Raw genomic sequence first — 72,089 nt, forward strand, 5'->3', positions numbered from 1 at the left:
ACAGTTCCCTTTCATGAATATGTAGAACATCTTGTGAAGAGTCTTGTAAAACTTCTTCCTCATTCTTTTATAACATAGTCTCAATCAAAATATCTCAAAGAGTCCCTAAAAGCACAGCTTCAGATAAATGAAGCTGTTGTGTTATTAGACTTCAGTGAAAACTTCTCCTATGTTATCCAGAATGAAGTCCAGGGTTACCACTGGACGCAAGACAGTTGTTCACTCCACCCAGTGGTAATTTACACTTGTGAAGAGCCTGGCAAAGATCTCACAGTGTCAAGCTTGTGTGTAATTTCAGATGACTTGGAACATGATGTAAGTTTCGTTTACGAAACTCAAAAAATTGTTGCTCAATTTTTAAATCATAAATTTCCCCAAATTCAAAGTGTTCATTATTTTACTGATGGTTGCGCAGCACAATATAAAAACTGCAAAAACTTTTTAAATCTGTGTCACCATCAAAAAGACTTCAACTTGAAAGCATGTTGGTCGTTTTTTGCTACGAGTCATGGGAAATCTCCCTGTGATGGAATAGGTGGAACAGTAAAACGTGCTCGATGATTTGATGCATAAACACGAGGAGCACATTAAGCGCAAAATAGAAGAGAACGAAGAAAGAGCCAAAGATATAATTTAAATGCAGATACAGCCGTGGTTACCTGAAAACATATTTAGCCTACCAAAAGCTGTTTTTACTACTCAAGCAAATTAACAGTATATAATTTAACAGGACACTGCAATATAAATAAGTCGGCAACTAATGCATTGTGGGATGAAACAACAAATGGCAGAATTGGAGACCATCTGGCAAGCGCCGCGTTATAGAACATTTACCATCCACTATTAATAAATTAATATTATGGTCAGATTCGTGCGTGCCACCAAATCTCACATGAGTATGGCAATTATAAAATTTCTACTGAGTGAAGACTCAAAGAACATAATAGAAATTATCCAAAAGGAATCCGGTCACGGTAATGTCCAGGAGGTCGATGCTGTGCATAGCTTATTTGAAACCTTCCTAAACTCGCCTCCTTCAACTCAATGATACATCGAGCCATTAATGTCCCTTTAAATATTGAGAATTTCAATAATGAAATTAACATTATAAAACAAATAGCTCTAAACAACGGATATAAACCTGACATAATTAACCGTTTAGTTAATAAGAAACAAACCAAAATATTTACTAAAAAGTACATTTATAGTGGAGATAATAACAATCAATCTAGTAAAAATCTAATATATAAAAAACTTCTTTATACAGGCGACTTATCCCGCATGTTACCAGTTAATATTTCGACAGCTTTTTACACTAAAGGGTGGTACACACGCAAAGCTCACATCAACATATAATATAAAGCACAATAGCGCTCGCCATACAATCCCATACAGACCCGACACACGATAACGCGCTATAAGTGTGGTTCTGAACTTCGCTAACCCAATTTATTTTACGTAACCGCTCCCGGCGCGATATTTGAAAAGTTATGCGTCCCCCTCTCCGCCGTAAAAAGGAGAGGGGGTCATTTATTACGGAGCTACCAAAGTTCCGTGTTCCCTTTGACAGCCATGACATAAGCAGCCTAGGGCCGTCTGTTTCAACGATAGCTATAGTAAAAGTAAGAATAAAAGTAAATGCTAAAGTTAAATTTCACCAAAATGCGTTTTTCAATCAATTTAACTCTTGGTTTTACGTCACTTTTAACTTTTGTTTTAACTTCCCGAAATCCGAGAGTTACTCGCGAGTTATTCGCGATTCTCGAGTTACTCCGCCATTTTGACATATTTGACAGTTCTATACGTAAGGTTCTTCTGTTGAGTGTTGTTACGAAACGATTATTAATCATGATTAATATTATCGAAGATGACAGTAGTGAAGATGAATTCGTCATGCAATATGTTTTACAGCGAAAGCCAAAAACATTTCGACCCCGTGTTAATAATATGTTCATTTGGGATGATTCCGAATTTTTGGCACGGTATCGCATGTCGAAAAAGCTTGCAAAATTTGTGACGGATCAAATTGAGGGAGATACTACGACTACTGGAAACTAAATTATATTTTTTCCGTGTAATACCGTATATATTATAACAGGTCGTCATTTATTTTTAAATACCCACAGAAATATTTTTCTAGGAACAAAACAATGTTTTAAAAGTATATCTTTTTTCATAAACTTTGGTATAAAACTTATTATTATATTAAACCCTGTTTATAATGTTTCAATATACATATTATAATTGAAAAGAAACTTTGTAATAAATATATTACTTTTTTAACAAAGTTTGGTTGGAATTATTAATCAAAGGAAACTAGCCCCTCCAATACTCTCAAGAAATTATTCCTAAAACTATAAATCGATCTTCAACATGTAAGTAAAAATTAAATTCTGAAATAAAAAATTCGAACACAATAGGTAACACACAAGAAGTCAGAAGAGGTTATAATGACGCACAACAAACTTCTGTATTTTGACAGTCACTTAACCAGAGATCATAATATTTAATCTTCGGTGGGCCGTACCAAAAAATAATGCCCTGCGTTTTTCCACGTAATTTCGAGGAATATTCTGCTTTTTAGACTGGCCACACTAGTAACTGTTACTTTTGCATAAAGGCACTTGAAACAGCGCGCGGTCCGATTTAACATCCTTGTTACTTTAACTGACAGTTAAATTTTTAACTTAGCTCACGATTTAGCATTCTGTTGAAACAGACGGCCCTTAATAATGCATTTCTTATTTATTATGTTAGCTCATATCGTCATGTGTGCTAGTAAATTTAGAAACATAAAAAAAAACTTTATTTGGCAAACATACTTAACATATATTTAAAATATAAATATAATCAATATATGAATTTGAAGTAAACAAATTTTCGCCCTTTCAAAATTAATCATATTTTTAATCTCAGTATGTTTATATGGTAATATCATTTGGTTTTTTGATAAAGTTGGACGGCCTACATAGAGAAGCTTCTAGTTTGTTCGTTTGTTGATTGTTTTCGTGGGTAATCTAGTTTGCTCTCGTCAGCTCTCTTCACGTTCCCTGCCCTGTATAAATTTAATGCCAGATCTAGTGTGTATTACTAAAAGTTATATATTATTTTCAGGTCCACTTTACCTGAACCCCGCCCATTATCCAGCTGATCTCTTTCCAGCAACTACATGACCCAGAACATATAATACGTAGCAATATCAATATTATAATTCTGTTTTATCATTTCACTCTGGTACTTGCTTAGTATTTAGTATAATATAATCTGTTGAAGTTACCGGCTGCTGTGTTTTTGTTTTTGGCAAGAAATTACATTATTTTTAATCATCCATATTCAGCGTTCCAGCCAACACCATGGAGCACCTCATTGAGAAAATTCCCATGTTTATGGAGGATGGACTCTAATGAATACCGAAATAATGAATTGAAGGAAGAAGCATGGAGGGAGGTCGTCAAAGAGGTGTGATTTGCCAGACGGTATGTAGTTTATTTAAAGAGGTCTTCTCCCGACCGCCGCCACTAACAGACCCCGTGAAACAAACTTCACACCCACACCCGCGGAGGATACTGACACTGAAGAAAGCAGTCGGTTAGGACACTTATACAAAATGAGAGAAGAAGACGGGAGAAGAGGTCGGAGGAGAGGGATCTTTTTAGAATGCAAATTTTAAATAGGTCTTCCGAGGAGGAGTCCTCTCTTAAACAGCACGTTCAAAGCGACAAGCGAGCTTAGAGAAGACCTTCAGATGAGGGTCCAGCATGATCTTTTCAGTACTGTTATGGAGGCTCAGACCCAAGCACAGTAGTAACTACGGTGAGAGGCGATGTGCCGTTTCGGCTGCCAAAGCCAACTCCCATCAAAGTCCATCACGTGACCTGGATGAAATATTGCCGTTCACAGCACCTTCAAAAGTGATATAGGCCCTAAGGGAAATTATTTTCCTCAGGGCCCCCTATGTGGGAGCTATTGCAAAAAAATATATACCAAGAATCATTTTGGGAAATCATCTCCCAAAAAGTGTATGTTGATGTCCAAAGGTTAACCTTTGGACATCAACTGATTTTAGAGACAAATACCCTAACGCGAGGTTAATGATTGACCGCACGGAATGTCCAATTAAACGGCCTACACTACCGACTGCCCAGCAAGCAACCTTTTCTACCTATAAAAACAGAAATACGTACTTATCGGTGCTACTCCTAGTGGCCTCATAAATTATGTGTCTCCAAGCTATGCAGGCTCTGCCAGTGATCATCAGATCATTGAAAAAGCAACCTTTTATCCCTGTGTGATGTTGGTGATTCTATTGCTTGGTCCACACCGAAGCCAAACTTCCAACTTCAAACGTTTGGATGATCGTGTGGAGGGGTAGTTTGTGCGTTGGAAGTTCGGGTTGGAAGGTTGGTGTTTGAGTTGGCCTCGATCGCTACGGCCAACCCACACGAACCGGCTGTCCGAGCTGCCCACACATCTCTGCGAACGGCAGGCAATCATAACAAAAGTGACATTTGCGTATAAGTGACGTTTACGTATTATCTTTTTCGCGCCAATCCGTTAACACATAATGGCAGAGTGGAGTAACGATTTAATATTGTTGTTTTTGGAACTGTATGAAGCAGAACCAGTGCTATGGAACCCAAAGCATGGTCTGCATAAAAATAAAGTTTCATTAAACGATGCTTGGTTGAAAATCGCGGCTACTATGAATAAGCAAGTGGGTGATTTAAAAAAAAAAAAGAATCGTTAATGGCGGCATTCCGCAAACATGCCAAGAAGAAGAAAGACTCTTTGGCTTCAGGTGCTGGCATTAATGATGTGTATCAACCCTCGTGGTTTGCGTTCTCCTACATGGAACGATTTTTACATTCAGTTTACGAACCTGAAATCACAATTCACACAGAGGGAAATGAAGTAAGTAGAATCATTTGTTGTATGTTAATTTATTAATAATTTAATAGGCCTGCCATGGCTTCCGGTAGGTTCCAGGGCTTGGAGGGACGCCTGCAAAACCTACGAGAATGGCAGAGGTTAGCAGAGGACCTCAATGCTCTCGGCTTTGGAACCTGCAAAACTGGAGAAAAGTGGCAGCAAGTATGTGCATATTATAATAATTCCAAATAATCTATTTCACCAGCGTCTTAATAGTTGTTTGACTAATTATTTCATTGTTTCAGACCTGGAGGGACCTGAGGAGCAACGCGAAGAAGGCGCCGCGGCTTCGAGTGGAGCTGTGCCAAACTGGGGGGGGGGGGAGTGAGCAGAGTACCACCTCTCACCCCACTCGAGGAGAAAATTCTGGCCATTATTGGGCCAGAACTCATTGATGGAGTACCTGGAGAGGAGACTCCTTTCCAGTTTGTAGATCATATTCATGCACAGTTAAATTTTAATATGGATTGGAAAACTAAATAGGTAGTTTATTACTTTTTACAGATAGAAATTATTCCCAGTGTGGAAATGTTAATCCCCGCGACGCCTGAGCCTGGGCCATCTGGCATCAGAAGAAAGGCCTCGCACAACGTTTCTAAACGACTATGTAAGTACTTACACTGAAATATCTTGGGGTGTATAGGAATTATGCTATGAAAAAGAGTAAGAATCATATGTAACAAATATATTTATAAAAAAATAACATATAAATATTTTCACTTTCAGTTAAAAAGAGAACAATGGATGAATTCCTTCAGATCGAGCGGGAGAAGGTACTGATCGAGCGGGAGAAGGTACTGATCGAGCGGAAGAGGCTACTGGTCGAGCGGGAGAAGACAGAACATCTCAAACACATGAAAGAGATGATGGCTCTGATACTCTCAGAGGTGATCAAACAGAAGTGTAAGATATGATTTATTGTATATTAGACATTATAATGGCAATATACTCGTACATATATTAATATTGCCATTTAAAAACAGATGAGACAAAAATGACAACATTCTGAGTCAGATTTCTCAATAATACACCTTATAATCTATTGTAGCAAAAGCAGATACGGGAATTTTAAAGCAAGATAGCGCCATCTTCTATAACGTCTTGTGCTTCATTATACCCCAGTAATGGCAGTGAAGATAGTGAATGCATGCGCTGTTTTAGAGAGCTGCTCAGAGATACAAATGGAGCGGGAGAAGATTGAACTTCTCAAACAAATGAAAGAGATGATGGCTCTGATACTCTCAGAGGCGATCAAACGGAAGTGTAAGATATGATTTATTGTATATTAGACATTATAATGGCAATATACTCGTACATATATTAATATTGTCATTTAAAAACAGATGAGACAAACATTACAACATTCCGAGTCAGATTTTGAATATGTGCTAAAGATGGTACAAGTTATTATTTGCAGTCATATCGACATGTAAACTTGTATGTTTCTAGTTACTGTTAAATTGATTGTTCTTATTGCCCATGTAAGTGCAGATATATTTAATTTCCATATTCGTACCTATCTAAACAATTGCATTTAATTAAATTATCTGCAGTTTATATTGTATACAAAAACCTACTTATTTTTATGGCCTACTTTATAACATATTGCTATTAACTGTTTTATGGCCTACTTTATAACATATTGCTATTAACTGTTTTATGACCTACTTTTTACAGATAGAAATTATTCCCAGTATAGAAATGGCACTACCCGTGATGCCTGAGCCGGAGCCTGTGCCGGAGCACACACTACTTACTCGCAAAAAATTACTGGTCGTCACGACCAACTTTGTCGACTGTTTCATTTATGCGTATTCTGGAGTGTCGAATGATCAAAGAGATGATTATATTGGGAATATTGTCTATGTTTCGGTTTTTTTGGCGTTTCTATGGTGTGAATTTGAAATGTCAAAACAAAACAACCGTCGCATCATTGTTTGTGTTTACACTATTTACTTTCTTTGTCGCAATGTCTACCGGCTATATAACTAACGCCCGCTCCTAATTGAGCTAGTTAGTAGTGATCCCGAACTTCTTTTGGCGACATTTACTTTTAATGAATCGCGACGGAGGTGGGTGCAAATCGCGGAGAAACTGAATACCCTCGCAGGGGCGAATAAAGACTTTAAACACTGGAGAAAGGTTAGTATTTGTTAATTTGTGTACAAAATATAAACTGTTCTTGTTGCCCTAACACTACGTTCAGATGAAGGTCCGTCTTTGACGAATCGCGATTCGATAAAACGAATATGATGTTCACACGGAATTTCCTTAAACCTAATTTGTTTGTTAAAAATCACTATATTGAAAAGAATGTGTATTGGGTTACCTAACCTCAATGCCGATTGTTTCAAAATCCAAGAATATTGAACATTTTAAGATGTTAGAAAGTGTATTTCTACATTACTGTTAGGATATTTACTGTCAATAATGAATAAAATTGTTTTCAGACATGGCAAGATTTAAGATGGAAGGCCAAATGAAAGAGTGTCGCCTTGAGACGTCATGCGGCCGGGACTGGAGGTGGACCACCGGCGCCATCAATAAATTTAAACCACTCAGAAGAGATGATGATAACGGGCCACACAGTCCCAGTCCCAGAGTCTGTGGTAGACTTTGACTTTTCGTCTCTCCCAGGTGCTTGCTACAGCCAGCAACACGTTGAGTTCCTCAACTCAACCTGTTGCAGGCTGCTGTGGGATCAAGAACCGTCAGCCAGCCTAAAATAATATTCTAATACGGAAACACCGTTTTGCGGATAGCAACCCGAAAACGGAGCTCGCTGCTAGTTCCGTTACCGACCGACATTCCTGTTTCTCTGATCTACCTTGGCGGTCGACATTTCTTGATTCCTACTAAATCCTTCTGATATTCAAATCGTGTAATAGTGTAACGTGTTTGCAATAAACTTAAATTATCAATTACATCTGTTTCACTTTATCACAACCTACACTATACACATTTATTGGCCGTTATACAGGTGAGTATAACACCATCGCCAAACTGGTGACCCCGACTATAACATCGCCAAATTGGTGACCCTCCGACTCTGAATAATATACCGACTTTAGTATTTTAAAATCATTTTGCAACATTCCGTCACTGCCAAGGATCAGAAAAGAGAAACAGCAATCCCGGGCAAGATCAGTAAGTAAAATCCAATACATATATCTCTTACAAATCAATTTTTTAATATAAATGCTAGTAAATGTCCCGGTAATTTAAGGAAATATACACGTGGTATAGTTCCCATCAATACCCTATTTTGTCAATCAATCCCTAGCTTGAAATGTTTTACTATTTTTATGAAAATTAAGTGCGTGTTAAAATTAATTTCAGTGAGAACGATCCTGAAATCAGGCTGTCAACAACGTGGCTAACCATGGCATCATAATCTTGCGATGAATTACAACCTACCCACTACAACGGCAGCATCTACTCCCCGGACAAGGAAGATGACGCAACAATCCACGTGGACAACCTGCAGTTGAACAAGCCAACCTACCCACATATCTCAATCAAGTAACCTATATCACGATTTCTTATTGCCATTTCGCAAAACAATGAATTGTTCAGCATACCTACATAATCATGTTTTAGATGTACATTATTGTAGTGATATTAAGGTTATTGTCCAATAATTGCCAAATCTTACTTTGAGGTAATTTAACATCATACTATTTTGTAATAACAAATTTAAATTATTATTGCACTATATAATAATAGCGCCATATTGGCATATAGGTATTTCACAATAGCTTACGTGACGCGGTTTGCGTCTTCACTAAAATACAATACAAACGCGAACTCGCTAATAACTTGCTAATATATCCGGTAGATGGAATAGATTCTTTAACATATTATTCTCTAGTATATTATTCTCTAGTTTTTTTCTTTGATTTCGTATGTCTTGCATAACGTATTACGTATCATATTATTGGAAATGACCTCATCGGAAGAAACAAACATACCTTCATCGTTTCAAGAACCTGTAACAATTTCACAAGAAAAGTTGAACAATATGGAAGACCAACGCGCAGCACATTCGGAAGCAGATGTACATCATGTATTTTACCTACAAAAACAAATACTAAAGCTGCCCCTTCAAATGGAACAAATCAAACCAGTCATCAATCAGCCGTCATCAATTAGAGAGAAACACAAGCAATAACCCGCGCATCTTCATCGCGCGAAGGACAATATTCCCGGCTCTGCTCATGGACTCCATCGGGACATCATTGTAGCGCCCAGGTCCCGGGAATCATCCCTGGCCAGCCTACATCGGATCTGAACGCCCTGGTTCCAGCAATCTGACCAGCGCTTCATCCATACATCGCGACCACCACGAGGACACGCAACACCCTCACTGGTCCAAACAACTCCCGCTCAATCGCCTGCAAGGTCCACTGTACCTTCGGCCTTTACGTCAGCACTGGCGTACTTGAAGAACCACGTTCTTCCCCAGTGCCTGATCATCATCGAGTCCGGTCACCAGCGCCCGGCGTCGACACACTGACCCGCGCTTGACCAACAAACCGCAAAGCAAACCATCGCGCGCACCCGGAGAATTCTAAATCTGTCACATCATCTCTCAGCACGACTACCGCTTATCACCCACAAGCAATAACCAGTTTAAAAGCATCTTTCATGGCAAGTGGTGAGCAAAACTGGATGGAAACCCTCCCACTTATATTACCAGCCTGAGATCTACTGTTCGTGAGGAATTGAAATGTTCGCCAGCCGAACTAACTAATGGAAGAACTCTAAGACTCCCTCGCGATAATCATACATCTGTTCCAGACCCACCTGAATCAAAGACAACTACAAGATCGGGTCGTCAAGTCCACTTTCCAATAAGATACGGTACATACTAATGTATAAAAGACACAACTTTTTTTAACATATAAATTTTCTGTAACTCATGATAGAAACAATGATTAAGAATCTACTCTTGCTATCGATTTAAAGATTGAATTCCATATACCAACATTTATATTCTCTAAATTAATGTTACATACATAATATTTAAGTGTCAAAGTTCTTGATGAAAACCTGACCTTTCTTATTATAGTTACTTTGCAAATTACTACGTTTTTTATCATTTTATAAAAAACCTTATTACGATAAATACTTTCATCCTTTAAAACCATGAAGTAATTCCATGTAATCGCACAAAGTTACCTAGCTAACTTTTCACTTACCATATTATAGTGCAAACTCATATACATATATTTTCTAGGATAATTATCCATTTCGCTATATGCGACAACTTCTGTATAAATCTTGTTCAGAAATAACTTACCACTATATGTGATGACTCTGTCACAAATATAAATGCTTTTAACCATGTTAAATCAAATGTACTGATCACGCATCTGATGTAACATGTCGTTGAGACATATATGTATTATTATTAATTTTTTTTACAAAATTGAACCATTGTCATTTGTTCGTAAGAAAACATAGCCATTTGATAATATTATCAATACAAACACATTCTACGAACATATGACAGTTGTTTTTTGTTATATTTTTAGTTATCTTGTAACCTCCAAAATAAAGATTTAGATTTATGTACTCACAGCCATGCTATTGCTACATGTACTTTTACAAAAACATTTAAATATGTATTTTTTTCTTTTTTTACACCTTTTTTTCCATAACACGGATATAAATAATTTTATAATATAGAGACATTAATAGTCGTTTCACTTTGTTCAAAGATTGAAGAAACACTTCTGTTCATACTTTATACATTGATATCATGTTCCTATATTATAAGACAAATTTGTAGTTATTTAAATATGTAATAAATAATATTTAGAATAATCAACTTTAAAATAACTCAATAATTGACAACTCATGCTCCGAACACTGTTTGTAGACGCATTATTAAAAATATATACAAATGGAAATAGATTCCTACCTTTTATTTTATAATTAACTTTTGCTTAATTTCATAACATGCTCCGACAACACTGTTCGTAGATGCATTACCATATAAAAAGGTTTAGATAAGTTAAATAATAACCACTTGTGTCAAATGTTGTAATACCATTTATTGTTTTCAAACATTAAAGTATTAAATGCACTCTGTTTGCAACTTTTGGTTTTGAAAATAAACACAAAAATATAAAATTTGTCGACGCAGTTAATGCTCCAATAAAAACATACAGTTCGTAGATGCAGTACATGCTCCGAACATGTAATTATATCAACATATTTTAAAAAAGGATTTAACTTTCAAATAATGTATTATTAGTTATGTAGGAATTTGTTCATGACTATGCGTTCACAAACATATAAATGTATTGTTCATAAAGTAACTTCACCATTTAAGAGATATCTTTCTGAACGCATAGGCTTATGTTATTTTGCGATGACGTCACACACCGAATTTGTTTATATTATGTAACCGACGTCATGCAAATTTTGTGATATATATATATATTTTCTAGAACCCCTAATTTTTTCTTTTATGTATCGTTGACACTGGGGGGAAGGTATGTGGGATCAAGAACCGTCAGCCAGCCTAAAATAATATTCTAATACGGAAACACCGTTTTGCGGATAGCAACCCGAAAACGGAGCTCGCTGCTAGTTCCGTTACCGACCGACATTCCTGTTTCTCTGATCTACCTTGGCGGTCGACATTTCTTGATTCCTACTAAATCCTTCTGATATTCAAATCGTGTAATAGTGTAACGTGTTTGCAATAAACTTAAATTATCAATTACATCTGTTTCACTTTATCACAACCTACACTATACACATTTATTGGCCGTTATACAGGTGAGTATAACACCATCGCCAAACTGCAGCAGCTGGCAGTCTCCCAGGAGAGTTGAGGTACCACTACTCGTGGAGGCCCCGTCACTGACACCACCACTTTTGGAGGCAACTCCTTTCTTGAATGAACCCTCTAACCCACTGACCGACCGCCACTCGTGCAGACTCGGCCAAGTACAGCATCCCGTAGAGTAGATGAAACGTTGAAGACATCAAATGCGTTCATTGAACAGGGGGATCGAAACATCATTAATCAGTCGGTATTTTTTAATGAGCTGCTGGCTTCAGACTTGTTTGTTAGTGTACATATTCTTTAGCTTTTATTATAAAGCTAAAGAATAAGTAACAAACAAGTCTGATAGTTTCTAGTAAATAACATCTTTGGTGTTAATTTTGAAGTAAAACGTTATATTTATCAAAGATAAAAATAAAACATTAATTACGCTGAATAATATCACAATTTTTATCAAGATAACTCAATGTCAGAGAATGACACAGTTATCAGTTGTACAGTTTTAATATATTTTGTAATAAAAGCTAAAGAATAAGTACACTAACAAACAAGTCTGATAGTTTCTAGTAAATAACATCTTTGGTGTTAATTTTAAAATAAAACATTATATTTATCCAAGGAAAAAAGTAAACCATTCATTACGATGAATAATATCACTTTTTATGAAATAACTCAATGTCAGAGAGTGACACAGTTATCAGTTGTACAGTTTTAATATATTTTGTAATAAAAGCTAAAGAATAAGTACACTAATAATAAGTACATGTCTTATTTATCTAAACCTTCCGGAATAAATTCTCTAAATGATGCTGAAAACCTTATCGAAATCAGTCGCATAGTTAAGAAGAACTAAGCGCACAAACAGACAGACGCGAATGTCACTTTATTTTATACTATTTATAGATAATGGATTCCACTACGAATCGTCAGTATCCAAAATAGAAATATTAATTACATGTTCTTAACTTCTATTTCATAATATCTTTTGTTGTTTTACAAGCTATATTTCTTTACAAGCTTTTATTATGTACACGATTTTTATGTTTAAGTATTATGATTTAAATTATACCATGTAAAAGTCAAAAGGCGTTACTATTGTTGTTCGTCTAGTCAGGGTCGGCCCTGAGCCAAATGGCGCATGGCACAAGTAATTTTTTAGCGCTCCTTGTCAAAACCAGTAGATGCCTAGGCCCTAGGTAGTAGATAGGCGATCACTGTAATCAATTATATTTTGATGATTTGTATGTATGCGAAGCGTGGTTTTTATGAAAGATAATCTTACGTTGGTCAAGGTACATAGGTCTGTCTGTTTGTGCGCTTAGTTCTTCTTAACTATGCGACTGATTTCGATAAGGTTTTCAGCATCATTTAGAGAATTTATTCCGGAAGGTTTAGATAAATAAGACATGTACTTATTATTAGTGTACTTATTCTTTAGCTTTTATTACAAAATATATTAAAACTGTACAACTGATAACTGTGTCACTCTCTGACATTGAGTTATTTCATAAAAAGTGATATTATTCATCGTAATGAATGGTTTACTTTTTTCCTTGGATAAATATAATGTTTTATTTTAAAATTAACACCAAAGATGTTATTTACTAGAAAATATCAGACTTGTTTGTCAGTGCATTATTCTTCTTGTATTACAAAATATATTGAAAACTGTGTTGATATCTTTATTATTTAAAAAAAAAATCTGGTATTCTTAATGTTAAATACATTATTTTTTTATGATCAGGGGGGCAAGCACAGAAAATTCGATAACTTTCCAATATCGGATCGACAGACGTAACAGTTTATATCAATACCCCCTAGCGCATGTAAAAGCTATCGGTAACATATTGATAAGGCAATAAATAAGAAATCGATATACGCTGGCAATACTGAAGCAGTTGTCTATGGATCGCTTCTCAAACGTCAAACTTCAACGGTTACCAACGGCTTTACGTATTAAATCAACTTATTATGATGTCGAAGTCAAATGAATCAATGTAAGTTAGGGATTATCAATAAAGATGTGCTTGTAGACATTCTTATTACGATTTCAGAAAGAAACTGTACGGTCGACGGCCAGTCAGATTGATTTTCTCACCAACTATATGGCAAGTCATTCAGAATTCGGTTCAGTTAGTTGATCTATAAGATCTTTAGCCATTATACGAGATATCCGGAACAAGTGTCTGAATTCAGTCTCTCCAAGTTCAAACGGATTCAATTGATCGCGTAAACGGCGTCTTTCAATCTTACGAGCTTCTTTGGAATCGTTAGCCTGCCTTTTTTATATCGAAAGTTTAACTGACAGCCAAGAGTCCGCGATAGATTTGGCGGGTTTTTGTCAATCGTCGGTTGGAATATTTGACAACCGTGCTCGCAAATAACGCCAACTGACCATAGACAATGAATTTTGTCAATTGTCGGTCGGAATATACCCAATCTACCATTGACCATGCTCGCAACTATCGGTAACTGATCTTATATTGCGAATTTTATCGAATTTTGTCAATATCGGGCTTTATCGATCGTTCATGCTAGGGCCCCAGAGCTGCCATCGAATACATGGAGAGATTCCCACATAGGAGACGCCCAAATCGAAGGGTTATTGATGGTTTGGCACGAAGACTACACGTTACGGGAAATATGCGGGCGAATATGGCTGATACTGGACGTCCAGCTTTACGTAATCCACGCATGGAAGAAAACATATTAAGAAGTTTTAATCAACAACCAGGACGAAGCGTTCGATCCGTTGGGAGAGAATTAAATATTCGACACCAGGTAGTCTGGAATACCCTCCGTATCATTACCGTTGCGTCCAGGCGCTATTGCCAATAGATAATATCCATAGGAGAGAATTTTGTGAATGGATTATTGAGATGGAGAGACAAAATGTGGCATTTATCGAACATATTCTGTGGACAGACGAGTCAACCTTCAGTCGAGATGGCATGTTCAACTCTCGAAATGAACACCAGTGGGCACGTGTCAATCCTCATGCAAAGCGGCCAAGACATTTCCAACACCGGTGGTCTTTAAACGTGTGGGGTGGGTTGATTGGCGATAGGGTGCTGGGAACTTCTTGAAGATATTCCTTTAATAACCATAAGGAATTTGTGGTTCCAGCAAGATGGTGCTCCACCACATTTTGGGCTTCAAGTTCGAAGATATCTAAATGAAGAGTTCGGAGGTCGGTGGATAGGACGTGCTGGACCTGTCGCATGGCCAGCAAGGTCACCGGATCTGACACCAATGGACTTTTTTATGTGGAGTTATATTAAAAGCAAAGTCTACAGGACAGAATGTCCCGATATTGATACTTTAAGATTGCGTATCATTGACGCTTTTGACCAGCTAAAAATTAACCCAAATATTATTCGAAGAGTTCAACAATCAATAATTCGACGGGCCCAACTGTGCTTAGAATGTAATGGTGATAACTTTGAACAGTTTTGTGTTTGTGTTGTAATATGTGTGTGAAATACCTGTGTTAATAATACATGTGTTAACCCATTGGCATCAAACGACGCCGTCCTGGCGTGTGTACGGCGATGTGTCTTAAAATCAAACGACTGAGGGTCTGATGTCTGTCGGCTTAAAAACGAAAAAGGGATACATGAGTGACATCTATGTTTAAAATTTTAAATGTCAATCGCTCTGTAGGTAATTAAGCATTCGTTTCGTAGTAATTGGCAAGACTCCGTTGGTACAGTTTTTTCCCGATATTTACGATTGAAATTTTGTTATTTTTCAGCGTCATTGAATTTTTTCAAAATGGCGTGTGGTTCGGGAAATGAGAAGCTTGTTCGCAAAACGCGTGGTGGGCGGCTAACATCAGCCCAAATTGAAAATTTATTGGCTGAATCTGACGACGATAACCTCAGTGACCATATAGATTCCTCAGATCCGGAGTCCGAGGACGAAGAATCCACTGAGGAGACAGTGGAAGTTTTGGACATTTCGACGAGTGAAGTTGGCCCGTCGGCTTCCATACCTCCAGCAAAACGTCGTAAAACTACTAATCCTGATGAATGGACGTGGAATTCGTCTCCAAACATCAACCGGATTCCATTTACCGGCAACCCAGGATTACGAAGAAGTACTTTACAGGTTTTGGAAGGTGACAAGACGGAGTTGACGGCGTATTTACAATTCTTCATGGCGGCATTTTGGGCAGCCATTGTCGTCGAAACAAATCGGTGCGTAAATATTTTCCGTAAACTAATTTAGCATCATGTTTATATAGTTATATACTTTTTTCATAAGATTAGTTTTTTAATATGTGCTTCGTGTAATTGTACGAAATACTGTGAATGAATGTGTACATTTTTAGCAGAAAATTGATTTTACAATTGAGCTGTCAAAAACCAAAAAGGATACGTTTTTCATGTTATAATTTTTATTGTAGATATGCATCCCAAAGGATTGCGGTCAAGCCAGACCCAGGATGGACGGAGGTGACTTCCGCTGAGCTGCAGTCCTACTTCGCTCTGTGCCTGCTGATGGCTTCATGCCAAAAGTTCTCCCTACAATTATACTGGACTAAGAGAAAGGTGATAGAGACACCTTTCTTTCGAACTGTATCTATTTCTCGGTATGTTCACTTTGCAGAAGACAATATGGCAAACCCCAAAGATAATTACTCATCTGAGAGAGACAGTGTTTATAAACCAGACTTTGATCTTTCCATCGATGAAAGTTTGATGAAATTCCGGGGACGCTTATGTTATATCCAATATAATCCTAGTAAGCGTGCCCGGTCTCGATCAGGCTATTGTTTCGATTTCAGCATCTATACTGGGGAGAAAGAAGGAGATCCAAACCTTCCGTCTAGTTCAGCGATTGTGCACCATCTTCTCTCTGGATATGTCACACGCTGGATGGTCACACGCTGTACGTGGATAATTGGTATTCATCTCCTGATCTTTTCCTCAGTCTAAAAGAAAAAGGAACAAACGTTGTAGGTACAGTGCCAACCAACCGTAAGAATATGCCTACGGATATGAAGGGAAAAAAGAAATTGGCGAGAGGTGCAGCGACTTGCCTGTACAGTCATGGTATGATGGCTCTTCAGTGGATGGACAAGAAGCCTGTTACAGTCTTGTCCACCATTCATGAAGGCATCTCTATGGATGCTACAGGCAAAACGAGTCATCGATCCCAAGAGGAGATCATGAAACCCCGTGCTATTATTGATTACAATAAAGGCAAGGTCTGGCTTCATTTCCCATCATGCGTAGGTATCTCAAAGGGTACAAGAAAATATTTTGCATATCAAGTTTATAAGAAAGTAAGTTCTGGTTCCTTGCACTACAATGAGTTTAGGGTCAACAGATTTAGGAAAAGATCTCTCTTCCTAATGGAAGTTGGGTTGGGCGACATTCAGTGGGAGATGGTCCAATGAGACTTGAGGGATGTCAGGGAGGTCACTTTCCAGCACATATTCCTCCTGGCCCTGGTGGAAAGAAACTACCGCAACGGCAATGCCGTGCTTGTCGGGCCAGGAATGAAAGGTCTGGCGAGCGCTGGGAATGCAAAGTGGCCCTCCACGTCCCTGAATGTTTTGAGGACTATCATACTAAATTTAATTTTTAGTCATAAGTATATATTAATGAAAAAAATGTATATTATGGTAATAAGTATGATAAATGTACAACTTTTCTTACTCTAATTATAAAAAAATGAAAAAAAAAAAATGGTTTTTATAAAAAAAATATATTTATATCCTCGTTTAATCATATATATATATTTTTTAAACACTGCATATATTTTTTACATACCTTGATTCTATGCACAAGTAAATTAAAAAAAAATTGTTACGTTTGCATTTTTAGTTTAAAAGTTATATAAGATTTAGTACACCACTGCAGATTTAAAACTTTTGGTACAAAATTAATTCGGATGTTAAGGCCAAGTTTTTAGCTAAACAATTCGGATGCCAATGGGTTAATAATAGTGTGTGAAATACCTGTGTTAATAAGAAGTGTGTTAATAAGAAGTGTGTGAAATACCTGTTAATAATCTAATACGCTAATAATCAGGGACACTGGGGGTCTAGATTCGTTCAAAATCAAATGTAGATTCGTTCTTTTTCCAAAAAAATCAGAGTCCTTGCGTGAGCCTTGAAGGAGTAACCATCTGTTATTATACCATGGCGGGAATGTGGTGGGTAACCTCCAATGTCCTTGATTATTAATTGTGATAAAGTTGAAAAATTGGGGACAATGTTTGTGTTGTGTTTTTGCCTTGGAAAACAACGAGATGACGGGCTGCTATCAAACTAAACAGGTACGCTAATTAACCATAATTGTAATGCTTAGAAGAGGTGAAATTAGAGATGAAAATAAATAAACTATGTACACGAAAAGAGATTAGATTTAGCAACTTATAAATAATTTTAGAATAGTATCTGTCATCTGTCATCGTGACATTTCCGCGTTTCTGAAAAAATTTAACCCTAAAGAAGCCGAATTTTTTAAAAAATATATATATTTTTTTTAATTTTAAATTTAAAATCTTTATGTTTATTTGGGTTCTCTATGTGAGTGGTTCTCGAGTTTCCGGACACCGTGTATAAGTTCAGGTTTTGACACATGTTGATGGACCTTATTATCTAGTACCTTAGGTTTTCGACCCCTGATTCTTATTTAAGTTATTTTCTAAATAAGCCAAATCCACTAAACTTGCTCTCAAACTCGGACAAATCCACATTTCACTATCAAACTAAGTCAAATCCAAACTTGAAAACTCAAGTTTTTTTGTATAGAATATAAAGTATTTTATGGTTAATCATTTTTATAAAACCTATTTAAATACGCAGCCAAATTTGTTACTTTCTACGGTGTTGCCATATAGTAAAATCTGAGTTTCCTGAAAATTCACCTAAAGTGGATTTGACCAGTTTTGATACCAACTGACTCATATGAAGAAATCAAAATCACAGAACTGCATAATGTGCAAAGGACTTAAGTCTTGTACAAGGGATTTGAAATTTCCCACAACAATGGGAAATTCAAGGCTTCTCGAGATAATCTTGTCTCATACCTGATTTCTCAATCATTTAATGAACAGGAAGAAACCCATTATCTTGCTGAGGTATTTTCTGGGTACTTGAACAATAGTCAGATGAGAATAATATTGATTTGGAGGTGGTTTTAAGGAAGGGAGTATCGGCTATTGTTACATTCATTAATGATCAGCCTGACATGTTTGATGATGATTATATAGATCTGAATCGAATTAACCCTGCAACGAGACTTCCTAGTCAGCAACAAGCTGTTTTTATTGAGGGACTCATCAATGATAAGGAGACTCCCTATGACCTAGATGAGATTATCACGTATGTCTCAGCTCTGTTTATGCGAACATTTAAAGCAGATATAGAAATGAACCTACTGGCAATACTGGTATCATTCATAAAGGCAGGTAATAGCAATGATGATTACATACAGAGGAAGAGAACAAGCTTGAAGAAGTTTTCTCCATCTGAATCAACTTTAGGAGTTACTCTTAATCTTCCCCTAATTACAGGAATGTGGTCTTACATTGAGTATTATTTTAAACATTCAATGTTGACACCAGATATCCTTCTTACTAATATGGTTACATTAATTGAGTCATTAAACATTGAAAATGTTGCTATAGCACCATTAGTTCGTCAAGTCATGTATCGTAACCTAACAGGGGTCAAATCAATATGTGATTCTATAAGTGAGTTTATCCAGGAAACATGCAAAGATAGGAGCTGAGATCAAGTTATTCACTAAATACATTGAAAGATGATAAGCTTATCGGGTACAAGATTGCCGGAATGGCAACGGATTATCCCAATTTGGCATTTCTATGTGTTCAAATGCAAATCACCATTAACGGAAAGAAGTCATTGATCAATTATAAGGGAGTAGGAGGACAAGACACTCAAGTAGCTAATAAGCCCTATCTCTTATCATTGATAGATGAATATCAAAAAGACATGATATCTGGAATTGGATCTTATGCAGCACTAAAGGAAGGAAATGGTGAATTGAGTCAGGTCCTTAGAAATGCCTTAACAGTTTTTTTGACTGCTGTAGAGGACATAGAAGACGATAATGATAGTGATGACAACTCAACATCCACTCCTCCAAATGACAATAATCCGGATGATCCATTCAATCCGGAATCAAGTTTGTAAAGTTGAAATTAGTAATATCAGTTGCTCAATGCGTGCTAAGCAATTATAAATATATTACTGACCACAAACCTGGTTCATTTGCTATCTGTGGTTAAAAGACCCCACATAGAATCGCCTATTTATTACAACAAATAAACCATTATTGACCACATCAAATGATGTAAAAGATAAAGATTTGTTTTATATGTTTGAATTCATTTTCAGTATTTCTACCCACAATAAAAACCCAATGGTAACGGTGTCAGAAAAACTTCACCTAATTCAGGATCAGGGGCCTTAGCATGAGAATCGATCGAACTTAACGATATCGGATTGCTAAGCGTATCTACCGACGATTTTATAACGACTTCCCTAGCATGAGAACGCTATTGATATCTCTAACGACATCGATAAGGCAATAAATACAAATCCATATACGCTGGCAATACTGGGACGGAATTGTCTATGAATTGGATAGACGTCAAACGTCAGATTTCAAGCGTGACCATTTTAACCGCCGTGTTTTTTTAATATTTTACGATGTCGCAAGCAATGGTAGCTGGGTAAGTTATTTATTTATGCAGTATTTTAAGATATTCAAAATGCTGATATTATGATTTGACCAGTCAAATGGATCTGCTAACCAGCTATATGGCTGACCATTCGGAGTTCGCCGCTGGAAGGTTTGTGGGACCTCAGGGTTCCCAAACAAATAAGGAAATGTGGCGGAATTTGGCGGAACAACTGGCAGAATTGGGTCCTGCTAAGTCAGCCGAGCAGTGGAAAACAGTGAGTATTTGTACCTACCTATACAAACTGGTTGCAGCAAACTTTTCTGACCTTCTAATATAATCTATCATCGAGACACTTGATATAAGACCGTAAATCACTTTTAACCTGACATTATTTTTACATTTTACAGACATGGCGTGACTTAAAATGTAAGTCGCGCGCCCAAAACGCCGATGCCAAGCGAGCTGCCCTCACGACTGGAAACACTGCCGAGATACCGGTGTTAACTGACCTGACACAGAAGGTCATCAACATCATCGGCAGAGCCAGTTCTGAGGGCAGCGGACTTCCAGAAAGCTGTATAGGAGAGGGACCTGAACTAATAATGCAGGATGTTGAATTATTTGTGTGTTTTACAGTATTCCGATGAAGTTGGAGAAGGGCCCACAGATTTACAGACGGCGCAGTTAGCTTCCCCTTCTCGCCCGAGCAAGAAGAGGAAGCTAACTGACAAGCCAGATGTGGGGGTTCGGATGATGATGGCGCAGGAGGCTAATAACCAATCATCCAAGGAGCTTGTGGGAGCTATTCATAAATTCCTATTTCTGTTCGAATCACTCCCAAATACAGCGCTACACGTGTAAGTTGCCAGATTAAAATATAGAGAAATAGCGTCAATTCATGTTTAGGCCACCGCCAACTTATAAGTGTGGCACTGTACTTTTAAATTAGAATTAAATCTTAGTAGAACAAAATAAAATGCCCAGCTTTGACTTATTTCATTTATTTATTGTACTATTCCCAATGTACTATTTTTCCATTTTGCGCGGTGGAGTTTTTATTTTTCTGTTTGTTTAGATATTCTTTGTGTTAAAAAAAATTAATAAACATGTAAAATCCAGCTTGGCGAGAAATTCAAAATGAATAAATTAATTTATAATCTTCCTTTTAGTATGTCGACTACCTATTGTTATTTAAATTAAATTAATGAGTTGTTATTTATCATTTCAGAGTTCAATGGATCGATTTGCTGACATTTTTGAGGTATTTCCTGTTCATTTTTGTAATTATTTGTCAGGGCACCCCGAGACCGGGCAAGATACAGTGTCTACATAGACATGGTGCTTTTCTGGTCTCGTCTCACTGGCACTAATAACTCATTTACTATAGAAGGTAAATTAAGTAAGTAAATTAATGAATTATCATCTCTTGTTTCAGAGATACACGGCAGTGGAACGTGAAAGGGTTTGTTTACTCCAACGACAGTTGGCGAGGTATTTATTTGCTATACATCTATACAGGCTTTTAAAAACATTTAATGTACAAAACTGAACAAATTAAATTAAATATTGCATTATTTAATAAGTCACTTGAGAGATTGCGAAGTATGTTCACAAGGGATGGAACACGATTATTAACAATTGTCCTTGGAGAGGCAAGCAGTCCAGCTAGGAGGTACGATGAAAGTAGAATGAATGAGATCTCTAATAAAACATTTCTAATTCTAGACAAACTCAACCATCGAAACAAACGTCAACATCATTTGCTAACTCGCCCAACTATACGTTGCAGTTGGAGTCGGAGGATGAATACGATTAGTTTTTAAGTTTTTTTATAATTTTCAAGATAATAAGTTTTTTATATACTTTGTGTGTTAAATGTTTATTTTTATTAACGTTTTGTATGTTCATAACAGATGTTCTAAAACTACTTTCATAAACAGTTTTATGCACCTGCTGACGGTAGTTTGCCCTATCACCACTTTTGGAGAATCTCCATTTAAACTACATGCAATACCATCCCACAGTAAGTCTAGTTACGCTAAACGGAAGTTAGATTCTGCTTGTTCAACCTTAAAGAAAAAAGTAAGTAAAGTTTTAGAAAAAGAATTTTCCCCAGTAAAATGTGATGCAAAAATACCAAGATGTATTCAAGAAAAAGCTAATGACATGGACAGGCTTGTTGAGTTGGTTAAAAAAAAATTGGAAACACAAGTTACACGCCGTGAGAGAATTCAGCTTCTAACTCTCGCTCCAACTTCGTGGAGTAGAAAAAAGGTTGCTGAAGAATTCAGTGTTGGTGAATACTCAGTTCGTAAAGCACGAGAGCTACTAAATGAAAATGGTATCATTGCTTTACCTGATCCAAAAAAAGGAAAACCATTAGACCAAGGAACAGTTACTTTGGTTAAAAATTTCTACCAAAACGATGAATTTTCTCGTGTTATGCCAGGGAAAAAAGATAAAGTTAGCATAACCAAAAATGTTTATGAACAACAAAAGACTATTGCTTTGTAACCTGAATGAACTTTATGCTACCTTCAAGTTTGAATACCCTGCTTCAAAAATTGGGATTTCGAAATTTTGTTGGTTGCGTCCCAAATGGTGTGTGCCAGTAGGTTCTCCAGGCTCTCATTCTGTCTGCGTTTGTGCAATTCATCAAAATGTAGTGTTGCTTCTTAATGCTTGTGACAGTGAAGAAACGTACAATGATTTAATGGACTACTTAGTGTGCTCAAAGAACAATAGAGACTGTATGCTTCGACATTGCGATAAGTGTTCAACATCTAGTGAAAATCTTAAGAAACATTTGTTAGAAAAATTTGAAGAATGCGACCAAGAAGATGAAATTACATACAGTGCATGGGTAACTACTGATAGAACACAGCAGGTTTCAGTTACAGTTCCCTTTCATGAATATGTAGAACATCTTGTGAAGAGTCTTGTAAAACTTCTTCCTCATTCTTTTATAACAAAGTCTCAATCAAAATATCTCAAAGAGTCCCTAAAAGCACAGCTTCAGATAAATGAAGCTGTTGTGTTATTAGACTTCAGTGAAAACTTCTCCTATGTTATCCAGAATGAAGTCCAGGGTTACCACTGGACGCAAGACAGTTGTTCACTCCACCCAGTGGTAATTTACACTTGTGAAGAGCCTGGCAAAGATCTCACAGTACTTGTCAAGCTTGTGTGTAATTTCAGATGACTTGTCACAGACATGATGTAAGTTTCGTTTACGAAACTCAAAAAATTGTTGCTCAATTTTTAAATCAAAAATTTCCCCAAATTCAAAGTGTTCATTATTTTACTGATGGTTGCGCAGCGCAATATAAAAACTGCAAAAACTTTTTAAATCTGTGTCACCATCAAAAAGACTTCAACTTGAAAGCATGTTGGTCGTTTTTTGCTACGAGTCATGGGAAATCTCCCTGTGATGGAATAGGTGGAACAATAAAACGTCTTCTAACTGGAGAAAGTTTGCAACTTGGCCCTGGCAACACTATCACAATTGTAGACAAAACTTTTAAGTTTTGTCAGTCGAGAGTAGAAAATATATATTTTTACTTGCTGAGAAAAGAAAGCTTATTCACTTGCAGGCAACAATTCGGCCCCTTAGAGTCAAAAAAACGTAACTCAATTTTTTATCGATTCTGAGTTACGGATGGTAAAATGAATTACTATTTTATATTTAAAAGATGTTCACAAGCACAAAATACCATCCTTTAACTAAATGAGCAGACATTATTAATATGCTTCGTTTGTTTAAAACTATACAACACTGATTAATTGAGAACTATGTTTTCTTGCTCTCCTGTAAAGTAGAGAAAAATAAGATACGTTTTTTTGACCCTAAGGGGCCGAATTACAGCAGCGTTTTTCACAAGCTAAAACAATACCAGGCACTCGAGGTTTCCACTGCTTTGTTCCTCTGTCTGAAAATGAAGTTGGCACAAAAAGGATAAGTTCAGATTCAGATTATGCTTTGATTTTTAACTTCAGTGGGGAACGAAATCGCTCTGAGCAACTAAGTATGGTACAAATTTGTACAAACTCTTATGTAGCTTGCGTATATGACAACCATTGGTTTTTTGGACTTGTGGTTTCCAAAGATGAAGACGAGTGTGATGTATCAATCAAGTTTATGCATCCTTTTGGCCCAGCTCCATCCTTTTACTGGCCACATCAAAAAGAAGATATTTGTTTTGTTCCACTACAAAATATTTTTAATATCGTTGACCCTCCCACAACAAAAGGTTCGGGAAGAGCTTACTACTTTCTTGAAAAAGACGTTCATCATGCTGATCAAAAGTTCAACCATCTTATGGGTCAGATCAAGAATAAAAGTAAAAAATGAACTTGAACATTTATTTGTAAACAATATTATTGTAATGTACTTTCATTTAACCTAATCCTACATTGCCTGTTTTATTTTTATTGTATTTGTTTTTTAAAGAGTTAACTTTGTATTGAAAAGAGTTAAAAAGTTGATCTTGTTATAAAATATTGCTATGGTGTATGCATTCAGGGTAAGGAACAAGGTACATTATTTTGTTGGTGCCTTAAGCTTACATTGCAAGCTTACCAGCATGTTGTAAAGGACCGAATAAGTTTGACTTTTTTTATTTGCAAATACAGTATCTAGATTTTAAAAAACTTGGAACAATTCTGTATGATTAAGATTTCTCATTTTAAAAACGTTTCTACACTGTGAAGCACACAAAATACCAGGAGTTTTATTTTTTAGGTTGTACTATGTTTATTGTAGATAAGAATAAAAAAAAAATTACATAAAGTTTGAAAAAAGTTTAAAATGGATTTTATTTATTGAAGCAAGTAAAATGCCATGAATTTTATTTTTGTATGTGATTCTATGCTATTTGTAGATATGAATAAAAAAAAAAATTACTACATTAACACTGTACCTTCCCGAGATATTGCTTTTTTGTAAAGTACCTTTTCCGTCCCAAAAATTACTTAAAAAATTACTTTTGGTAATTTTTTAAAGTCAAGTAGATAAATGTAAAGGGTTTATTTATTTTTTTCTGCAATCAGCATAGTTTTCTTGATAATATTGAAAATTTTCATTGCATTTGCACTATAAATGACAAAGATACAATTTTTTTTCATTGAAGGTACAAGCTCTTCCGGAGTGCTCGGAATATGTAAAAACGCTTATTTTGCCCAAACTTCAACTGCCCATAAAAAAACGAGTTGAGGTAGGAAGGTAAAATTTGGTATATTTTCTTATCTATATGGAAGGATTAAAAATTTAAAGTTTCATCAAAATCTGAGATGGTGGGTGACAAATCCAAAATTTTCTGGATGATTTGGTGCGGATTGACCCCCAAGAAGTGATCTTGGCCTACTCCACGTTGGTAGCTCCCTGTAGCAAAGAAGCTGATGGGTGCGAGTACCTGTCAACATCATAATACAACTAATTAATAAACTTCACTTTTGATCATTTTAATCACTAGATCGCTTTTGGCAATATATTTGCGCCATTTTAAATGTCTCAGATTGCTTTACTGAAAAAACATTGCAGTTATCTAGTGATTTGGCAAAATATTTACTATTTTTTTATAAATCCTACGAATATGATATAAACGGATAAATACAGGTAAAGTGCTATATAGTCAATGCATAATGACTATATAGCACTTTAATAAGTTTTTATGTTTCCATGTTAAAATTCGAAGTTATGATTTTTTGAAATCTCTAGCAATCGAAGCAAATTTATTTATTTCACGTGGTCGTTCCAGTGGTGGATAGATTTATATTGTGTTTTTGTTTTACTAAGATATCAATAATATTTAATACTCTCACTTTAATGTATACTGGAAGTCCTAATGTATTTTTTGACACTAGAAAAGGAGTTAATTGATCAATGAGATCTCTAGCCATAATACGCGATATTCGAAACAATTGTCTGAATTCCGTCTCTGCAAGTTCGAACGGATTCAATTGATTGCGTAAACGACGCCTTTCAATCCTACGATCTTCCCTAACCTGCCTCCTTTCATTGAACCAGAAATTTTGCATAATGAACGACATTATTAAAAAAATACGTATATCGACAGCCAACCAAAGTTTTGACTGACACTCAAGACCCCACGTTATATTCGGCGGGATTTTAGCAACCGTCGGTCGGAAGTTATCCTATCGATACATTCTCATGCTCGCAATTTTAACGATACCGTCGCTACTTTGACCATTTTAACAATCGTCGGTTGTTATGTCGTTAAGTGCTCATTGATGATGTATTTTAAAGATATCGTATTGCTATAGGGCTATATCGACTTCCTATGCTAAGCCGCCTGATCAGAAGAGGAACTATTGATCACAAGCGTTACATAAAACATAGTGGTGTTTCGGGGAATCCTTTACCGAGGCGGACCTAGCGGCTGTAGTGGATGTATGGAGCTGTTCACACCTGTCCGACACCATTTACTGTCGGATGGATGGATGGCCAGCGCAGCGCGTCACTTTTCTAGGCTAGGTGTACCGGCCGTAACATCATTCCATGGTGATGAAACTCTAGAGCTTCAAGCAGGCGTGTTATCATTTACTCAAGATAATTATGTATAGAACATGCAATCACAGATATTTAACACAAAACCCAACCATGGAACAACCGTCTGCTACACCTTCTGAGGGTCAATATCAAATGAACTATCAACCGAACGAGCCGCCTGCGGGATCTGCAAATTAAGCACGCAAACCGGCTGCATCACCTACTCCTTCTGTTTTGTCTCACCTTGTAACGGCATAATCAAGTACCCCAGTGCTTGGCGGCGGACGTACGCAGGAAAGAGCTCCGTGGAAATGGCGGTCGGCACGGAATTTCAACATGCATTTTGGTATTACTTCTTTTATTACAATCTTAAGGATAATTTTTTTGTTTCATCTACTTTACATGGAACTGGAGCCGTATTTATTTATGAAGTAATGATTCGTAATTTCAAGATTTAATTGTGTTACTACCCACATTCTTTTCTTAACTGAGCATCAAACCACCATGTTAGTTGTTTCTAGTAAAAATAATACCGACATTCTAACATTTCATCGAGGTTAGGCACACCTTGAGTCATTATTATTTTTTAATTAAAAGATTATTAAGGGGTCTCATGCTGTATTTTATATAAATAAATAATAAATATTTATAGAAAACGAATATTTCATTTAAGTTTGTATCCTTGTTCTAGATATTTTTTAGCGATGTTAAAATCAATCGTTACATATGGCTGCCTTACATTACCTGTTTTACCAGGTTTTGTGTTTGTGGTGTTTTGATGTGAAGTTGGTGTGGGTAGGTTGAATCTTGCAATTTGTAGAATCATTCCAGAAATATAATTGTTTGGGAATGCAGATGTGGCATTTCACGAGTAATTTAGTGACAGCTTTAGGAGATGTGCTGATTTTAACTTATGGTCGCCAGCAATCTCGGATCCTCAATCCTCAAGCACTTTGGCCAGAGCTCTTCAGGGGTAAAAAGAAGATAATGGGTATGAAGTTACAAGAGAATAATGGGTATGAAGTTCCAAATGCCAGGCTCACACACACCCAAGAAGGAGCTGCTCAGGTATTTTACCACTCTCTTATGGCAACATTCAAGGAAGATTTTGGCATTCTTGCTCAAATCACGAACATTGTCGAAAAGGGCAGAGCTTGGAACTGGATTTATAAAGACAAAGCCTGGCCAGACAACTGAGTTCACAGTCCCAAGGATGTTAATGTGGTCTAAATTATCCGGCTCAAACATCTCTGGCTAGTACACATTCTCACATTCGCACATTCTCACAATTGAGCAGTATCGCAGTGTTTTCCCGATTCAGAGAGATAACCTTTAACAAGGATTTCATTGATTATTTATCTACTCGGGGAGATCAGCAGTCAGCTCCTAGAACTATGGCTGGCATGGTGGAAATGCTTGTGCATTTGTAGAGGAAATTGCTCTTTGACATGCAGAAGAAAAACAATTAACACATTTACGGTACCACAGTGTGGTATGATATAGACACAACACCATCATTATCTTTCATTGTCACACTACCAAGATCCTACAGATGACTACTATACTAATGACTGACTCTATTAGAACAACAAGGCGCCAGGTAAAGTGGCTACAAAGCAGCAAGGTGAACCTGAACAGAAGGACGATAAGGTTTCGCAGATCTCGTCCGTGAATTGTGTTCCTGTGCATAAATGGAACATCCATTTGACAGCACCACTTGCGTTGGCGGATTTATATAACGTATACAAGAACTTGTACCTCTGATCTATTCATTTCTTCCATAGAATTGTTCACAGGAAATACATTGGATTGGTACAGGGTCAATAGATTTAACTTTAGCTTGTCAAAGATTTAAAAAGTGAATTTGAGCTATTGGATTTCGAAAGGCGCTTGTTAGCTCAGATAAGAGCTACCTTGTAAGAGCCTAAAGAAAACCTCGGTACTGTTATGTACCCCAACATACTAATGTACCTAGCTTACCTAATTATATGTAATATGGATTATTCAACGATGATCTAATTAATTAACCACGAAGTTAAGCTACTTTAAGGATACGACTAAAACCACATCCCAGTAAAATATTATATTATATCTGCGTCACAAAACTTCAAGGATATTTTTACACGCAATAAAACTAAATAGTAATAAAAACAATAAACATACAAGTCACCAAACATGGTCATTCGCCTTTTCGATGTTATATACCATAAACATTATAACTTTGAAACTTGTCAATTGTAAATTGTTGTAAACTAAATAAACTTGATTACATCTTTAATAAAGCACTTACTTATTGTGTATCACATCCCGAAAGCCGACTCTTCACATTTAACAAATATCAGGAGATATTTGAAGGAGCTAAAAAGTAGATCTCACTTAGCTCGACATCAACAAACATCAGTGTCAGAAGTGGGATTGTGATATCAACATAAAATCATCGATTACCGCAAGTACAACCAACTGAAGTCTACATCTACTGGGACTCCAGACAACCTTCAAATCGAAGCAGACGATTCCAAGAGGACCACAACTACACGTTGCAGCCCTTGAAACCAAGTCATCAAGACCTAATCTGCAAAAGAACCTGAGAGCTACCTAAGAGAGACTGATAAACCCTCCAAGAAAACAACTTCTCAGAATGCAGACAACTACACAACTGTCAGCTATTTTTTACAAATTGACAAGTACAAACTGAAAAGACGGTGTCCGCAGACTAGAAAACTTCAAATCGAACTGCTTAAAAATCCAACACTAGAAGCAAGAAAAAAATCTCGATAAAAGTAAAATAATTGTGATATTTCAACTTAAATTGTTTAGAATCATAAAAAAAGAGAAGAAAAACTTTTCTTTAATTTTTCAAAGTAAACGTAAACTTACGGTGCGGGTATTTTTCAAAGTAAACGTAAACTTTAGTTTTTCAAAGTGAAGGGGAGAGAAGCAAGTTTAGCAATATTGATGAAATTTATATCCCCATTTGATGGTAATAGGGACAAGCTAACCCCATTTTTACTAAACTGTGAAAGAGCAATCCAGTTGGTTAATGAAAACCAAAAACAGCTTTTGCTCTTCTATATTTTGTCACAGTTAACAGGCAAGGCACAAACGGCACGTTTCAATAAAGTAATAGAAAATTTTGATTGACTAAAACAATTCTTAAAAACTAATTTCGGAGAATCAAAAAGACAAACGCACCTACTTATTGAAGTACAAAATTGCAAGTAGAAAAAATGAAGAAAATATTGCAAAATATATATTCAGAATAGAAACATGTGTCAAGAAATTAAAAACTTCAAAACAAGAATTGGAAGGAAGATGCGCCAGTACAAATTGTTACGTAACAGAATTCTCTAAACACATTTAAAAGCCCCGCGAAATACTACTCGACGCAGAACTGGTCGGAGCAGAATGGTGCGCATCCATTTCCGCGCACCGACACCAGCAACCCAACGGTTTTCGTGTGTCGTGGGCCATCTTGGCCACACTCTCCACTCTCCGCTCGGCCCCATCAGATCGCCCAGCCAAGCATGCGCACGATTCCGCATGTGCACTATGTGCCTATTTAAAAGCATTTCAGACGTCTGCCCGACGAACCAAAATGGGAGATAGATTGGTTGGATTCAACCAGTCAGGATTTATTTTAGGATGAATATTATGTGCCCTTTGTGTTATACTCTCTAAATCATCCCATTATAGTGTTTCATTTGACGAGAGAGTGGAGTTGAATTGTTGAACCTGCCCCCCGTGTAAAGGCATGACGCCGACCCAAACTGAGCTAATCCACGAGTCTCCTGTAGGCCGATTCACGTTCTTTTGGACTTTGCCTATGGCTAGCGTTCGCTAACGATAGCCGTCGGCTGTAAGGAAAGGATTCTTTTAGCCTGTAAGGTCAACCATAAACACATGTGCGACCGTTAAGCGATTCACGATCCTTACAGGCTTGGTTTCGGAGAGACCTGGTTAAGAGATGTTAAGAGATTGCTTGAAAACAAGAATATAATCTATTGACGCAAGGTTTATAAACAAAACTTCTTAAAACATTCACTTTATATTATAATGCATTTTAACTTTATTTTACTTATTTTAGTTTTAAACATCATAATAAAGCCGTTTATCTAAGATTTACGTTTGTTTTGTATATAGGTACCCTACCTAGCTATATAGTTAGAACTTTGTTATCAATTCACTCCGCGCCAGATTACCGCCATCTTAGCCGCCATTGCATATTTACGTCAAGTCTCAACAGTCAACAACAACCCAAACAAGTTAGTTTGAGCATTCAGTAATGGCGGCACAGTTAGTCTTGTTGATATTTTTCATTAAAAATTGGAATGAGGTAAGTTAATATTCTATATAATGTAATTAAAAGCATATAAATGACTCAAAACGGAATTGACAACGATTTTATCGGTCTACAAAAGATAAATTGAGGTTAGAAATTTTTAAAACTCAAGTATAAGGCTAGACAGTTATTGTATTATTATTTTTTAGCTTTTGTGTTTAGAACCTAAGAAAAGTGTGTACTTAATTAAATAATATGTCGTTGCATTATCTTTCAGTTTATCCGTAAATAAAATTATACGGTCCGCGCGTACTTCGGTATATATATTCAGTATATGATGATGGCAGATGCCATGATTTTAGAGTCAGCATTTGCAGCCAACAAATTTGTAGGTAAAAATGGGAAGGACGCTCTAGCTGCATTTTGGTTAAACCTTACCATAACATTAAATAATGCTGGTCCACAAAAAGTAAGATTCTATCAATGCAGAATAGTACTTGTGTATTTGATTTGTGTACTGTAATGTAATATTGGTTTCAGGTGTGGACCGCATTAAAGTCCAATGTGAGGTCAAAGGTATCCAAAATGCAGAGAGAGAACCGGATGTTCACTGACTGCGTTAGAGGAGAAGGTACTAAGTCTGATGGGCAATTTGATTGTCGACGGACTCAGTGTGCCCGACAACCTTCCGACTGACGACGTAAGTATTTTATTCATTTGTAAAGGCCCTTAGCCCCACTTGTTTTGCTAGTTTACATAATGTGTGTAATCAAACATAAAGAAATTTCATAAGATACTTTGTTGACATGTTCATTTCTTTAACAGAGATCTCTTCTCGCACTGATGGAGGATGACGCTGATGGTACTGGTGGTGTGCGGGGAGAGTTTTTGAACCCCGTGGCCTCCCCTCCTACCTCGCCGACCTCTCCTCGCGCAGTGGACAACTCCATGCATTTCCCAGACTGTAATCCCCATGCATCAACCCAGAGTCCTCGATTGGTAGCAGGTAATTCTTTATACAATGTCAAGTAAAATCACGCCCATAACATGAATTAGATATACATATGAATAGTTTAATAATAAATGATGATAATTAATGAATGAATAAATGAATTTATGTGTATAATGAATGATAAATGATGATATATGTGTCGTTTTGCACAATCGATGAGTAGAATGGACCTTGAGATAGATCAGGTAATGCCTGAAATAGATAACCCATTACCCATTGCAGAAGACCACCAACTTCCGAGGACACGTCTTGCTGAAGGAAGACGTGTCAGAAATCAGATAATCACTTCTCACTTTACAAAATACATTCTTTTCATACAAGTGTCATTTACGTTAGAACTCTTTTTAATCATGTGTATGTGCCTTCCCTCTTTTGCTGCATTGTTAATGTAAGTTTGCTTATTTCACGTAACCACAATTTTGTTTAAACAGAAAAAAACTATCTTTCATAATATTATTTTCTTTTAAATGACTAAGAACGTTTACAATTATTATTTCATAAATTGTTATACATGTTATTATTTCATAAATTTGAGATATTCAAAATTAAATACCAGCTATGTACTGTTTAGGTTAGACACTCTTCTAGAATTGTCTTTGTTTGTTTACTCTCATTTTCTGTATTATTTGTAAACAAGTTTGTTTCTTCAATGTAACTATAGTTTTAAAAAAAATTTCACATTTTGCATTTCACGAAATATTCGAAGGTAAGGATAAATTTGAAGGCGAGGTTACTTTTGGTGTCCTTAAAAAGAACGTGAATCGCCCTCCTGGATACGCATAAGTGCTATCTTAAATATACCTATAGCTGAGTTAAAGAAAAAGACGGAATCACTTATGTCGAGCTATAGATTGTATAGAAAGAAAGTAAGGCTTCCTTCACACGGGACACTCTGTGTCCGGATTCTGTGTCCCAAGCCACCGTCTCGATATAGAAGTAGATGGGAGCGTTCAGACAGAATTCAGCGTGTGGTGGCGCTGAATTCTGTGTCCCGGCAGTGTCCCGTCGGTGTCCCGATTGGCGGTGGCTGGGACACTGTCTGATTCTCTCGGCCCCTCTCCTACATTCAGTTCTATGAGAGCATTCACACGGGACACAACTCTTCATTCGCTTCTCTGTTATATATTTATTTTGTTTTCATTTTATTTATTTTATTTCTACATTATGGCGAGTTTCGATATAGAAAAGTTCATTGAAATGGTTCGGGAAAGACCAGCGATCTGGGATAATAACTTAGCTGAATACAGCAATAAAATAGTTAAGCAAAAGTGCTGGCTGGAAGTTTTTGTTGAGATGGAAGAAGGTTTTGAGGAACTCCCACAAGACAAGAAAGTGGAAAAAAGTAAGTAATAATAATTGTACACTTTTTTGTTGATTTTTTATTTCAATATAAGTAAATAAACTTTAATAATAAAATGAAAATTACATCAGGAATATTATAAGTAAAGAAAGAAACATTTTTTTAAATTAATTATGTGCATAAATTAATTTACTACTTAGTGAAATTATGTGGGCTAAATAAATGCAACATTTTGAAGTAAATATATAAAAATACACAAAAATAGTCAAATTCTGTTGTTCTGCCATGGCGAACTCCCTTCACCAACAAAATAGTCAGCAAACGATTCTCTGATTTTCATTGGTTGCACCCGGCGGTTACCATTGTCGGGTTCATCTGGAATATCTAATAACCCTGGGCAGGTTAGGGTATCATCAAAGTTAAACCCATCTCTTGTTCTTATAAAATTGTGTAAAACAACGCATGCTTTAATTATATAATTAGCGAAATCTACTTCTACGTTTATCGGCCGGTGAAAAATGTGCCATTTATTGGAAAGTATTCCGAAGGCACATTCAATATGTCTTCGTGCTCTACTTAAACGGTAATTAAACACCCTTTTCTTCACACTTAGGCATTTTCCAGGATAAGGTCTCATAACATGTTTAGATAAACCAAATGCCTCATCTCCTACAAAAACAAATGGAATTTTTTCATTTTGATTACTTCCTATAGCTACTGATGCAGGAATATTCAATGTATTTGATTGTATTTCTCGCCAAAGATGGGATTCTTGAAATATACCTGAGTCCGAATCCTTTCCATACGATCCAATGTCGACATAAGTAAAAAGATAGTTGCTGTCACAAGCTGCGAGTAAAACAATTGAACAATATTTTTTATAATTATAATACAGAGACCCTGAATTAGCGGGTTTAATTATCCTAACGTGTTTACCATCTAGTGCTCCTATACAATTTGGATAGTTGGCATTTCGCTTGAACCCCTCTGCGATTTTCCTAAACTTTTCTTCAGTTGGTAAAGGAATCCATTCAGATCTTAAATTCCAGATCAGTAGACAAGTGTGGTGCACAATTTTGGAAATTGTTGATAAGCCAATTCTGTAGGTGTAGAACATGTCCGAAAAGTAACACCCGACAGCCAAATATCTGAAACAAAAGAATTGATTGCGTCAAAACGCAGTATTTTGTTTAAACTTTGTATAAACATGTCTTAATTATAATTGTAAACAAAATTCAATAGTTTTTAGGTGCTGAAATACAAAGAAAGTGGAAGAGTCTGAGAAATAGTTATTCAAGGGAACTAGCAAAACAAAAACAAAGTAAGTCAGGTGATGCAGCATCGAGCCGAAAAACTTATGTATATTTCGATATTCTAAGCTTTTTAAAACCTGCCATTCAGAAAAGTAGTACTGAATCAAGTTTGGAACCAGTTGACGAAGGAACTGATGAGCAGTCGACACAATTTCTTCAGGACGACGCTGCAACTAATCCTCAGGCAGGGACGTCTACAGATAAGCCCGAAAGCTCTTCTGCAGGAAGTAAAAGTAGAAAAAGGAAACAAAATGTGGTTGAGAGCGAGGATCAATTAGCAGCTCTCAACAAAACTTTGAGGGAGTCAATGAATTTACGTTTGCGGAAAGACGAGGAAGATGATGATAAATTATTTTTGCTCTCACTTCATGCCCATTTGAAATCTGTTCCAGAACATAAAAAAATTTTTGCTAAGTCTGATCTCTTTCAAGTTTTGGCAAAATATAACGCACCTAGTCCCCCCCTCCCTCCCACACAAACACATTTTCCATCTTTTCCTATGAATTCACCTCCAAATTTTCATTATCCTGCAAGAGTGCCTCATCAATCGCAAGTTGCGCCTTTTGGTTATTCTAATGAAACTGGAAATATGGTTCACTACTCACAGACTGGTGATAACAGATCTCTTCAGTCTACATGTACACCCTCACCAATGACTGCTGAGTCTGATGATTCTATAATTTCCCTACTTAATTAATGCACAGTTTTCAATACTTATGTATCTAGTATTCTATTTGTTTATTATTTTATAAAAATATAAGTTTTTAAATTAAACAAGTATTTGTTTTTTTACTTACCGAATAGTCACAGCTAGTCTCTCTTTTCCAGGGATACATTTTCTCATATTTGTATCTTGAAATGTCAGCGGAATCCTTAATTTCTCATACAGTTCAAAAAATGATGAAATTGACATTCGAAAGTAATTGAAAAATTTTTTTTCGTCTTCCAATAGATCATTAAAAACAGTATGAAAAATCCCTTTTCCCTGTCTGCTGGATATAATTGGATGTACCCATAATTTTCTTTTACGTTTTATTTTCTTTTTTTTTAAACAATTTGAAATTATACATACAAGTGCAACCATCTCCTCTGGCTCAAGCATGTTGACTGACGAGTGAAGAATACAGATAAAAAGGATGGTTTTGGATGACGTCAGAGCCACAGCGTGTCCCTGCAGTGTCCCGCGGATTTGGGTGCCCAGTGGCTCAAGATTCTGAGTCCGGACACAGAATCCGGACACAGAGTGTCCCGTGTGAAGGAAGCCTAAAGGATTCTATCCACAGCGGTGCGAGCTCAAGTGATATCTACAAACCCATATGGTTTGCTTATGAAACCATCAACTCATTTCTTGAAAACATAGATGATGAGCTAGTCTATTGTCCCGATATTAATGGTTTAATGTCCACGTTCAAAGTTAGCTTAACACTTTTCAAGAAGACATAAGTGAAGTTGAAAATGTTTTAAACAAAGAAATTTTTTTACAAGAAATCAACACTTCTTTAACTGACATTGGAGAATCTCCATTTAAACTACATGCAATACCATCCCACAGTAAGTCTAGTTACGCTAAACGGAAGTTAGATTCTGCTTGTTCAACCTTAAAGAAAAAAGTAAGTAAAGTTTTAGAAAAAGAATTTTCCCCAGTAAAATGTGATGCAAAAATACCAAGATGTATTCAAGAAAAAGCTAATGACATGGACAGGCATGTTGAGTTGGTTAAAAAAAAATTGGAAACACAAGTTACACGCCGTGAGAGAATTCAGCTTCTAACTCTCGCTCCAACTTCGTGGAGTAGAAAAAAGGTTGCTGAAGAATTCAGTGTTGGTGAATACTCAGTTCGTAAAGCACGAGAGCTACTAAATGAAAATGGTATCATTGCTTTACCTGATCCAAAAAAAGGAAAACCATTAGACCAAGGAACAGTTACTTTGGTAAAAAATTTCTACCAAAACGATGAATTTTCTCGTGTTATGCCAGGGAAAAAAGATAAAGTTAGCATAACCAAAAATGTTTATGAACAAAAAAGACTATTGCTTTGTAACCTGAATGAACTTTATGCTACCTTCAAGTTTGAATACCCTGCTTCAAAAATTGGGATTTCGAAATTTTGTTGGTTGCGTCCCAAATGGTGTGTGCCAGTAGGTTCTCCAGGCTCTCATTCTGTCTGCGTTTGTGCAATTCATCAAAATGTAGTGTTGCTTCTTAATGCTTGTGACAGTGAAGAAACGTACAATGATTTAATGGACTACTTAGTGTGCTCAAAGAACAATAGAGACTGTATGCTTCGACATTGCGATAAGTGTTCAACATCTAGTGAAAATCTTAAGAAACATTTGTTAGAAAAATTTGAAGAATGGGACCAAGAAGATGAAATTACATACAGTGCATGGGTAACTACTGATAGAACACAGCAGGTTTCAGTTACAGTTCCCTTTCATGAATATGTAGAACATCTTGTGAAGAGTCTTGTAAAACTTCTTCCTCATTCTTTTATAACAAAGTCTCAATCAAAATATCTCAAAGAGTCCCTAAAAGCACAGCTTCAGATAAATGAAGCTGTTGTGTTATTAGACTTCAGTGAAAACTTCTCCTATGTTATCCAGAATGAAGTCCAGGGTTACCACTGGACGCAAGACAGTTGTTCACTCCACCCAGTGGTAATTTACACTTGTGAAGAGCCTGGCAAAGATCTCACAGTACTTGTCAAGCTTGTGTGTAATTTCAGATGACTTGTCACAGACATGATGTAAGTTTCGTTTACGAAACTCAAAAAATTGTTGCTCAATTTTTAAATCAAAAATTTCCCCAAATTCAAAGTGTTCATTATTTTACTGATGGTTGCGCAGCGCAATATAAAAACTGCAAAAACTTTTTAAATCTGTGTCACCATCAAAAAGACTTCAACTTGAAAGCATGTTGGTCATTTTTTGCTACGAGTCATGGGAAATCTCCCTGTGATGGAATAGGTGGAACAGTAAAACGTCTTCTAACTAGAGAAAGTTTGCAACTTGGCCCTGGCAACACTATCACAACTGTAGACAAAACTTTTAAGTTTTGTCAGTCGAGAGTAGAAAATATATATTTTTACTTGCTGAGAAAAGAAAGCTTATTCACTTGCAGGCAACAATTACAGCAGCGTTTTTCACAAGCTAAAACAATACCAGGCACTCGAGGTTTCCACTGCTTTGTTCCTCTGTCTGAAAATGAAGTTGGCACAAAAAGGATAAGTTCAGATTCAGATTATGCTTTGATTTTTAACTTCAGTGGGGAACGAAATCGCTCTGAGCAACTAAGTATGGTACAAATTTGTACAAACTCTTATGTAGCTTGCGTATATGACAACCATTGGTTTTTTGGACTTGTGGTTTCCAAAGATGAAGACGAGTGTGATGTATCAATCAAGTTTATGCATCCTTTTGGCCCAGCTCCATCCTTTTACTGGCCACATCAAAAAGAAGATATTTGTTTTGTTCCACTACAAAATATTTTTAATATCGTTGACCCTCCCACAACAAAAGGTTCAGGAAGAGCTTACTACTTTCTTGAAAAAGACGTTCATCATGCTGATCAAAAGTTCAACCATCTTATGGGTCAGATCAAGAATAAAAGTAAAAAATGAACTTGAACATTTATTTGTAAACAATATTATTGTAATGTACTTTCATTTAACCTAATCCTACATTGCCTGTTTTATTTTTATTGTATTTGTTTTTTAAAGAGTTAACTTTGTATTGAAAAGAGTTAAAAAGTTGATCTTGTTATAAAATATTGCTATGGTGTATGCATTCAGGGTAAGGAACAAGGTACATTATTTTGTTGGTGCCTTAAGCTTACATTGCAAGCTTACCAGCATGTTGTAAAGGACCGAATAAGTTTGACTTTTTTTATTTGCAAATACAGTATCTAGATTTTAAAAAACTTGGAACAATTCTGTATGATTAAGATTTCTCATTTTAAAAACGTTTCTACACTGTGAAGCACACAAAATACCAGGAGTTTTATTTTTTTAGGTTGTACTATGTTTATTGTAGATAAGAATAAAAAAAAAATTACATAAAGTTTGAAAAAAGTTTAAAATGGATTTTATTTATTGAAGCAAGTAAAATGCCATGAATTTTATTTTTGTATGTGATTCTATGCTATTTGTAGATATGAATAAAAAAAAAAATTACTACATTAACACTGTACCTTCCCGAGATATTGCTTTTTTGTAAAGTACCTTTTCCGTCCCAAAAATTACTTAAAAAATTACTTTTGGTAATTTTTTAAAGTCAAGTAGATAAATGTAAAGGGTTTATTTATTTTTTTCTGCAATCAGCATAGTTTTCTTGATAATATTGAAAATTTTCATTGCATTTGCACTATAAATGACAAAGATACAATTTTTTTTCATTGAAGGTACAAGCTCTTCCGGAGTGCTCGGAATATGTAAAAACGCTTATTTTGCCCAAACTTCAACTGCCCATAAAAAAAAAACGAGTTGAGGTAGGAAGGTAAAATTTGGTATATTTTCTTATCTATATGGAAGGATTAAAAATTTAAAGTTTCATCAAAATCTGAGATGGTGGGTGACAAATCCAAAATTTTCTGGATGATTTGGTGCGGATTGACCCGTAGAGGACATAGAAGACGATAATGATAGTGATGACAACTCAACATCCACTCCTCCAAATGACAATAATCCGGATGATCCATTCAATCCGGAATCAAGTTTGTAACGTGGATATTAGTAATATCAGTTGCTCAATGCGTGCTAAGCAATTATAAATATATTACTGACCACAAACCTGGTTCATTTGCTATCTGTGGTTAAAAGACCCCACATAGAATCGCCTATTTATTACAACAAAGAAACCATTATTGACCACATCAAATGATGTAAAAGATAAAGATTTGTTTTATACGGTTGAATTCATTTTCAGTATTTCTACCTACAATAAAAACCCAATGGTAACGGTGTCAGAAGTCAGAAGTGGGATCTCAACAGAAGGAATGTCCGTCTATACAACCCGCAGGTGAGGCGCAGTTATTCCTTCAAACATCACAATACGCTCACAGGCTTTTCTCAACATCTCCAGACGAGCACAGCAGATGTTATAAAAACTTCACCTAATTCAGGATCTGGGGCTCTATTCCCGAACAAAGAACAATAGTTACTCGTTATGCTCCTCGAAGCGACCAAAAATTACTCGTCGTCGCGACCAACTTTGTCGAATCCTTCAATTTTACGTATTCTTGAACGTCGAACGATCGAAGAGATGATTATATTGGCAGCCCTGTGAATATTGTCTATGTTCTTGATGTTATTCAGATTTCTATGGTGTGACTGTCAAACTGTCAAACAGTGAAACCAAACAAACAGATATGGCCGCGGGTTACGTTACTAATAATCAAAAACAATTACTAATTCAATTGGTAAGTTCAGATATTGAACTAATGCGTGGCAAATTTTCGTCATCTTTTACCTTTGCGGAATCCCGACGGAGATGGCAGGTTGCTCAACATCGTGAATCACAGCCAACATCGCTGGTAAATCAGCCATTATAAATTGCAAAATGGCTTTACAAAAATAGACGATGTCTTTGCGGGTGCGAAAGTTCGCACGAGAAAACAATAATGCCAGATTTTGACAGCTAATTGCATAGATACGCTAACAACCTACCGCTCGCTGCCCGTTTCGACTGGTTTACCCCACTCGTTGTTATGTGGAATGACTTTTGACGTTTGGCGTCTAAGAATCTTCCTTCGACCAAGCTCAAGAATAACCAAGTCGACCAACGGACGTACTTTCGACGGCGATTACGAGCGACGACGCTTCCAGAATAGAGCCCCAGGGGCCTTAGCATGAGAATCGATCGAACTTAACGATATCGGATTGCTAAGCGTATCTACCGACGATTTTATAACGACTTAGCATGAGAACGCTATTGATATCTCTAACGACATCGATAAGGCAATAAATACAAATCCATATACGCTGGCAATACTGGGACGGAATTGTCTATGAATTGGATAGACGTCAAACGTCAGATTTCAAGCGTGACCATTGTAACCGCCGTGTTTTTTTAATATTTTACGATGTCGCAAGCAATGGTAGCTGGGTAAGTTATTTATTTATGCAGTATTTTAAGATATTCAAAATGCTGATATTATGATTTGACCAGTCAAATGGATTTGCTAACCAGCTATATGGCTGTCCATTCGGAGTTCGCCGCTGGAAGGTTTGTGGGACCTCGGGGTTCGGAATTTGGCGGAACAACTGGCAGAATTGGGTCCTGCTAAGTCAGCCGAGCAGTGGAAAACAGTGAGTATTTGTACCTACCTATACAAACTGGTTGCAGCAAACTTTGCTGACCTTCTAATATAATCTATCATCGAGACACTTGATATAAGACCGTAAATCACTTTTAACCTGACATTATTTTTACATTTTACAGACATGGCGTGACTTAAAATGTAAGTCGCGCGCCCAAAACGCCGATGCCAAGCGAGCTGCCCTCACGACTGGAAACACTGCCGAGATACCGGTGTTAACTGACCTGACACAGAAGGTCATCAACATCATGGGCAGAGCCAGTTCTGAGGGCAGCGGACTTCCAGAAAGCTGTATAGGAGAGGGACCTGAACTCATAATGCAGGATGTTGAATTATTTGTGTGTTTTACAGTATTCCGATGAAGTTGGATGGAGAAGGGCCCACAGATTTACAGACGGCGCAGTTAGCTTCCCCTTCTCGCCCGAGCAAGAAGAGGAAGCTAACTGACAAGCCAGATGTGGGGGTTCAGATTGTGATGGCGCAGGAGGCTAGTAACGAATCATCCAAGGAGCTTGTTTTTTTTTTTTTTTTTTACAGTATTACCGCACAAGAGTCCCAACTGCTCCCGTCTGGAGCCAGTGAGACTATGGCATCCCCAATTGGGGTATGATGTGAGGCTGAGGGTATTGGGGAGGGGAGGGAGATGGGGAAGAGGAAGGTGGGGAAGTACCTGGCTATTCAGATCTGGTCACCAAACACGGCTAAAGCCATTTCAAGCAACGTTTCAATTCTGAATGGTGGTCTTACACCAGGGCGATACTGAGAGTATCTTCCACTCTGGAACGTGCCGCAAATATACTATATATTATGTGGGAGCTATTCATAAATTCTCCAATATTTTTAAGGTATTCCCTATTTCTCTTCGAATCACTCCCAAATACAGCGCTACACGTGTAAGTTGCCAGATTAAAATATAAAGAAATAGCGTCAATTCATGTTTAGGCCACCGCCAACTTATAAGTGTGGCACTGTACTTTTAAATTAGAATTAAATCTTAGTAGAACAAAATAAAATGCCCAGCTTTGACTCATTTCATTTATTTATTGTACTATTCCCAATGTACTATTTTTCCATTTTGCGCGGTGGAGTTTTTATTGTTCTGTTTGTTTAGATATTCTTTGTGTTAAAAAAAATTAATAAACATGTAAAATCCAGCTTGGCGAGAAATTCAAAATGAATAAATTAATTTATAATCTTCCTTTTAGTATGTCGACTACCTATTGTTATTTAAAATAAATTAATGAGTTGTTATTTATCATTTCAGAGTTCAATGGATCGATTTGCTGACATTTTTGAGGTATTTCCTGTTCCTTTTTGTAATTATTTGTCAGGACATGGAGGTTTCTTGGCATACAAGACAATAATGGGTATGAAGTTCCAAAGGAGCTGCTCAGGTATTTTAACACTCTCTTATGGCAACATTCAAGGAAGATTTTGGCATTCTTGCTCAAATCACGAACATTGGCGACAAGGGCAGAGCTTGGAACTGGATTTATAAAGACAAAGCCTGGCCAGACAACTGAGTTCACAGTCCCAAGGATGTTAATGTGGTCTAAATTATCCGGCTCAAACATCTCTGGCTAGTACACATTCTCACATTCGCACATTCTCACAATTGAGCAGTATCGCAGTGTTTTCCCGATTCAGAGAGATAACCTTTAACAAGGATTTCATTGATTATTTATCTACTCGGGGAGATCAGCAGTCAGCTCCTAGAACTATGGCTGGCATGGTGGAAATGCTTGTGCATTTGTAGAGGAAATTGCTCTTTGACATGCAGAAGAAAAACAATTAACACATTTACGGTACCACAGTGTGGTATGATATAGACACAACACCATCATTATCTTTCATTGTCACACTACCAAGATCCTACAGATGACTACTATACTAATGACTGACTCTATTAGAACAACAAGGCGCCAGGTAAAGTGGCTACAAAGCAGCAAGGTGAACCTGAACAGAAGGACGATAAGGTTTCGCAGATCTCGTCCGTGAATTGTGTTCCTGTGCATAAATGGAACATCCATTTGACAGCACCACTTGCGTTGGCGGATTTATATAACGTATACAAGAACTTGTACCTCTGATCTATTCATTTCTTCCATAGAATTGTTCACAGGAAATACATTGGATTGGTACAGGGTCAATAGATTTAACTTTAGCTTGTCAAAGATTTAAAAAGTGAATTTGAGCTATTGGATTTCGAAAGGCGCTTGTTAGCTCAGATAAGAGCTACCTTGTAAGAGCCTAAAGAAAACCTCGGTACTGTTATGTACCCCAACATACTAATGTACCTAGCTTACCTAATTATATGTAATATGGATTATTCAACGATGATCTAATTAATTAACCACGAAGTTAAGCTACTTTAAGGATACGACTAAAACCACATCCCAGTAAAATATTATATTATATCTGCGTCACAAAACTTCAAGGATATTTTTACACGCAATAAAACTAAATAGTAATAAAAACAATAAATATACAAGTCACCAAACATGGTCATTCGCCTTTTCGATGTTATATACCATAAACATTATAACTTTGAAACTTGTCAATTGTAAATTGTTGTAAACTAAATAAACTTGATTACATCTTTAATAAAGCACTTACTTATTGTGTATCACATCCCGAAAGCCGACTCTTCACATTTAACAAATATCAGGAGATATTTGAAGGAGCTAAAAAGTAGATCTCACTTAGCTCGACATCAACAAACATCAGTGTCAGAAGTGGGATTGTGATATCAACATAAAATCATCGATTACCGCAAGTACAACCAACTGAAGTCTACATCTACTGGGACTCCAGACAACCTTCAAATCGAAGCAGACGATTCCAAGAGGACCACAACTACACGTTGCAGCCCTTGAAACCAAGTCATCAAGACCTAATCTGCAAAAGAACCTGAGAGCTACCTAAGAGAGACTGATAAACCCTCCAAGAAAACAACTTCTCAGAATGCAGACAACTACACAACTGTCAGCTATTTTTTACAAATTGACAAGTACAAACTGAAAAGACGGTGTCCGCAGACTAGAAAACTTCAAATCGAACTGCTTAAAAATCCAACACTAGAAGCAAGAAAAAAATCTCGATAAAAGTAAAATAATTGTGATATTTCAACTTAAATTGTTTAGAATCATAAAAAAAGAGAAGAAAAACTTTTCTTTAATTTTTCAAAGTAAACGTAAACTTACGGTGCGGGTATTTTTCAAAGTAAACGTAAACTTTAGTTTTTCAAAGTGAAGGGGAGAGAAGCAAGTTTAGCAATATTGATGAAATTTATATCCCCATTTGATGGTAATAGGGACAAGCTAACCCCATTTTTACTAAACTGTGAAAGAGCAATCCAGTTGGTTAATGAAAACCAAAAACAGCTTTTGCTCTTCTATATTTTGTCACAGTTAACAGGCAAGGCACAAACGGCACGTTTCAATAAAGTAATAGAAAATTTTGATTGACTAAAACAATTCTTAAAAACTAATTTCGGAGAATCAAAAAGACAAACGCACCTACTTATTGAAGTACAAAATTGCAAGTAGAAAAAATGAAGAAAATATTGCAAAATATATATTCAGAATAGAAACATGTGTCAAGAAATTAAAAACTTCAAAACAAGAATTGGAAGGAAGATGCGCCAGTACAAATTGTTACGTAACAGAATTCTCTAAACACATTTAAAAGCCCCGCGAAATACTACTCGACGCAGAACTGGTCGGAGCAGAATGGTGCGCATCCATTTCCGCGCACCGACACCAGCAACCCAACGGTTTTCGTGTGTCGTGGGCCATCTTGGCCACACTCTCCACTCTCCGCTCGGCCCCATCAGATCGCCCAGCCAAGCATTCGCACGATTCCGCATGTGCACTATGTGCCTATTTAAAAGCATTTCACAGACGTCTGCCCGACGAACCAAAATGGGAGATAGATTGGTTGGATTCAACCAGTCAGGATTTATTTTAGGATGAATATTATGTGCCCTTTGTGTTATACTCTCTAAATCATCCCATTATAGTGTTTCATTTGACGAGAGAGTGGAGTTGAATTGTTGAACCTGCCCCCCGTGTAAAGGCATGACGCCGACCCAAACTGAGCTAATCCACGAGTCTCCTGTAGGCCGATTCACGTTCTTTTGGACTTTGCCTATGGCTAGCGTTCGCTAACGATAGCCGTCGGCTGTAAGGAAAGGATTCTTTTAGCCTGTAAGGTCAACCATAAACACATGTGCGACCGTTAAGCGATTCACGATCCTTACAGGCTTGGTTTCGGAGAGACCTGGTTAAGAGATGTTAAGAGATTGCTTGAAAACAAGAATATAATCTATTGACGCAAGGTTTATAAACAAAACTTCTTAAAACATTCACTTTATATTATAATGCATTTTAACTTTATTTTACTTATTTTAGTTTTAAACATCATAATAAAGCCGTTTATCTAAGATTTACGTTTGTTTTGTATATAGGTACCCTACCTAGCTATATAGTTAGAACTTTGTTATCAATTCACTCCGCGCCAGATTACCGCCATCTTAGCCGCCATTGCATATTTACGTCAAGTCTCAACAGTCAACAACAACCCAAACAAGTTAGTTTGAGCATTCAGTAATGGCGGCACAGTTAGTCTTGTTGATATTTTTCATTAAAAATTGGAATGAGGTAAGTTAATATTCTATATAATGTAATTAAAAGCATATAAATGACTCAAAACGGAATTGACAACGATTTTATCGGTCTACAAAAGATAAATTGAGGTTAGAAATTTTTAAAACTCAAGTATAAGGCTAGACAGTTATTGTATTATTATTTTTTAGCTTTTGTGTTTAGAACCTAAGAAAAGTGTGTACTTAATTAAATAATATGTCGTTGCATTATCTTTCAGTTTATCCGTAAATAAAATTATACGGTCCGCGCGTACTTCGGTATATATATTCAGTATATGATGATGGCAGATGCCATGATTTTAGAGTCAGCATTTGCAGCCAACAAATTTGTAGGTAAAAATGGGAAGGACGCTCTAGCTGCATTTTGGTTAAACCTTACCATAACATTAAATAATGCTGGTCCACAACAAAACAACAACACAATGGCAAAAAGTAAGATTCTATCAATGCAGAAGTGAGTTCAATGTGAGGTCAAAGGTATCCAAAATGCGGAGAGAGAACCTGATGTTCACTGACTGCGTTAGAGGAGAAGGTACTAAGTCTGATGGGCAATTTGATTGTCGACGGACTCAGGACCCCGTGGCCTCCCCTCCTACCTCTCCTCGCGCAGTGGACAACTCCATGCATTTCCCAGACTGTAATCCCCATGCATCAACCCAGAGTCCTCGATTGGTAGCAGGTAATTCTTTATACAATGTCAAGTAAAATCACGCCCATTAAATGTTTCAGAAATTGTGGTAGAGATACCCAACATTAGTGGTGATGCGCAGGAAGAGTTGGTGGCTAGCCCTTTACCTCCGACCACTCCTCGCACAGTGGACCGACCTCCCCTTCCCCCTCCACATGCATCAACGCAGCGACCGAGGAGGAGAACTCCAAATGTAGCAGCTAATTAATACCTATAATAACAACAAATATGTTCACATCCATCGAATGTAAGTACACAGCATATGATTGTGTACATGGAGTAGTTTTATTCATTTATGTACATATAAATTCTGTTTTATACAAATTGAAACATCAAGTGTTAAAAATACGTCAATTATATTGAGTTATTCAATTTTTCAGATCAAAATGAGACCAGAGCAGCTGCTTTTCAGAAACTGATGGATCAGCAGAATTGTGTCATATCGGTGAGGAAAACTGACTTCACTTTTTTTTTTTTTTTTTAAGTAAATTTCCGACGACTGCCGCAGATAGGCAAAACGTCAGGCAAATCTTTCATCAGGCAGACAATCCTTTCCCTGGATGTATAGGAGCCATTGACTGCACTCACATTTCCATCATTGCTCCTGCAGAACAGGAAAACGTCTATTTTAATCATCATGGATATCACTCCTTAAATGTGCAAATGGTGAGCTCGTGATTTGGATCATTCTTTGTGTAATTTAATATGCACAAGAAAGTCCTATATGATATTATAATAAAAAATTAATATTTCAGATTTGTGATCCAAACTTGGTCATTTTAGATGTAAATGCACGATATCCTGGTACGCGGCAGATAGCCAGATTTGGGCCAAAGAACGTGAATCGCCCTCCTGGTCTGTCTGAAGCAAAGCTGAAGGAGGGAGTTTTTGTTGGTCCTAACATTCGTAAGCTGATGAACGATGTTGAGAGGTCAGCATGGAATTCTTTTAAAGATGTAGTTACGAAGTTTCTAGGGAATCAGAAGGACCAGGAGCGGGATTCACGTTCTCTTCACCTTAACCTATCTGCTAGCGTTAGCCAAATAACGCTATCACTTGTAAGGATAGCATTAAGTTCGCTTGTAACGATCCTATTGTGGACTAAGAGCGATTCACGAAGTAGCGATAGCCTTACATTTTTAATTTAGGAGACACTAAGTAAAAAAAATCCTAAAAAAACTCGGTAAAGAGTTGTTGAGACATTGTTTGAAAACACAGATATATGAAATATAATCGAATGACGCAAGATTTGAAGCAAAACTTTGTAAAACAATTGCTTTATATTATATTGCATTTTAATTAGTTGTTATTTTATTTTTAAATAACATAAATAAGCAGTTTATCGAAGATTTTCGTTTTGTTAAAAGGTACCTGCCCCGAGAGATAGTAACGACTTTGTTGTTCATTCAAGTGTCGCAAGATTTGGGGAATCACTTTTGTCTTCCAGTAAAGTTGTTTATTCACTTCAAGTTGTTGTTTACTTGTTATTTTTGAGTCGTTTGCTGAGGAATACAATGAAATGAGGTAAGTAGGTGCTATATTATGTATGTAAAAGCATTTAAATATTATTCGTATGCTTTTCACTAGGACTCAAACGGAATTATCAACAGTATAAATAATTATGTTTGTTTAGAAATGTTTAAAACCAAGTAAAAAGCGATACAGTTCTTGTATTATTATATTTTGTCTTTATTATTATGTGTGCAATTAAGAATCTGACGTTAATTAATAATTCTCTTTCAGTGTATCGATTAATGTACAAAAAGCAATTCGATCTGCCCGTACAACAGTTTATGATAATGGCCGATGCAATGGTTTTGTCGGTATGCATGGGAAAGAGAATCTAGCCGCATTTTGGCGAAATCTCACCAATACATTAAATAACGCTGGTCCACAACACATCAGCGAGGACCACATTGTCCGAGCTGGAGGAGAAAGTATTTAGCCTGATAGGCAGAGTGGCTGCAGAAGGATTAGACGTGCCTGACAACCTTCCCAATGATGATGTATGTATTTTACCACGCTCGTTCATGTCAAATATTTTGCTAGTTTACATAATATGAGTAAAAACATAAAGAAATTTCATAACAGGTCGACCGGTCTCCATAAAACATGCTAGCGTTAACTCGTTTAAGGATAATGACAGGAGCTGTCAACGAGAGAATGGGAATCGCAATCGACGTTAGTGCTAGCGTTCATTTTTATACATTTCAACTGTCAAAAGAGAATTCCATTCAAATGCCTTAATATTAAGGTAAGGCGAGGATTACTGGAGTTAAAAAGAACCTGAATAGCGGTCCAGGACTTTGAAAATATCGTAGAAAATATGTTGTTTAATTTTAAAAATTTGGGATGCTCAATGAGTTTAAAACTCCATTTTTTAAACTCCCATTTGGATTACTTCCCGGAAAATCTTGGTGCAGTTAGTGAAGAGCAAGGTGAGATAAGATATCAAGGAAATGGAGAGAAGGTATCAAGGTCGATGGGATTCAAATATGATGGGCGACTACTGCAGGCCTGCGATTCTGGAGTTAAACGATCAATCGTTTTCGTATCGCGCCGTCTTCGAGTGAAAAACTACTAGTCGTCGCGACTAACTTTTTCGAATGTTTCAATTTTACGTATTCTTGAGCGTCGAACGGTCGAAGTTGGTAGAAGAGATGATTATATTGGCACCCCTGTGAATATTGTCTATGTTCCTGATGTTTTTGGGATTTCTATGGTGTGACTGTCAAACAGACAACAGTTATTCGTTATTCAAAACAGAAATGGCTGCGGGACATATTACAAATTGCCAAAAGCAACTCTTAATTGAGCTTGTAAGCTCCGATAAAGACTTAAGTGGGAAATTTTCACCCACTTTTACATTTGCGAAATCCCGGCATAGATGGATAGCTATTGCCGATCAACTAAATGCCCTGGCAGGAGCGAATAAAGACTTTAAACACTGGAGAAAGGTTTGTTTTAATTCATTTCCATTAATTTGTGTGTATTGTACATTTAATGTCTATTTGTTACCTTAACGCTTCGTTCAGACGAAGCGCTGCCTATGACAAATTTCTTTTCAACAAAACGAACACCATGCTCCCATCTCACATGGGTTTCACGCCAAATCAATTCAACTCGACACCTCTTTGAAACGTCAAAGCTACGAAAAAAATAATTTTGAAATAGCCCTTAACCAATTTTTTATTTATTTTTATCACCACCTTTATTGACTTTTCTGAAGAGTTTAGTTAATTTCATTCTGAGTTGTCCGGTCACCGCTCACATGGTGTTTCATTTTAAGCCTAATGTGTATGTTAAAAATCACGATATTGAAAAGAATGATAGTGGGGCTATGTTACTTCAAAGCCGATTGTTTCGAAATTCAAGTAAAATTGTGTGATCTTGATGTTGTCCTTCTTTTTTAATAATTAAAGATCTTATAAAGTCTCTTTCCACTAATATTTTGTGTAAATAATTAGTATAATTCAAAAATATTTTCAGACATGGCAAGACTTAAGGTCGAAAGCAAAAACAAAGAATGCCTCCTTGAAGCGGCATGCGGCCGGGACAGGAGGCGGACCACCAGCTCCAGCAGTCAGCCTCAATGCGACTGACGAGCTTATTTTAAACTGTATAAACCCGGTGCTCATTACGGGACACACGGGAGTCGAACCGTCGGAGGTGAATTGAAGCCAACATCGCTGGTAAATTAGCCATTGTAAAATTGTAATAGGATTGTATAACTTTATAAACCTCTTTGCGGGTCCGAACGTTCGCGCGGTAAAACAAAAATTGACAGCTAGACTAGATTTTGACAGCCAATTCCATAGAAACGCCAACAACCAACCACTCGCTGCCCTGTTTCTACTGGTTATACCCAGTAGTTGTCGTGTGGAATGACTTTTGACGTTTGGCGTCGAAGTATGTACCTTCGACCAATTTCGGGAATAGCAACGACGACCAACGTACGTACTTTCGACGGCGATTACGAGCGCCCTCGATTCAGGAATAGAGCCCCTGGATGCTGCATAGGGAAAATATAACGTCCCACAAACGAAAAAGCACAAAACGAAGCTTCCAAACTAAAAAAAGCAGATTTTATAATTGTATATAATGTAAATAAAATATATTATGACTTAAAATTAATTAAATTTGTATAATTTTTTTCTTTTGAACATTCCCTACAGAAGTAGTGTAAGGTGGGTTTTGCCTATATTTTAATTTCCACTTTGCGGAAAATCCTTACGTGATGGGTCGAAATGGATGGCATTCTCGAATTCAGCATACTGAAATACATATAATTCAAGCATTACCATTTAAAAATGTCAATTTGCAGACCTCTGTGTTATTTAACTAAAAACATAGAATCATTTTAAATTCAAGTCTTATAAAAAATAAAATGTGACAAATAAAATGTGACAAATAAAATGGCCATAATAGTATGTATTACCCAAATGTTATGCCAGACAATTTATCTCATTTGAAAAATATTGCTTATAAAAAACAAAATGTAACTGAAATTTAAGAATATAAAACCAATTATGTAAACAAAACTGTTGATTACTGAGGATAATTACATAGGAACAACTGAAAATGTTATGTAATATGGATTATTCAATTATGATCTAATTAATTAACTACGCAGTTAAGCTACTTAAAAGAATATTGGAAGAACCAAAGGAGGAGACATTTTTGGGACAATTGGAACTTCTGTGGGAAAACAACATGCTGGAGAACATCATGAGTACTCTAATTCTGGCGGAGGACCAAGCACGTCAGCAAAAAAAAACTACTATTGAAACGTACTTTCACACAAATGCTCTCCGTGTGGAAACAGACAATGACAGCAATTTTACATCATCTCAAAGAAAAAGTAACTTCAAAGACGTTATCATGGACGGATTTCACAGAAGCTCTCCAAGAAAACGTCTTATACATGACGTTGTACCGGTGCAATATGTCAGCGGAGGCGATCAAACTTTTTCAGACACAATACTCAACCATAACAAACCTTTCGGAGGAGCAATCTTCTGGGTCTGCAATCATGGAAAAGACCACTACCACATCGTCCATGATTGCACCTACTCCGGTTCAACCTGTCGCTGCGCCCGTATCGTTGAATTACGAGGCGGTAAAAAGTGCCCTGGGAGAATTGTTTGGACCAGAGATTTCTCATGGGCCCACTGGACGAATTTCGCAATCTATTTCGAAAGTGGTGAACGGAAAACTGTTGTCCTACAAATCGCCGGGCGAGACTGGCATGGCAGTCGTGAAGTTAGAGACTTATCCACACAACAAGGTCTCGGGGATCGACAAGAGGAATTGGTGGAAGCAAGCGGATACCAGGACAACATTTCTGGTTTCGTCGATTGCAGATCCCAAACACATGATGGTAACCCGACTGATGGAGAGAGTGACAGCGGACCTACAACATGTTCCCGACCTCAAAAAAGAAATAAAGGAGATGAATTCCTCAAACAATTTCCAACTTACCCCTTATTAGGAGTGTTCAATTTGCGGGAATATACGGATTACAATTTAGTTGATTTTGTGCAACTTTATAAAAATGAATTGTTATTTTGCTGCTGAATATTATTATGGAGTGGAAATGTCGGTTATGATTGCTAAAGAGTTATTATTTTTTCAGTTCGGTTCATGGGCAGGTGTTAGATTACATTTAAGGGAAACAGATATTCACAATTTCCTATGATGGATGCAGTAAATAGGCGTATTCTTATGTGGAATGAGCCCGCATGTGAATCTTCAGCATTCGAAACTGTTAAAACTTTGTTTGGGGGTGACACGACAGTAGTTGAGCCCGCCGCATGCTGCGATTGGAATGAATTTATCACAATTAGCGAAACTCGTGCAGAATTTCAATAACAGGCGATATTGAATCACACTGTGGAACGTTTGCTTAGTGTTCAATCGCAAGTTATAAAAGAAAGAGTTCCTTCGGGTTCTACTCTAACCCTAATTTGCAAGTGGGGTGGGGATGGAAGCTCAGGACATAGTACTTATAAACAGAAATTTCGCACGGAACACGCAACTGATGAAGTTTTATTTGTTATGTAATTCGTTCTCCTTCAATTGAGACAGAATGAGGACCCGGATTTAGTAATTTGGCAAAATCCAATCCCTTCCTCGACTACAAAATCTGAAATGGACGAGGGGTACAAGAAGAATTAACATTGAAGGTGTCATATCGCTTACCGAATACAACTCAAATGCTGGCAAGTCAGTACTAGGAAAAAAGAATTACAGGAACGGTTTAAAAGTGAAATGGGATAATTGTAGATAAGCCAAAACCTGGGTTTGGCAAACGAGAGCACGAAAAGAGTGCCGAGATAACGGGTGTAGATGCGAGGCTCGTCGAGAGGTTTTGCATCATTTGGAGTACAACAGCTTCTGGGTATAGCATTAACATCCAACAGTATGTGCATGACACTAAGGAGTTATATCTTAACCTGTATTGTTGCTTGCTATACCATGCCACCAACTGTTCATAAACCATTCATTTGTGTTACATTGTCTATTATAATATTATATTGTCTATTCCGGTCTGCAGATCTCTCTCTTACCGACAGCCGGCAACTCAACATCTTGTATCACGCTATTAAGAATAAAGCCTTATCTATTTAATCTGGATGACTATTTATTGTTATTAAGTTTAATTTGTAGAACTCCATTTTATTTTTTTATTTTTTATATATACAATAATATTATTATTGGGTTTATAAAAACAGTTTATTTTTAAACAAGTTCTGCTGTGTAATTATTATTACGCGTGACAGCTGTTTCGCCCTCTGAAGGCATTATCAAACTGTGGGTAGCCCACTTACAGACGATACATTTATATTATTTCTAGGTAGGTATTTTAATTTCATTTACTGATTTCTTAATTGATTTCTAAGTAAAATATTAAAAATTATTAATGGTTATTACCCCAGCAAAGTTTCCCCAATTAGTGTAATGTTTAAATTTGACTGAATGTCTTTATGTTAGTTATTCCCAAACGATGACTCATAGGGTTATTTTAATAGCATAATTAAGTACTTCATAGTGCACTCATATTTGCATTAGGTTTGAAGATATCTAGTAGGGGTGAACGAATTATATTTGTTTGTTCATTAATTAGAATAGCTTTCGGATTATTAGAGTTTTTGTTAATTTCTAATTGCTCTAAAAGATTCAGTTTACGGCCTTTATTTTGTACGTGTAACGGAGTTGGTTTATTATTATCATTAAGTGAGTGATTTTCATCTAGGAGATGTTTGGCAAATTGAGATTGTATTTTATTATTATTTTTAAAAGATCTTATATGTTCTTTAAACCTAGTGTTAAAGGACCGGCCCGTTTGTCCAACATAAACAGCGTTGCATTCGTCACACTGGAGTTTATAAATGCCACTATTTTGTAATTTGAGTACCTTACTTTTTGAGTTTTTAAGAGATGATCCTAAGTTGTTATTTGTGCGGAAGGCAATATCTAAACCACACTTTTTGAGGACTTTGGCAATTTTATTAGATGTCTGTCCGATGAATTCTAGACACCCGAATTTATTATTCGTCTTATTATTAGTCGTTGGGTAAATTAATTTAAGGTTATTTTTGTGTTTGTTATTATTAATTATTTTTTCAATGTCTCTACCCTTGAAGCCATTATTTTTAGCAATAGTTAGGATTGTATTTTTTTCCTTCTCGTATGCTTTCTTGTCGAGTGGGATATTAGTAAGCCTATGTACCATTGAGTGGTAGGCAGATAATTTATGTGACCATGGGTGTAAAGATTTATAATTAATGGTCGTATCTGTAAACGTAGGCTTACGGAAAATTTCAAACGTATGTTTATTATTTTCTCTACCGATAGTTAGGTCTAAAAAATTAATTTTATTATTACACTCTCTTTCAACCGTAAAGCAGATTTTACGGTTGATGGAGTTAGCAAATGTGACAAAAAGATCTAATTGTCTGTTGGTACCTTTCCAACAGACCAAAATGTCGTCAACATAACGAACATAGTATATTAAGTGTTTGCTAAAGATTGAATTTAAAATTTGTTTTTCAATGTAATCCATGAATATTTCTGCAAGAAGTGGACTGAGGGGCGATCCCATTGGTAATCCGTCGTTTTGTTGATAGAATTTATCATTAAACTCAAAGTAGTTAGTTTCAACACAAATTTTAAATAGATCGAATAAGTCTTTTTTAGTAACTGGGTTTATATTAGATTCGTCTAAAATATCTTCAATGATTTTAAGGCATTCTTGAATAGGGATATTGCTAAAGAGACTGACCACGTCTAAAGATATGAACTGGCAATTGTGCGGTAGATTAATGTTTTTTATTTTATTTACAAGTTCGAGAGAATTTTTAACGCTATGTTTTGGGTAGAATTTAGTATGTTGTTTGAAAAGAAAGTTAAGTTTTTTGGCGAGTATTGTCGTTGGGGCGTTTATAAAAGAAACAACGGGACGTATGGGGATATTATCCTTGTGAATTTTAGGTTGTCCGTATAATGCAGGAGCCCTTGGATTCATCACCATTGCACTTCTTCTAGCGAATTTATTTGGGAATATTGATTGGCAATTATTTATTAGGTTGCGCACGTTTACTGAGATTTTGTCCGTTGGGTCCTTTTTTAAGATTTCAAAGTCTTCTGGTTTTAGGAACGCTTCTACTTTATTTAAGTAATCAATTTTGTTTAATATAACGACTGAATTTCCCTTATCCGCTTTAGTAATTGTGAGGTCGCTATTTTTAATTTTGGCTTTAATATCATTTAAAATTTCCGTTTCTTTTATATTAAATTTATTTTTATTTTTACTGGTTGATTTCAAAGTTTTTCTCAATATATCCGCTGTTATTTGTTTAGGTAAGCCGTTATTTTTTATTTTAGACAGAGAAATTTCTGTGTCGATTGCCAAACATTCAATTTGTTTTTTAGTGATATCCGAATTTATTTTATATTTGAAGCCTTTATCTAGTAAATTTATTTCATCCTCTTCAAAAGTTTCACCTGATAGGTTAATAGTTTTTATATAAAACTCCGTATTTGTATTACTTTGATATTCATTGACTTTTACATTTTTATTTTTAGATTCGACAAGTTTTTTAAGTTTATTTTCCTGAGTTTTGAATTTATCAGATATAATTCCGCCGATGTGTTCACGAGTATCGTAATCCAGGGTATCAAATTCCCATGGATGCAGTTTAAAAGTTAATTCCGAATGCAATACCTTGATGTAGTGAAGTATTGTGTCCCTTTTCCGACAACATTCTTTAGTCTCCTCCTTCAACCATATCCTCTGCGCTCGATGCACAGTTTTTATGGCTGCCGAGGATTTGCTTTTGGTAGAAATATGCACGTACTTGGGGATCACGTTTAACTTCAAACACTCTTGGTTAAACCAAAGGTTTTGCACTATTTTCCGATGTTTTAATTTTAATCGTCTGTAAAAAATCACTTGGGTAGCTATATCAGCAACCTTCAATTTATTTATTGTTATTAAGTTTAATTTGTAGAACTCCATTTTATTTTTTTATTTTTTATATATACAATAATATTATTATTGGGTTTATAAAAACAGTTTATTTTTAAACAAGTTCTGCTGTGTAATTATTATTACGCGTGACAGCTGTTTCGCCCTCTGAAGGCATTATCAAACTGTGGGTAGCCCACTTACAGACGATACATTTATATTATTTCTAGGTAGGTATTTTAATTTCATTTACTGATTTCTTAATTGATTTCTAAGTAAAATATTAAAAATTATTAATGGTTATTACCCCAGCAAAGTTTCCCCAATTAGTGTAATGTTTAAATTTGACTGAATGTCTTTATGTTAGTTATTCCCAAACGATGACTCATAGGGTTATTTTAATAGCATAATTAAGTACTTCATAGTGCACTCATATTTGCATTAGGTTTGAAGATATCTAGTAGGGGTGAACGAATTATATTTGTTTGTTCATTAATTAGAATAGCTTTCGGATTATTAGAGTTTTTGTTAATTTCTAATTGCTCTAAAAGATTCAGTTTACGGCCTTTATTTTGTACGTGTAACGGAGTTGGTTTATTATTATCATTAAGTGAGTGATTTTCATCTAGGAGATGTTTGGCAAATTGAGATTGTATTTTATTATTATTTTTAAAAGATCTTATATGTTCTTTAAACCTAGTGTTAAAGGACCGGCCCGTTTGTCCAACATAAACAGCGTTGCATTCGTCACACTGGAGTTTATAAATGCCACTATTTTGTAATTTGAGTACCTTACTTTTTGAGTTTTTAAGAGATGATCCTAAGTTGTTATTTGTGCGGAAGGCAATATCTAAACCACACTTTTTGAGGACTTTGGCAATTTTATTAGATGTCTGTCCGATGAATTCTAGACACCCGAATTTATTATTCGTCTTATTATTAGTCGTTGGGTAAATTAATTTAAGGTTATTTTTGTGTTTGTTATTATTAATTATTTTTTCAATGTCTCTACCCTTGAAGCCATTATTTTTAGCAATAGTTAGGATTGTATTTTTTTCCTTCTCGTATGCTTTCTTGTCGAGTGGGATATTAGTAAGCCTATGTACCATTGAGTGGTAGGCAGATAATTTATGTGACCATGGGTGTAAAGATTTATAATTAATGGTCGTATCTGTAAACGTAGGCTTACGGAAAATTTCAAACGTATGTTTATTATTTTCTCTACCGATAGTTAGGTCTAAAAAATTAATTTTATTATTACACTCTCTTTCAACCGTAAAGCAGATTTTACGGTTGATGGAGTTAGCAAATGTGACAAAAAGATCTAATTGTCTGTTGGTACCTTTCCAACAGACCAAAATGTCGTCAACATAACGAACATAGTATATTAAGTGTTTGCTAAAGATTGAATTTAAAATTTGTTTTTCAATGTAATCCATGAATATTTCTGCAAGAAGTGGACTGAGGGGCGATCCCATTGGTAATCCGTCGTTTTGTTGATAGAATTTATCATTAAACTCAAAGTAGTTAGTTTCAACACAAATTTTAAATAGATCGAATAAGTCTTTTTTAGTAACTGGGTTTATATTAGATTCGTCTAAAATATCTTCAATGATTTTAAGGCATTCTTGAATAGGGATATTGCTAAAGAGACTGACCACGTCTAAAGATATGAACTGGCAATTGTGCGGTAGATTAATGTTTTTTATTTTATTTACAAGTTCGAGAGAATTTTTAACGCTATGTTTTGGGTAGAATTTAGTATGTTGTTTGAAAAGAAAGTTAAGTTTTTTGGCGAGTATTGTCGTTGGGGCGTTTATAAAAGAAACAACGGGACGTATGGGGATATTATCCTTGTGAATTTTAGGTTGTCCGTATAATGCAGGAGCCCTTGGATTCATCACCATTGCACTTCTTCTAGCGAATTTATTTGGGAATATTGATTGGCAATTATTTATTAGGTTGCGCACGTTTACTGAGATTTTGTCCGTTGGGTCCTTTTTTAAGATTTCAAAGTCTTCTGGTTTTAGGAACGCTTCTACTTTATTTAAGTAATCAATTTTGTTTAATATAACGACTGAATTTCCCTTATCCGCTTTAGTAATTGTGAGGTCGCTATTTTTAATTTTGGCTTTAATATCATTTAAAATTTCCGTTTCTTTTATATTAAATTTATTTTTATTTTTACTGGTTGATTTCAAAGTTTTTCTCAATATATCCGCTGTTATTTGTTTAGGTAAGCCGTTATTTTTTATTTTAGACAGAGAAATTTCTGTGTCGATTGCCAAACATTCAATTTGTTTTTTAGTGATATCCGAATTTATTTTATATTTGAAGCCTTTATCTAGTAAATTTATTTCATCCTCTTCAAAAGTTTCACCTGATAGGTTAATAGTTTTTATATAAAACTCCGTATTTGTATTACTTTGATATTCATTGACTTTTACATTTTTATTTTTAGATTCGACAAGTTTTTTAAGTTTATTTTCCTGAGTTTTGAATTTATCAGATATAATTCCGCCGATGTGTTCACGAGTATCGTAATCCAGGGTATCAAATTCCCATGGATGCAGTTTAAAAGTTAATTCCGAATGCAATACCTTGATGTAGTGAAGTATTGTGTCCCTTTTCCGACAACATTCTTTAGTCTCCTCCTTCAACCATATCCTCTGCGCTCGATGCACAGTTTTTATGGCTGCCGAGGATTTGCTTTTGGTAGAAATATGCACGTACTTGGGGATCACGTTTAACTTCAAACACTCTTGGTTAAACCAAAGGTTTTGCACTATTTTCCGATGTTTTAATTTTAATCGTCTGTAAAAAATCACTTGGGTAGCTATATCAGCAACCTTCAATTTATTTATTGTTATTAAGTTTAATTTGTAGAACTCCATTTTATTTTTTTATTTTTTATATATACAATAATATTATTATTGGGTTTATAAAAACAGTTTATTTTTAAACAAGTTCTGCTGTGTAATTATTATTACGCGTGACAGCTGTTTCGCCCTCTGAAGGCATTATCAAACTGTGGGTAGCCCACTTACAGACGATACATTTATATTATTTCTAGGTAGGTATTTTAATTTCATTTACTGATTTCTTAATTGATTTCTAAGTAAAATATTAAAAATTATTAATGGTTATTACCCCAGCAAAGTTTCCCCAATTAGTGTAATGTTTAAATTTGACTGAATGTCTTTATGTTAGTTATTCCCAAACGATGACTCATAGGGTTATTTTAATAGCATAATTAAGTACTTCATAGTGCACTCATATTTGCATTAGGTTTGAAGATATCTAGTAGGGGTGAACGAATTATATTTGTTTGTTCATTAATTAGAATAGCTTTCGGATTATTAGAGTTTTTGTTAATTTCTAATTGCTCTAAAAGATTCAGTTTACGGCCTTTATTTTGTACGTGTAACGGAGTTGGTTTATTATTATCATTAAGTGAGTGATTTTCATCTAGGAGATGTTTGGCAAATTGAGATTGTATTTTATTATTATTTTTAAAAGATCTTATATGTTCTTTAAACCTAGTGTTAAAGGACCGGCCCGTTTGTCCAACATAAACAGCGTTGCATTCGTCACACTGGAGTTTATAAATGCCACTATTTTGTAATTTGAGTACCTTACTTTTTGAGTTTTTAAGAGATGATCCTAAGTTGTTATTTGTGCGGAAGGCAATATCTAAACCACACTTTTTGAGGACTTTGGCAATTTTATTAGATGTCTGTCCGATGAATTCTAGACACCCGAATTTATTATTCGTCTTATTATTAGTCGTTGGGTAAATTAATTTAAGGTTATTTTTGTGTTTGTTATTATTAATTATTTTTTCAATGTCTCTACCCTTGAAGCCATTATTTTTAGCAATAGTTAGGATTGTATTTTTTTTCCTTCTCGTATGCTTTCTTGTCGAGTGGGATATTAGTAAGCCTATGTACCATTGAGTGGTAGGCAGATAATTTATGTGACCATGGGTGTAAAGATTTATAATTAATGGTCGTATCTGTAAACGTAGGCTTACGGAAAATTTCAAACGTATGTTTATTATTTTCTCTACCGATAGTTAGGTCTAAAAAATTAATTTTATTATTACACTCTCTTTCAACCGTAAAGCAGATTTTACGGTTGATGGAGTTAGCAAATGTGACAAAAAGATCTAATTGTCTGTTGGTACCTTTCCAACAGACCAAAATGTCGTCAACATAACGAACATAGTATATTAAGTGTTTGCTAAAGATTGAATTTAAAATTTGTTTTTCAATGTAATCCATGAATATTTCTGCAAGAAGTGGACTGAGGGGCGATCCCATTGGTAATCCGTCGTTTTGTTGATAGAATTTATCATTAAACTCAAAGTAGTTAGTTTCAACACAAATTTTAAATAGATCGAATAAGTCTTTTTTAGTAACTGGGTTTATATTAGATTCGTCTAAAATATCTTCAATGATTTTAAGGCATTCTTGAATAGGGATATTGCTAAAGAGACTGACCACGTCTAAAGATATGAACTGGCAATTGTGCGGTAGATTAATGTTTTTTATTTTATTTACAAGTTCGAGAGAATTTTTAACGCTATGTTTTGGGTAGAATTTAGTATGTTGTTTGAAAAGAAAGTTAAGTTTTTTGGCGAGTATTGTCGTTGGGGCGTTTATAAAAGAAACAACGGGACGTATGGGGATATTATCTTTTCTTTTATAAACGCCCCAACGACAATACTCGCCAAAAAACTTAACTTTCTTTTCAAACAACATACTAAATTCTACCCAAAACATAGCGTTAAAAATTCTCTCGAACTTGTAAATAAAATAAAAAACATTAATCTACCGCACAATTGCCAGTTCATATCTTTAGACGTGGTCAGTCTCTTTAGCAATATCCCTATTCAAGAATGCCTTAAAATCATTGAAGATATTTTAGACGAATCTAATATAAACCCAGTTACTAAAAAAGACTTATTCGATCTATTTAAAATTTGTGTTGAAACTAACTACTTTGAGTTTAATGATAAATTCTATCAACAAAACGACGGATTACCAATGGGATCGCCCCTCAGTCCACTTCTTGCAGAAATATTCATGGATTACATTGAAAAACAAATTTTAAATTCAATCTTTAGCAAACACTTAATATACTATGTTCGTTATGTTGACGACATTTTGGTCTGTTGGAAAGGTACCAACAGACAATTAGATCTTTTTGTCACATTTGCTAACTCCATCAACCGTAAAATCTGCTTTACGGTTGAAAGAGAGTGTAATAATAAAATTAATTTTTTAGACCTAACTATCGGTAGAGAAAATAATAAACATACGTTTGAAATTTTCCGTAAGCCTACGTTTACAGATACGACCATTAATTATAAATCTTTACACCCATGGTCACATAAATTATCTGCCTACCACTCAATGGTACATAGGCTTACTAATATCCCACTCGACAAGAAAGCATACGAGAAGGAAAAAAAATACAATCCTAACTATTGCTAAAAATAATGGCTTCAAGGGTAGAGACATTGAAAAAATAATTAATAATAACAAACACAAAAATAACCTTAAATTAATTTACCCAACGACTAATAATAAGACGAATAATAAATTCGGGTGTCTAGAATTCATCGGACAGACATCTAATAAAATTGCCAAAGTCCTCAAAAAGTGTGGTTTAGATATTGCCTTCCGCACAAATAACAACTTAGGATCATCTCTTAAAAACTCAAAAAGTAAGGTACTCAAATTACAAAATAGTGGCATTTATAAACTCCAGTGTGACGAATGCAACGCTGTTTATGTTGGACAAACGGGCCGGTCCTTTAACACTAGGTTTAAAGAACATATAAGATCTTTTAAAAATAATAATAAAATACAATCTCAATTTGCCAAACATCTCCTAGATGAAAATCACTCACTTAATGATAATAATAAACCAACTCCGTTACACGTACAAAATAAAGGCCGTAAACTGAATCTTTTAGAGCAATTAGAAATTAACAAAAACTCTAATAATCCGAAAGCTATTCTAATTAATGAACAAACAAATATAATTCGTTCACCCCTACTAGATATCTTCAAACCTAATGCAAATATGAGTGCACTATGAAGTACTTAATTATGCTATTAAAATAACCCTATGAGTCATCGTTTGGGAATAACTAACATAAAGACATTCAGTCAAATTTAAACATTACACTAATTGGGGAAACTTTGCTGGGGTAATAACCATTAATAATTTTTAATATTTTACTTAGAAATCAATTAAGAAATCAGTAAATGAAATTAAAATACCTACCTAGAAATAATATAAATGTATCGTCTGTAAGTGGGCTACCCACAGTTTGATAATGCCTTCAGAGGGCGAAACAGCTGTCACGCGTAATAATAATTACACAGCAGAACTTGTTTAAAAATAAACTGTTTTTATAAACCCAATAATAATATTATTGTATATATAAAAAAAAAAAAAAAAATAAATAAAAAAAAAAAAAATAAAAAAAAAATGGATGACTATTATTTAATAAAACAAAAGATCCACAAAAACATGGTGTCAGAAGTGTTGTGATATAACTATTTGTCGAAATAACCTACATAAAAGTGTCAAATGGCGGATATACGTGAAAACTCCGGTGCAAAAATATTAAATACCTTCATACCTACAGAATGGACGTCGTGGATACAAAGTTTTGAAATCTATTTAATGGCTACAGGAGCGGATCAAGAAGCTGAACACAAAAAGATTCCAACGTTATTGTACAACATGGGAAAAACTTGAAAGTTTGACAATGACATTGAGTTTTCTGTAATGTCAACATCTCCAATACTTGTTATGTTCTAGAGGACAATTAAACCCACTGGATACTATTTAAGGAAAATTACAACTTGAAAATTATTAAAGATGAATTGCTTGTTTCAGAAAAGAACATATCCATATCAGATGAATCTATTTTACTATCCATTAATTGTCATCAGAAGGTGATATTGAATAATGAGTTAACCCTTGAAAACCCAAGTACCTGTTTCAAAACATACTCAAGAAACTTTACTAAACTCTATTCAATGCATTATATCCCTTATGATAACTTTGAGATAAAAAGGAATCAGGTTACTCCTCTTTATGAGTTGAACATCAAGAATTTTAAGCCAACACATCAAAAGTTAGATTCAATTCAGTCAGAAGAAGAAAAATTAAACAGAAAAATGCAAGACCTTATATCCTTGCATCCAAAATTAATGGATAAGTTTCAGTCAGAAACAAGTATGATCACTTATGTTAAATATGGAATAATTGTTTTGTTAATAATAATTATTATTATTTAATAAAACTAAAGTTCCAGAAAAACAATTTGATGTGATTAGTTTGTGCATTGTACCTATTGGGCAGCTGTCAGAAGAGGCGCGAAATAAAGACTAGAACATTTAGACAATTGCACACCAGAAAAATCGACCGAACATCAACAAATAGAGATATGTTAACCATGCTATTAATTACATCAGATCCAATGTCTGACGAGGCTCACTTTCACATTAACGGCTACGTCAACAAGCAAAATTGCCGTTACTGGGTCGACACTACCCCAAGAGACCTACACCAACGGCCTCTCCATAGTGACAAAGTGACGGTTTGGTGTGGGGTTTCTAAGGTAGGGATAATTGGGCCTTACTTTTTTGAAAATGAAAGGGAGCAGGCGGTTACTGTTAATTCGCAGCGTTATGTGAAGATGATTGAAGAATTTCCTCTCCCACAACTTGAAGAGAACAATTACGACATGGACAATACGTGATTCCAACAAGACGGGGCAACTGCACATACCGCTAGGATATCAATGCAAGCTGTACGCGCTCTGTTCCCTGGCCGTTTGATTTCCCGTAATGGAGATCTCCATTGGCCCCCTCGCTCACCGGACCTCACGGTATGTGACTTCTTTTTATGGGGCTAATTAAAAGCAAGGGTGTACATGAACAAATCCCGGACCATTCAGGAGTTGAAGGCAGCAATTCACAACTAAATCACATTAATTCCTGGTGATGTGCTTGAGCGGGCAATGCGTAACGTTAAGGACCGACTCCAAGAATGCGTCGCTCGATAAGGAGGGCATTTGATGGATGTAATTTTTAAAAACTAACTTTACTAATTTTTTGTTAATAAACTTCCATTGTAACTACACGTTTTGCACTTTATTTCAATCCAATACCTTTAAAATTTGACAGTTTGACAAGTATTTTAAAACCACCCGATCCATCTGCGCCACCCAGTATAAGAGTTTTTTCCGTATAGCTTCTATGAAACAAAACACTGTGCGCCGTCATAAAAACTTGTCTAAAAGATTTGCAGCAAATATTAAAAGATCAAGAGCTGGTGTAAATTGTGAAAGTTTAACGCAATTCATTGACAATGTTGGCTTAGCAATTGAAGGAGTACCGCCAGCCAACATGTGGAATTTAAAGTTTAAAGCAATTCATTGACAATGTTGGCGTAGCAATTGAAGGAGTACCGCCAGCCAACATGTGGAATTTAATGTATAAAGCAATTCATTGACAATGTTGGCGTAGCAATTGAAGGACTACCGCCAGCCAACATATGGAATTTAAAGTTTAAAGCAATTCATTGACAATGTTGGCGTAGCAATTGAAGGAGTACCGCCAGCCAACATGTGGAATTTAATGTTTAAAGCAATTCATTGACAATGTTGGCGTAGCAATTGAAGGAGTACCGCCAGCCAACATATGGAATTTCAATGAAACGAATGTCACTGATGATCCTGGTAATAAAAAAGTAATCATCAAAAGAGGTACTAAGTATCCTGAACTTATACTAAAAGCGCAATTTCCCTGATGTTTTGTGGCAATGCAGAAGGCGAAATGCTGCCCATATACGTCGTCTATAAGTCTACTTGTCTATGGACTAGGACTGGGGGGCCACCTGGTATCCGATATGATTGTAGTCCTAGTGGTTGGTTCCAAGGATTGGTTCCAAAAATTACTCCTTCCAAAATTAAAAAGTCAACCAGGGAATAGTGATAATAGGTGACAATTTGTCCGCGCACATATCGATTGACGTTCTCAAGCTATGCCAGAAAAACAATATATAGTTTCTCTGACTACCACCAAATAGTACACATCTAACGCAACTATTAAGAGTTGGTTGGAGTGCAGAGTACCACCTCTCACCCCACTCGAGGAGAAAATTCTGGCCATTATTGGGCCAGAACTCATTGATGGAGTACCTGGAGAGGAGACTCCTTTCCAGTTTGTAGATCATATTCATGCACAGTTAAATTTAAATATGGATTGGAAAACTAAATAGGTAGTTTATTACTTTTTACAGATAGAAATTATTCCCAGTGTGGAAATGTTAATCCCCGCGACGCCTGAGCCTGGGCCATCTGGCATCAGAAGAAAGGCCTCGCACAACGTTTCTAAACGACTATGTAAGTACTTACGCTGAAATATCTTGGGGTGTATAGGAATTATGCTATGAAAAAGAGTAAGAATCGTATGTAACAAATATATTTGTAAAAAAATAACATATAAATATGTTCACTTTCAGTTAAAAAGAGAACGATGGGAGAATTCCTCCAGATCGAGCGGGAGAGGCTACTGGTCGAGCGGGAGAAGACAGAACTTCTCAAACACATAAAGAGATGATGGCTCTGATACTCGCAGAGGTGATCAAACGGAAGTGTAAGATTTATTGTATTGTAGGCAGTCACTACGCGCGCATTTAGTAGCCATAATATTATTCATATATATGGTATCCCCAGCGTCCTACTTACCTGCTGAGCGGAATAATCGCCATCTTCATTCGCTGTTGGAGACTGGCTCGGTATAGTGGCTAGTTGGCCTACATTTCTTCTGATATTAACGTCGTGTTTGTAATATTGCGAATAAGTGTAATAAACGTTAAATTCTGTGAAATGCAATCTTCTTTATTTTAATCAACACGACACCCCTATAGTATGCGAAACGGCGAGGTAAGCGTCGACCTTTGCATCCTATAGTATATTAGACATTATAATAGCAATATACTCGTACATACAGGGTGTATCGGCACGTACCCGACAACCACCCTGTCTTGTATCAGTGGCCAGTGCTGTTTTGGGAGTTGGCCTGTCATCAAGTTTCTAGTTTCGTTGTTGTTTTAAGTTTTTACTGTTGAAATATGCCCCTCAATTATCCACCTGTCGACCAAGCAGAAATTCACGAGCAGCCGTTAGGGAGTGTGAGGAGCATGAGGTTTCCTGGAAGATGCGTCCCACACCACGCTACCTTTGTCCAGGTTTGTACCCTATCAATTGTTTATTGAAACTATTTACATTCATGTTCTTTAAAAATAAAAGGAGTGAAAAAGCGTTTATTTGACATTTGCTGAATAATAGTCGCAGTTGTTATTTGTTTCCTCAGTATCAACAATTGCGTGACTATGGCATCGGACGGATTGAAGGCAAAGGCGGAGGACACAACACTGTCCGTGCGTCGGGTCGCTCTGATCGCTCTCGAGGACACAGGGAACAAACACATGGCGGTATGGAGAGTTCAGAGTCGTGTACTGCAGAAGAATGCTGCATTATGTCATAAGGGATGCAGACTTCACATATTGTTTACCGACAAAGCACAGTTCACTAAAACAGGAGTGCTAAATGTGCACAACTTGCACCATTGGGCTGAACAAAACCCCAACATGTGGGCAGGAATCCTGGGAAATCAAATACTCGTTGCCTCCCAGACTAAATGGACCCATGTATTTGAAGTTCTCACGAGTACAACTGGGCGAGATTCTGGAAGATGTGAACCTCGAATCACTACGGAGAATGTGGTTCCAGCACGGTGGAGCCCCACCACACTATTCGATGGCCGTGCGGAACTACTTGGAAGTCGAGTTTCCTGGTCGTTGGATAGGCCGTGGAAGTCCGACCATTGTTTGGTCACCAAGATCACCCGACCTGACCCCCCTGGATTACTACCTGTGGGGGCTCTCAAGGAAAAAGTGTATGCTAAGCCAATAGCCTCAAGAGAGCAACTGCCTGTAGAAATGAAAGCAAATCCTGCAAACTTAAATAATCAAAATATAACAAGACTACACGCTTGCATTGAAAATAATGGTAGTCACTTCGAACAAATGCTCCAATAAAAATATAACATAAACTACATGTCTGCATTTTCATTTATTGGTAAAATTCTCACAATGTCAATACAAAATTTATAAATACTAGTATATGTCTGATTGTTCCTATTATTATAGAATGGAGACTACTAATTCTGGAGAGACACGCGGTAGAAGGACTGGTGAGGCAGCGCCGGTCGGAACGATGGTATGTTGTTTTTATTTTTTATTATTGTTATTATTTGTGTATTAGTAGTAGTTATATTAGGTTGATTGTGTGCTGCATTTTTTCCAGAATTGAAAGACATTAGTGTAACAATAAATGTTTATTGTTTCAGGTTCCTGGAGCCGGCAGAAGAGGCGGCAGAAGCACCGAAGAGGCAGCGCCTATCGCAATCACGGTATGTTGTGTATTAGTAGTAGTTATATTAGGTTGATTGTGTGCTTCATCTTTTCCAGACTTGAAAGACATTAGTGTAACAATAAATGTTTATTGTTTCAGGTTCCTGGAGCCGGCAGAAGAGGCGGCAGAAGCACCGAAGAGGCAGCGCCTATCGCAATCACGGTATGTTGTGTATTAGTAGTAGTTATATTAGGTTGATTGTGTGCTTCATCTTTTCCAGACTTGAAAGACATTAGTGTAACAATAAATGTTTATTGTTTCAGGTTCCTGGAGCCGGCAGAAGAGGCGGCAGAAGCACCGAAGAGGCATCGCCTATCGCAATCACGGTATGTTGTGTATTAGTAGTAGTTATATTAGGTTGATTGTGTGCTTCATCTTTTCCAGACTTGAAAGACATTAGTGTAACAATAAATGTTTATTGTTTCAGGTTCCTGGAGGCGGCAGAAGAGGCGGCAGAAGCACCGAAGAGGCATCGCCTATCGCAATCACGGTATGTTGTGTATTAGTAGTAGTTATATTAGGTTGATTGTGTGCTTCATCTTTTCCAGACTTGAAAGACATTAGTGTAACAATAAATGTTTATTGTTTGAGGTTCCTGGAGGCGGCAGAAGAGGCGGCAGAAGCACCGAAGAGGCATCGCCTATCGCAATCACGGTATGTTGTGTATTAGTAGTAGTTATATTAGGTTGATTGTGTGCTTCATCTTTTCCAAACTTGAAAGACATTAGTGTAACAATAAATGTTTATTGTTTCAGGTTCCTGGAGGCGGCAGAAGAGGCGGCAGAAGCACCGAAGAGGCATCGCCTATCGCAATCACGGTATGTTGTGTATTAGTAGTAGTTATATTAGGTTGATTGTGTGCTTCATCTTTTCCAGACTTGAAAGACATTAGTGTAACAATAAATGTTTATTGTTTGAGGTTCCTGGAGGCGGCAGAAGAGGCGGCAGAAGCACCGAAGAGGCATCGCCTATCGCAATCACGGTATGTTGTGTATTAGTAGTAGTTATATTAGGTTGATTGTGTGCTTCATCTTTTCCAAACTTGAAAGACATTAGTGTAACAATAAATGTTTATTGTTTCAGGTTCCTGGAAGCGGCAGAAGAGGCGGCAGAAGCACCGAAGAGGCATCGCCTATCGCAATCACGGTATGTTGTGTATTAGTAGTAGTTATATTAGGTTGATTGTGTGCTTCATCTTTTCCAGACTTGAAAGACATTAGTGTAACAATAAATGTTTATTGTTTGAGGTTCCTGGAGGCGGCAGAAGAGGCGGCAGAAGCACCGAAGAGGCAGCGCCTATCGCAATCACGGTATGTTGTGTATTAGTAGTAGTTATATTAGGTTGATTGTGTGCTTCATCTTTTCCAAACTTGAAAGACATTAGTGTAACAATAAATGTTTATTGTTTCAGGTTCCTGGAGGCGGCAGAAGAGGCGGCAGAAGCACCGAAGAGGCATCGCCTATCGCAATCACGGTATGTTGTGTATTAGTAGTAGTTATATTAGGTTGATTGTGTGCTTCATCTTTTCCAGACTTGAAAGACATTAGTGTAACAATAAATGTTTATTGTTTGAGGTTCCTGGAGGCGGCAGAAGAGGCGGCAGAAGCACCGAAGAGGCATCGCCTATCGCAATCACGGTATGTTGTGTATTAGTAGTAGTTATATTAGGTTGATTGTGTGCTTCATCTTTTCCAAACTTGAAAGACATTAGTGTAACAATAAATGTTTATTGTTTCAGGTTCCTGGAGGCGGCAGAAGAGGCGGCAGAAGCACCGAAGAGGCATCGCCTATCGCAATCACGGTATGTTGTGTATTAGTAGTAGTTATATTAGGTTGATTGTGTGCTTCATCTTTTCCAGACTTGAAAGACATTAGTGTAACAATAAATGTTTATTGTTTGAGGTTCCTGGAGGCGGCAGAAGAGGCGGCAGAAGCACCGAAGAGGCATCGCCTATCGCAATCACGGTATGTTGTGTATTAGTAGTAGTTATATTAGGTTGATTGTGTGCTTCATCTTTTCCAGACTTGAAAGACATTAGTGTAACAATAAATGTTTATTGTTTGAGGTTCCTGGAGGCGGCAGAAGAGGCGGCAGAAGCACCGAAGAGGCATCGCCTATCGCAATCACGGTATGTTGTGTATTAGTAGTAGTTATATTAGGTTGATTGTGTGCTTCATCTTTTCCAAACTTGAAAGACATTAGTGTAACAATAAATGTTTATTGTTTCAGGTTCCTGGTCAGCCAAAAAAAAGGAGGAGGCTAGACTTGGAGGAGCCCTCGGATTATCCAACCCCTTCAACCTCTACAGCTCCAACGACTCACTCCAACGGTAATTATAATAAGACTAGGCTAACTTTTGCAGTGCAATTTTTGTATTTTACTTCCTCAAGGGCGCTTTTCAATGAAAATAAAATAATTTCGTTAAACATAGCATCCCCACTCAATTCCAGTAGTGACTCTCTAATCTGCTCGATCAGGAACCTACTGCATTCCATGTCACTGGTTCATGCATCAGTGGTCCTAGCCTGGATACCGGGACACCTCGGTATTACTGGGAATGACATGGCTGATCATATTGCTAAGGAAGCCACTGCCCATGGTCCGCTAAGTGATATCCCTATTCCGGTTAGAGACCATTTCCCTATTCTAAAAACTAAGTACCAACTCCAATGGTCTTCTGAATGGAAAAAATCTTCTCTGATAAAAGGTCACCAGTACCCATTAATTCAACCTTCTATTCCTGTTAAGCCCTGTAGGCCGATTCACGTTCTTTTGGACTTTGCCTATGGCTAGCGTTCGCTAACGATAGCCATAGGCTGTAAGGAAAGGATTTTTTTAGCCTGTAAGGTCAACCATAAACACATGTGCGACCGTTAAGCGATTCACGATCCTTACAGGCTTGGTTTCGGAGAGACCTGGTTAAGAGATGTTAAGAGATTGCTTGAAAACAAAGATATATCGAATATAATCTATTGACGCAAGGTTTATAAACAAAACATTCACTTATTTTAGTTTTAAACATCATAATAAAGCCATTTATCTAAGATTTACGTTTGTTTTGTATATAGGTACCCTACCTAGCTATATAGTTGGAACTTTGTTATCAATTCACTCGGCGCCAGATTACCGCCATCTTAGCCGCCATTGCATATTTACGTCAAGTCTCAACAGTCAACAACAACCCAAACAAGTTAGTTTGAATAGCGGCACAGTTAGTCTTGTTGATAATTTTCATAAAAAATTGGAATGAGGTAAGTTAATATTCTATATAATGTAATTAAAAGCATATAAATGACTCAAAACGGAATTGACAACGATTTTATCGGTCTACAAAAGATAAATTGAGGTTAGAAATGTTTAAAACTCAAGTATAAGGCTAGACAGTTATTGTATTATTATTTTTTAGCTTTTGTGTTTAGAACCTAAGAAAAGTGTGTACTTAATTAAATAATATGTCGTTGCATTATCTTTCAGTTTATCCGTAAATAAAATGATACGGTCCGCGCGTACTTCGGTATATATATTCAGTATATGATGATGGCAGATGCCATGATTTTAGAGTCAGCATTTGCAGCCAACAAATTTGTAGGTAAAAATGGGAAGGACGCTCTAGCTGCATTTTGGTTAAACCTTACCATAACATTAAATAATGCTGGTCCACAACAAAACAACAACACAATGGCAAAAAGTAAGATTCTATCAATGCAGAAGTGAGTTCAATGTGAGGTCAAAGGTATCCAAAATGCGGAGAGAGAACCTGATGTTCACTGACTGCGTTAGAGGAGAAGGTACTAAGTCTGATGGGCAATTTGATTGTCGACGGACTCAGTGTGCCCGACAACCTTCCGACTGACGACGTAAGTATTTTATTCATTTGTAAAGGCCCTTAGCCCCACTTGTTTTGCTAGTTTACATAATGTGTGTAATCAAACATAAAGAAATTTCATAAGATACTTTGTTGACATGTTCATTTCTTTAACAGAGATCTCTTCTCGCACTGATGGAGGATGACGCTGATGGTACTGGTGGTGTGCGGGGAGAGTTTTTGAACCCCGTGGCCTCCCCTCCTACCTCGCCGACCTCTCCTCGCGCAGTGGACAACTCCATGCATTATTACAGACATCAAGTACATTGAGTTAAATGTTTCAGAAATTGTGGTAGAGATACCCAACATTAGTGGTGATGCGCAGGAAGAGTTGGTGGCTAGCCGATAAATTAGTGTTAGGAAGCCTAAAGTCTTTACAGCTTCGATACGACCTACGATAGCTATGGACTGTACTATTTATCTTACACTATTCGTCATATAGTCTGGCAACATTTTATTTTTTTAACTTAACAGGCTCGCTCTTTTAATAAAAGTTTGAAAGATGGGGGTGGTTCCAATATGAATATAGGTGATGATAATACAGTTAGTTCAGAAAACACTAAAACTATAATTGATAATTATTACCAGTCGGCTATTCCTTCAATTTCTTCTTCATCCGTCCATTCTTGGGGTTTAAAATTTTCTGGGTCTTGGGATGTCAGGGATTTCATTTAACGCGTAGAAGAACTATCTAGATGCCGGAAGGTGGAGTTGTCCTCGGTTGTTACCTCTTTCTCCGACTTCCTGGAGGGAAGAGCACTTTCC

General features: G+C 36.4%; 2 protein-coding genes and 1 long non-coding RNA gene across 3 annotated transcripts; all 3 read left to right on the forward strand.

The window, feature by feature from the left end:
* Positions 1-17,721: 17,721 nt before the first annotated feature.
* LOC149414520 (uncharacterized) lies at positions 17,722-24,468 on the forward strand. The gene is made up of 2 exons (XM_089644033.1): positions 17,722-20,672; positions 20,806-24,468. The coding sequence occupies exons 1-2, from the start codon at positions 20,514-20,516 to the stop codon at positions 21,043-21,045; spliced, it is 399 nt and encodes a 132-aa protein (XP_089500159.1). The 5' UTR covers positions 17,722-20,513; the 3' UTR covers positions 21,046-24,468.
* A 1,335-nt stretch (positions 24,469-25,803) lies between these two features.
* On the forward strand, positions 25,804-32,888 carry LOC149414521 (uncharacterized). The gene is made up of 2 exons (XR_016304152.1): positions 25,804-31,885; positions 32,011-32,888. It is a non-coding gene; the product is annotated as an uncharacterized LOC149414521 (long non-coding RNA).
* Positions 32,889-38,500: 5,612 nt separating this feature from the next.
* On the forward strand, positions 38,501-53,125 carry LOC149414522 (uncharacterized). Its single transcript, XM_089644322.1, has 2 exons — positions 38,501-46,470; positions 46,521-53,125. Exons 1-2 carry the CDS (start codon positions 46,185-46,187, stop codon positions 46,685-46,687), a joined length of 453 nt encoding a protein of 150 aa, XP_089500448.1. The 5' UTR covers positions 38,501-46,184; the 3' UTR covers positions 46,688-53,125.
* The last annotated feature ends 18,964 nt before the right edge of the window (positions 53,126-72,089 follow it).

Source organism: Hesperophylax consimilis, chromosome 20 (genome assembly GCF_061612785.1).
Source record: "Hesperophylax consimilis isolate HC1 chromosome 20, BYU_Hcon_1.0, whole genome shotgun sequence".
NCBI lineage: Eukaryota > Metazoa > Arthropoda > Insecta > Trichoptera > Limnephilidae > Hesperophylax > Hesperophylax consimilis.

Excerpts from the sequence above, each read along its gene's own strand:
- LOC149414520 (XM_089644033.1), top strand. The coding sequence starts at position 20,514 with ATGGATCTGCTAACCAGCTATATGGCTGACCATTCGGAGTTCGCCGCT. Across the intron at positions 20,673-20,805 it reads CAGCCGAGCAGTGGAAAACA|ACATGGCGTGACTTAAAATG; the intron begins GTGAGTATTTGT and ends TACATTTTACAG.
- LOC149414522 (XM_089644322.1), top strand. The coding sequence starts at position 46,185 with ATGCTGGTCCACAACAAAACAACAACACAATGGCAAAAAGTAAGATTC. Across the intron at positions 46,471-46,520 it reads GAGTCCTCGATTGGTAGCAG|AAATTGTGGTAGAGATACCC; the intron begins GTAATTCTTTAT and ends TAAATGTTTCAG.